This window comes from Aotus nancymaae, unplaced genomic scaffold (assembly GCF_030222135.1).
Source record: "Aotus nancymaae isolate 86718 unplaced genomic scaffold, 86718_ANA_hifiasm-v0.15.2.pri h1tg000016l, whole genome shotgun sequence".
In the NCBI taxonomy this organism is placed as follows: Eukaryota; Metazoa; Chordata; class Mammalia; order Primates; family Aotidae; genus Aotus; species Aotus nancymaae.
This window is the reverse complement of record NW_026988428.1, coordinates 76,648,780-76,720,868: the sequence shown is the minus strand read 5'-3', so window position 1 is coordinate 76,720,868 and position 72,089 is coordinate 76,648,780. Positions and strand designations below refer to the sequence as shown.

The 72,089-nt window shown below is 44.5% G+C and overlaps 1 protein-coding gene across 2 annotated transcripts; it reads right to left on the bottom strand.

The window, feature by feature from the left end:
- Positions 1-25,605: 25,605 nt before the first annotated feature.
- EMP1 (epithelial membrane protein 1) lies at positions 25,606-45,894 on the bottom strand. Of its 2 annotated transcripts, XM_012447690.3 has the most exons (5): positions 45,808-45,894; positions 30,840-30,956; positions 28,824-28,914; positions 28,580-28,720; positions 25,606-27,870 (listed from the first exon to the last, which is right to left on the bottom strand). In XM_012447690.3, exons 2-5 carry the CDS (start codon positions 30,915-30,917, stop codon positions 27,704-27,706), a joined length of 477 nt encoding a protein of 158 aa, XP_012303113.2. In that variant the 5' UTR covers positions 30,918-30,956; positions 45,808-45,894; the 3' UTR covers positions 25,606-27,703. The 2 variants fall into 2 exon arrangements, with proteins under 2 accessions (XP_012303113.2, XP_012303114.2); XM_012447691.3 differs by lacking the exon at positions 45,808-45,894 and having other exon boundaries at positions 30,840-35,253.
- Positions 45,895-72,089: the final 26,195 nt, after the last annotated feature.

Sequence of the window (72,089 nt, the reverse complement as noted above, 5' to 3'; positions counted from 1 at the left end):
AAAGTGAATCCATTTTTTTCCATTAATAAAGATGTATGTGAATATTTTTAATGAAGGTAACTGAAAGCAGATGGAGGAATACAAAGTTTGTACGAAGCAGTTAGTAGTCAATTCAGCAGAGATGAAAGTGTGTCAGACTAAAACAAATATTAGTGAGAACAATATGTAGTCATTTTGTGTCTTTATAGGAAGAATGCCAATGAGAAACTTAGGTGTGGAAACAGGATAACTACCCTCCCAGCAAACCCAAAAAGAAACCAAACTGCTTATCAGGCATGGCGAGTCTACGGTATGTGGTCAGCCTTATTAGCATATCTTAATTGAGAATTAGACTGTCATCACAGAACACACTGTAAGTTCAAAACTTGGGAGACAAAATAATGCATTGAAATTCCCAAGGCACACCTTGTTTCCTACCTATTCCTTGAAGTGTTTCCCTTTTTCTTTTCCTTTGTTTTCCTTATTCATTTCTTCCTCCTTTCTTCTACCTTCAGCCATGCTCTCAACTTCCCTGTTCACTGTCTGAATCCCTCCTTTTATGCAATTGTATTTGTGATGTATTTCCACAATTATCAGAAGTTGCTGCTTCTTTTCTCCACCCTCTCTGCTTTCTGTTGCTTTTCCTTTACCTTTACCTTCCATTATTCATTCTCATTCATCTCTTTCATCGTCTTTTTCCCGTCTCACTCCCTACGTCTTTCCCCCTCTACCTCTCATGCCACTCACTCTCACGAGCCCAATCTCACATACAAATTAAATTATTATAAATAATTGCTTTGCTGGTTACAAATTACGTTCGTGCTCAGAGACTTAGGATTGCATAAGATTGGATGCATCTCATGCCCTCTTGCTTTAAGCTGAAAACGTTTTCTTGACCCCCTCTCCATTCACACTACTGGAGGAATAGCATTATCCGTTATCGCCCCAGAACAGCGATGGGAGGAACATACTACTGAATATACATTTGGCCATGACTGCCTCCATATTATGGAAGACATCATTCGCTCTTAGAACAGAGGACAAAAGCACCAGCATTCACAGCCTCATCTGTTAACTGTGTTTCCCTCACTCTGCAGTTGCTTAGCTCAGACCGGCAAGTACCTGGTGGGCGACCCTTCCACTGAACTTGAGGGAGAATCACACAACCTGTTGAACTTGGCTCACATATAGCCTCGGAATGGGTACCCCAAATACTCCAGCACTGGTAGTAGTCCTGGTGGGTGGTATGTTTGGAAGACAATCTCAGATAAAACAGGGCAACCATATTCCATGGGAATGGTTACAAATTCGGCAGAGATGAAAGTGTGTCCGACTAGGTAGGAAATAAGGTGTGCCTTGGGAATTTCAATGAATTATTTTGTCTCCCAAGTTTTGAACTCACAACGTGTTCTGCAATGACAGTCTAATTCTCAATTAAGATATGCTAATAAGGCTGACCACATACCACAGACTCGCCATGCCTGATAAGCAGTTTAGTTTCTTTTTGGGTTTGCAGGGAGGACTGTTTATCTCACACACCTGATCTGCTTGGGAGATAAATTAATGAGATCTGAAGTATCTTCCAGTCAATTGGCCTAAGATCAGGCCAGGCACAGTGGCTCACACCTGTAATCTCAGCACTTTGGGAGGCCTTGGCAGGCAGATCGCTTGAGCCCAGGAGCTCAAGACCAGCCTGTGCAACACGGCAAAACCCCCTATAAGAAATTAGCTGGGCATAGTGGCATATACCTGTAGTCCCAGCAACATGGGAGACTGAGGTGGGAGAATCTATTGAGCCAGGGAGGTCAAGGCTGCAGTGAATCATGATGATGTCACTGCATTCCAGCCTGGGTGACAGAGTGAGCTACTATGGAAAAAAAAAAAAAAGTACTTAAGATGCAAGATTGGCCAAGGTTTATTCAGAAACCTCAGGGAATGTGGAAACCTGTCCCAATCCCACCAGAGTCTAATTACTGTAGAAACTACACTCAGGTATTTAGTTTACACTGCTGTAAGTCATAGAACTAAGTGTTGACTTTATAGCATGTCTTGCTTTTTAAGCCACATGATGCAAGTCAGGGATGTAATATCATTAATCTCCTTTTTTTAGTATGATGTGCCCATGAGAAAAAAAAAATATATATATATATATATATTCCTTCACCCAGAAATAGAGACAGAGACCCAAAGACAGGCTCACGGCTTAACACTTACCATGAGACTCCTACCCATCTGTATGGTGGTTGGGTCTCTGATGGAGGTTGGGTCTCTGATGGAGGTTGGGTCTCTGATGGAGGTTGGGTTATTGGGACCTGGTCTGATGTAGCTCTCTACATGGAATTGACAGTAGATATTCTAACCTTAGCCACCTGCTGCTCTCTTCTGAACAAGAAGGGACTTTAATGCATAGACTATCAAGGAACGTAGGAAGGTTTGCTCTCTAAGCCAGGCAAATAATCTCTCCAGTAGCCAAGAAAAGCAGTAGAAGATGTGCACCCTATAATGCTGGTCTTGGGGTGTAGGTGTATGAGACAGAAAAACAAGTCCCAAATATATAACTTCAAATTTAACTTCTTCTAAGGCATTTTTTCTGGAAAACCTTCAGCTTATGGGTGTGACTCAGTTAGCGTTCACTGAACACTTAACTTATTGAAAATATTGGAAATCAAATAATATTTCCAAATATCAGGTGAGAAAACTGAGTCAAAAGATCATTAAGAGACACAACAAAGTGACTCAGAAAAAAAGCTGAATTTATGTACATGGTTTCTGAATCTCCAGAACTATTGTGTTCACTAGAGATTACTAAATGGTTTGTCTCAAAATCCATTGATTTTATCAATGCATAAGCTCCATTCATCTCAGCTGCTAGTAACACACAGTTATCTTGGAATAAAACCAAAGAAATATGAAATGCAACTAAATTTCGGGAAAGAAATAGTGCTGCAGGAATGCAATTTCCCAAACACATGTTAGTTAATATTCTAGTATCAACTTTTACACTTTGCCTTTTATCTTGGCACATCAGAGTACATAAACCATTATTCTAAGATCCTCACCTTCATTCTCTCAAGATAAAAAAGGAGATTCAGAAATAATTGTGCCCATCATTCCCCTAAGGAAGCTAAAGTGGAAGCTCTTCCAGTTTAAAGTAACTCTGCACCCCAGGTTTCCCAAGGTCATGCCAATTTCAAAGACTATGTCCCTATATCACCATATATGGCCTCTCACTTCTCAGACTAGCCTGACTGAGCTCCGGAAAACATGGACTGTAGCTTCCAATATTCATTGACCTATATAACAGATGTTAATCACCTACTGTGCACATGACAGTGTTAAAGTAGATAAAACACCATCATGTCTTGGTGAAAACATGAACAATTATGCCTATTAGCATTGTTCAATAGACTTAAAGGCATAATTGTTCATATTTCCACCAAGACATGATGGTGCAGGCGAAGGCAGGGCCCGAGGGAGTTCATGGAAGCCAGAGCCTTGGAGCTGGCTCTGAGTGGGATGGGATTCAGCTGTCAGGTAAAAGTGGGAGCAGAGCACTTCAGGCAGAGAGAATGGCATGAAGGCCAACAGGGCTTTGATGAAGTGGAGGCATAGTTTCAAGGAATGGTCCAGATGCCTTATTCATGAGCATGCGATGGTCGAGGAGTCAGGGGTGTAGAAGAGATTGAAACTAGAAAGGCAGATTGAAGCCAGGCTTTGAAGTGTCTGGGATGCCAGGCTGAGGAGCTGGTACTTTATTCTTCATACAGTAGGGAGCCATTGCTTGTTTTTAAGCAGAGTAGTGGCCTGAGAAAATATGAGCAACAGGAAAATGTCTATGGAAAGAAAGACTGTGTGGAGGGGAGATCAATTACAATTTACAAGCTCATATTTTAAATGAGAGGAGGCAACAATACAGGTAAGATGCTGGGGTTTGAACGAGGCCAGGCAGTAAGGTCACAGAGGGGAAGCAGATTTCAGGAAAGGATGGATGTAGAGACCACAATTTCTGTGGCCTAGACCTTTTTATTTGAACTTGAGGCTGGTGTTTCTCCTAAAAAGACTTGAGAATGGCTCATCAACAGGTTTCCAATAATGTCCTCCCACCTCCACAATGTGTCATATCAGGAGAGGCCAGGGGACGCAGTTACAGTAACAACTGTAGTGGAGACCAGAAAAGAGAAAGGTCCTGGAAAGCTGAACATGGATGGGAAGGGTGAGGGGCAGTAGGGTTGTCCAGTGGGGGGAGGCTGGGGCCAGATGCATGGAATTCTTACAGTTTCAGAAACTTCAGATGAGTTTCCAAAATGGGCCAGAGACAATGGAGAATGGCATTAATGTTGTTACTACTATACAGCATACCATGCACATGTGCTATGAGTGTTTCTATTGTTTCTAATCTGTATGTGAATTGTACACAACGACTATGCATAATCTCATCTTATAGCCAACAAAACCAAGTCTGAGTTACACACATATTGCATCTCAGTGAGTAAATTTCTCAGATACTATATATATATGTGTGTGTGTGTGTGTGTGTGTGTGTGTGTGTGTGTGTATGCGCCAAGCATTTGGCTTGTGGTGTGTGACCAAGACAACCCTGCTCTCATGAAGCATATGTGACACAGGGTGCGGGATATAATCAAAGACCAAGTGAAGCAAACCAATGAATAAGATAATTCACTAATGGTAACTGCTATGAAGGTAACAGCATGGTACTATTGCAGAGTATAGCAGGAATGGTGGGGGCAGGAGGGCTTCATTTAGTTAATAAATGAAAGCCTCTCTGAGCAGGTGCCAATGAGTTGAAATCTGAATGATGAGAATAAGCCAATCAAGTGAAGACCTGCAGAAAGAGGACTGCAAGCGAGGAAAACAACAGGTGCAAAAGCCCAATGGAGAGAATAACCTCAACATTCTCCTGGGACAGTAAGGCCAGAATGGGCTGGACACTGTGGCTCATCTCAGTAATCCCAGCACTTTGGGAGGCCGAGGTAGGCAGATCACTTGAGCTCAGGAGTTCAAGACCAGCCTGGGCAACATGGTGAAACCCCATCTCTATTAAAAATACAAAAATCAACTGTGCATGGTGACGTGTGCCCATAGTCCCTGCTACTCAGGAGACTGAAGTGGAAGGATCACTTGAGCCCAGGAGATCAAGGCTGCAGTGAACCATGATTGCACCACTGCACTCCAGCCTGGGAGACAGAATGAGACCCTAACATAAATGAAGGGAAAGGAAGGGGAGGGGAGGAGAGGAGAGGGGAGGTGAGGGGAGGAGGGGGGAGGTGAGGGGAGGAGGGAAGAGGAAGGGGTGAAGGGGAGGGGAGGCAGAGGGAAGGGGAGGGAGAGGGTGAGGGAGGGAGAGGGAGGGGGGAGGGAGGGGGGAAGGAGGAGGGAGGGAGGGGGAGGGGGAGGGGGGAGGGGGAGGGAGGGGGAGGGAGGGGGAGGGAGGGGAAGGGGGAGGGGGAGGGAGGGGGGAGGGGGAGGGAGGGGGGAGGGGGGAGGGGGGAGGGGGGGAGGGGGGAGGGGGGAGGGGGGGAGGGGGGAGGGGGGAGGGGGGGAGGGGGGAGGGGGGGAGGGGGGGAGGGGGAGGGGGGGAGGGGGAGGGAAGGGAGGGGAAGGCTGGGTGCAGTGAGTGAGGAACAACCAGTAAAAGATTAATTGGAGGGGTGGAGCCACCAGAACCCAATGGGCCCTGAAGGTGATTACAAGGAATTTTGATTTTTCTGCAGGGAATTATTCCCACCTAGGTTTAAGTCCACACCATTTTTGGAGCCCAAAACAAGAGTTTAAGGAGAAACCCCAGGCTATGCTGTAAAGGTTCTTCATCCTCTGTATCCACTATTCCAGTATAAATGTCCTCAGAAAAAGACACAAGAGCAGTCATGCCCAATAACACCTAGTGGGCAGCTGAATGCCAGGGAAGATTGGTTGACCATATGAGGAGGTCAAAACATTTTCAGCTGGCAGCAGAAAGGGCAAGTGAAATGGATTACAAGGGGCTATGTTCCCAGGACAAACTTCACCCACTGCACTTATGTCTGGAGCAGAATGTGCTGTGAGAGGTGGAGACAAGGTAAGAGTCCAGCTTGACCTACTGGAGAAAGAATAGATGAGGGAAAGTATGTTAGTTATCTGTTGCTGTGTTACAAACTGCTCCAAACCTAGTGGTATAAAGCAAGAGTAAATACTTACTATTTCATACAGCTTCTATGGGTCAGGAATCCACAAGTCGCTTGGCTGAGCAGTTCAGGTTTAGCATCTCTTATGAGACTCCAGTCAAGATCTTGGCCAGGGCTGCTGTCATCTGAAGGCTTGACTGGAGCTAGAGGATCTGCTTCTAAAATGGTGCACTTGCCTGGCTGGCAGGCAGGCAAGAAGCAGGAGGCTTCTGTTACAAGATCTATCCACTGGACTGCCTAGGGGTCCCCATGTGCATTAGCCTATTTTCACGCTGCTGATAAAGACATACCTGAGACTGGGAAGAAAAAGAGATTTAATTGGACTAACAATTCCACATGTCTGGGAAGGCCTTAGGATGGCAGGAGGTGAAAGGCACTTCTTACATGGAGGCAGCAAGAGAAAAATGATAAAGAAGCAGAACCAGAAACCCCTAATAAACCCATCAGATCTTGTGAGACTTATTCACTGTAAGAATAGCATGGAAAAGACCAGCCTCCATGATTCAATTACCTCCCTCTGGGTCCCTCCCACAACACATGGGAATTCTGGGATTCAAGTCGAGATTTGGGTGGAGACACAGCCAAAACATATCATTCTGCCCTGGCCCCTCCAAATCTCATGTCCTCACATTTCAAAACCATTCATACCTTTCCAACAGTCCCCCAAAGTCTTAACTCATTTCATCATTAACCCAAAAGTCCACTGTTCAAAGTCTCATCTGAGACAAGGCAAGTCCCTTCTGCCTATGAGACCGTAAAATCAAAAGCAAACTAGTTACTTCCTAGATACAATGGGCGGTACAGATATTGGGTAAATTCCAAATGGGAGAAATTAGCCAAAACAAAGGGATTACAGGGTCTATGCAAGTCCAAAATCCAGTGGGGCAGTCAAATTTTAAAGCTTCAAATTGATCTCCTTTGACTCCAGGTCATGCTGATGCAAGAGGTGGGTTCCCATGGTCTTGGGCCTCTCTGTCCCTGTGGCTTTGCAGGGTACAGCCTCCCTCCTGGCTGCTTTCATGGGCTGGCATTGAGTGTCTGTGGCTTTTCCAGGCACATGGTGCAAGCTGTCAGTGGATCTACCATTCTGGGGTCTGGAGGATGGTGGCCCTCTTCTCACAGCTCCACAGGCAGTGTCGTAGTAGGGACTCTGTGTGTGGGCTCCAACCCCACATTTCCCTTCTGCACTGCCCTAGTAGAGGTTCTTCGTGAGGGCCTCACCCCTGCAACAAACTTTTGCCTGGGCATCCAGGTGTTTCCAGAAGTCTTCTGAAATCTAGGCAGAAATTTCCAAACCCCAGTTCTTGACTTCTATGTGCCCACAGGCTCAACGCCATGTGGAAACTGCCAAGGCTTCCACCCTCTGAAGCCACAGTTCAAGCTGTACGTCGGCCCCTTTCAGCCACAGCTGGAGCAACTGGGACACAGGGCACCAAGTCTCTAGGCTGCACACAACACAGGAACCTGGGTCCAGCCCACAACAGCACTTCTTCCTCCTGGGCTTCTGGGCCTGTGACAGAAGAGGCTGCTGTGAAGACCTCTGACATGGCCTGGAGACATTTTCTCCATGGCTTGGGGTTTAACATTAAGCTCCTTTCTACTTATGCAAATTTCTGCAGCTGGCTTGAATTTCTCCCCCAGAAAATGGGTTTTTCTTTTCTAACACATAGTCAGGTTGTAACTTTTCCAAACTTTTATGCTCTGCTTCCCTTATAAAACTGAATGCCTTTTAAAGTACCTGAGTCACCTCTTGAATGCTTTGCTGCCTAGAAATTTCTTCTGTCAGATGCCCTAAATCATCTTTCTCAAGTTCAAAGTTCCACAAATCTCTAGGGCAGGGGCAAAATGCCTCCAGTCTCTTTGCTAAAACCTAACAAGAGTCACCTTTACTCCAGTTCCCAACAAGTTCCTCACCTGCATCTGAGACCACCTCAGCCTGGACCTTATTGTCTGTATTGCTATGAGCATTTTGGACAAAGTCATTGAACAAGTCTCTAGGAAGTTCCAAATTTTCCCGTATTTTCCTGTCTTCTTCTGAGCCCTCCGAACTGTTCCAACCTCTTCCTGTTACCCAGTTTCAAAGTCACTTCCACATTTTTGGGTATCTTCAGCAATGCCCCACTCTACTGGTACCAATTTACTGTATTAGTCCATTTTCACACTGCTGATAAAGACATACTTGAGACTGGGGAGAAAAAAAAGATCTAATTGCACTTACAGTTCCACATGACTGGGAAGGCCTCATAATCATGGTAGGAGGTGAACGGCACTTCTTACATGGAAGTGGCAGGAGAAAAATGAGAAAGAAGCAAAAGCAGAAATCCTTGATAAACCCATCAGATTTCATGAGACTTATTCACTATCACAAGAATAGCATGAGAAAGACCGTCCCTTATGATTCAGTTACCTCCCCCTGGGCCCCTCCTATAACACGTGGGAATTCTGGGAGCTATAATTCAAGTTGAGATTTGGGTGGGGACACAGCCAAACCGTATCGCCATGGCACGGCAGCTGGCTTTCCCCAGATCAATAAGGGTGCAAGGCTGCTGTGTCTTTTATGCTCTGACCTCAGAAGTCACTCTACAATATTCTACTGGCTTCATAGGTCAGCCTTACCCAAAGTGGGAAGAACTACACAAGGGCCCAATCACCAGGATGTGAGAAGCCGGTGGGTGATCTTAGAGCTTCCACAGGAAGTAAGAACATTTATCATGAGTATGTACTCTTACTACCTATCTTCTACTTACCTCCTCCTAACTACTTATCTCCTTTCATTCTTCCAACAACTATAGGAATGAGTTACCACTGTTCCTTATAAGAAAGACTAGGCTCAGAGAACTTCAGTCCAAGTTGCGCCAAACTCACATTTATTAAGTGGCAAAGCTAATTGTCAAATATAGATATGACTGACTCCAAAACCACAAACTGTTAAACTACACAACGCTTTCTTCCTAGGTGAAAAGAAAAAGCATGTTGTTACGTGAGTGTTTGGGTTGAGTAGAAGAAAAGGTGAGTGAAATGACCTCCAGGATTCTAGCTCTGTCTGTGAATACCTGGGCAAGTTACTTAACCGCTTTGTGCTTCAGTTTACTTATCTGCAACATGGGACTAATATTGGTACCTACTTAGAGAGTTGTTGTGAGGATGAGTTTATAGTTGCAAAATACTTTAAATGATGCCTGGCACATAGTATGTGCCATATGGGTATTTTTATAAATGAACCAGTCAACAGCTTGATCAATAAATCAGTAGGACTGACATCTCTCCATACTGCTATTCCTGCCCAAGTAATTCTCTAACCTGCCTTAAACTTTGAAACTTTGTTTGTCCACATCAATCTTTATCTGAAAGTTCCAAGAAGATGGGGTTGTCTGGATTGCAGTAGATGACAATGACCAAGTATTGTAAATATCTATTATGAGCATTAGAACGGTTTTCTAGGATGTCTCTCTCCTGCCTCCACTGTGAGCCAGCAGAAAACTTGTCTTTTTCTTTTTAAGTCCCCTGTGCCCTGCACAACATCCAGCTCATGAATAAATGAAGGACACACCCATATGGTACTAATAATACTATTTTTGGTGATGATATAATGGCTTCCAGATCCACCAAGGGGACTCCTGGAACGTCTTTCCATAGGCTGGGCTGCTCCCCAGCATCTGGGTGGGCCCTCCTCCCACTGTGGGCCCCTCCTACCAAGGAAGTGCTATTTTTAACCTTGGGTGGGTAGATGACGAGTTATTTCCAAAGGCTGGCTGAGAACACAATGGCCATGACCCTCTGGAACAGAGGAAAAGAATATGCATCACAGGGAAAATCCTGTACCCTTTTCTGGCTTTGTCCTTTACCACCATCTTTCCTGGTTCCAGTTTGTTCACACTGCCTTCTTTCAGGCTAGGAGGAGGAGGAGGAGGAGGAGGAGGAGGAGGAGGAGGAGGGACGGAGGGAGGGAGGGAGGGAGGAAGCAAGGAAGGAAAATTTTTGAATGTGTTATCCATACTTTTTTATGAAAGCCCATGGTTTTTTATTACATGAGAAAGCATGTGAAGGAGCTGAAAGCCTTGGGAGTCATAATAGCAACATAACAAAAGCAAGTGAGGGTTTAGTTATTCTGCAGTAAAAACACATTTTTTATTAATATCATTTAAAACAAAATGCCATTTTTGCAAAACAAAAGGAAGTACTACAGAGTATCAGAACGATCTTATGAGACTTCCATATAATTTTTAACTGGTTTACCTGCTTCCTAATTTACTAATGAAAAGGATTATAAAAACACTACCATGTTATACCTTCCGTCCTTTTCTAAAAAGTGAAATTGAATCTCTTTTATAATAAAATTGAAAGCGTAAATTAATGACTTTCATTGTCCCTCCTCCCTCAAAAAAAAACCTCTTTTGATGAAATGACCTTGATCTAACCCATTCTGTCAATGGGCTTTAACAGCATCAAGAGTGTGTCTAACAGGGCACGAGCAGGATAGTGGTGTTTTGGCATACGAACCCTGATGTCCCCAGTGGCTCACAGTGGGAAATTCGCTAGTCTTCACTACCTGATTTCTGTGTCAGGCAGCCCTCCTTCCTGCTGAAGAGATGCGAGACCCACAAAGTAGAACGCTAAGTCTTTCCCTGACATCTAGTGTCAACGTGTGAAATGACAGACTGGAAATCAGACACCTACTAGGACAAGGATATTAACCTTACTTGTTAATTGGGTTGACAAGCAGCATTCCTCAAGGTTGTCTCTTGGTCTAGTAACCCTGAGGGGTCCCTCAGGAAGCAGCTGGCAGATTCCCTACCTCACAGCCCCCAGACAGAAGGGGTGAAGAGCCACCTGGAAGATGAAAATGCATCATTTTTCTCATTGTACAATATCCCTTACTGATCCAAGACTGATACTGCATCCTCTGTGCTTATTTATCTCCTGGCTGAAAAAAAAAAAAAGCCAGAAATCATTGCTTATATCTTGATAAGCTGTCTTAGCCCAGGTTCTCTTATTCAGAGTCCTCTCCAACCCACTCTTCTGCCTTCTCATGACCTTTTTACTCTGATTTTTCTGGCATATGGAATTTACACAGAATGCACAATATAGGTCAACAGATGCCAACGCAAAAAGAAAAAAAAGTAGGAATGGCTTTTAACTTCTGTTTCTCAGCACCTGCTAGCACCAGGACACAGTGATGCCCTTAGATTTTTTGGCAGAGGGGTCACTGGGTCCTTCTCACATTTTAGTTGTTTAAGCATCTCAGCAGATGGCGCCGTTGATGTACAGAGAGTGCTTGAATAACGTCATTGTTTTGTTGTAACACTGATGAGAAGAATAAAATCTCTTCCCAGCTGGAGCCACTGTCTGTGTGGAGTTCGCATATCTTCCCCAGGGCTTCAAGGGTTTCCTCTGGATACTCCACTTTCCTCCCCCATCCAAAAGCTGTGCACATTAGGTGAACTGGCATGTCTACGCGGTGTCAGTGTGAGTGTGGGTGGATGTGGGTGTGGGTGTGGGTGTGTGTGTGAGCGCGCCCTGTGATGGGATGGTGTCCTGTCCGAATTCACCTTGTGTCCCGAGCTGCTAAGGGAGGCTCCAACCACCCAAAACTCGAACTGAACTAACGGGCTAAATAATTCTCTTATTTTCATTCATCTTTCTTAATTGTCTGTATAGCTTACATTTATTTCAACATTTAAGAAGTGTTGGCTGGGTGCTGTAGCTTGCTCCTGTGATCCCAGCACTTTGGGAGGCTGAGGCGGGCAGATCACCAGGTCAGGAGTTCAAGACTAGCCTGGCCAATATGGTGAAACCCCGTCTCTACTAAAAATACAAAAATTGAGCTGGCTCTAGAAGGTTGGGATCAATCCTGAATTTAGTGTTATTTTATTTTAAAAAGATAGCATATATAAATAATACAAAACAGTAACCCTTCTGGGGTTTCTCTTGGTGGTTGAAATAGTCCCGCATGTGGTCATCAGAAAATAAGCCATTCCTCATGCCAATATGGGATCAGCTCATTGATCTCTGAGAGGGCAGGAGTGCTTCCTGCTGTGTGTTTTAGAATCCCTCCCCACCTTGTTTCTTGGCAGTGATATGCCACTTGGTCCTGTCCAAGTGTCTCTTTCACTGATTTCTGAATCATGTTCTAGTTGCTTGGCCCTGCCACATGGGTCCAGTGTTCATTTGAGCATAACTATACAAAATCCTTCTTCCAGATCAGTATAATAAAGGAGTGATAAAATCAAACACCGCATGTTCTCACTCATAGGCAGGTGTTGAACAATGAGAACACATGAACACAGGGAGGGGAGCATCACACACTGGGATCTGTTGGGGGTGGCTAGGGAGGGGACAGCGGTGGGTGGGGAGGTTGGAGAGAGATAACACGGGGAGAAATGCCAGATATAGGTGATGGGGGGATGGAGGCAGCAAACCACATTGCCATGTATGTACCTATGCAACAATCCTGCATGATCTGCACATGTACCCTAGAACCTAAAGTATAATAAAAAATAATAATAAAAAACAAAGAAGTGATATGCAAAAAAAATAAATAAATACAAAAATTAGCCAAGCGTGATGGTACGTGCCTGGAGTCCCAGTTACTTGGATGGCTGAGACAGGAGAATCCCTTGAACCCAGGAGGTGGAGGTTGCAGTGAGCCAAGATGCACCACTGACTCCAGCCTGGGCAACAGAGTGAGACTCTATCTCAAAAAGAAAAAAAAAAAGGAAGTGTTTGGGTCTTTATTTAGAAATTTGGTGGTGCTTTTGTGGCCAGAAATATGCCACAAGACCTTAACTCTTATTTATCTCAGTTAGCCTGTGATCAGATTGGCTTTGTTGTACGCCATTACACTTGAAGTGGCAGTTCCCAAGAACCTATTGGTGACTGGGCACAGTGGTCACTCCAGCTACTCTGGAGGCTAAGGCAAAAGGATCCCTTGAGCCCAGGAGTTCAAGACCAGGCTGGGTAACATAGCGAGACCTCTGCTTAAATTAAAAAAGGAAAAACTATCAATTACTTTAAGTGAGGACTTAGTATTTGAGAAAGTGTCTTTGCTCTGAAAAAGCATTTGTTGATACCATACCAATACGATACTGTCAAAAATGCTCCAGAATCAGTGGCTTCTGTACTGCAGGGACTGTAGGAAATTAGAATTGTCCAAGAAAATTGGGGGTGGAGTGGGAGTGGGACACCTTCCTGAGGATGAGAATCATCAACATCAAGAGAAGGCTGAAAGCCTACGGTGGTCAGTTCATGCCCTCCTCCAGGCAGCCCACTGAAATCATTTCAAAACTGTGGAAATTCTGCTGTGATAATGCATCTCCTTAGATTACATGGCACTTCCTCAATAACCCATAACAGACCTATAATAATACAACCATGTTTCTCACCAAGAAATTCCCCCCCACCCCAGTAAATCCTCTCTTCCTGATACTTCAGTGTAAGCCCATTTCTCCTTCAGTAGAACCTGAGATTCTTTTATCCTCAGTAATGTTACTGAGTGTTACTCACTCAGTAATGTTACTCAGTGTCTACAAACCAGGCAATGTGGCTGGTTCCAGGAAAACAGAGGAGACAACAGTCCTAGAACAAGCACTCAAGGTACTTACAGTCAAAGGAGGTGTGCTTGGTGTTGATTCGATTATGTCTCAGGAGTCTGTTTGATCTGAATATAAGTCAGAGCCCCTCAAACCGTCAAACCATCATTTATTTGCCTGAAAGCCATGAAGTCTTGTAAGGTTCTCCTGGTTGGCCCCCTTCTCCCCACTGCCTTTCAAAATAATCATTATTACATGTGACAGGAGGCTCTTCCCCCATCTGAGTGCTCCTCACAGGTTAGACTGTAGGTTGGCCAGGTGAGCCTGCAGTTAGCAGGAAGTGGGTAGAGAAGGGGCAGGAAGAGCCAACTCCTCTCTCTGTGATTGCAATGCCCCTAGACCACTGGAGCAGTGTGGTACGTATGTTGTCTCTGCCATCATGACTCTTGAGATTCCCGTCTGAATTTGTCCTAGAAAGTATCATGTGGCTGTCTCAGGTAAGCAGCAACAGAAGCCCTATATACGTGTGTGTGATGGACAAGCTGCAAGAAGTCTCCTCCAATGAGATCTTGTACATTTCTCCTTATTGTCAGCCTAACCAGCAGCTATAAAACAAGAGCGCCACCTAAGAGCAGACTTCTTGGCTCAAGTTTTAGGAAATTGTCTATTTTTTTATAAAAGGGAGGGGTGGATATAAATAAGGAAAAGATTTAAAAATTAATAAACACTGAAGATCAACAACTGCCATAAAAACAGCAAAAGTATCCCCTAAGACTTTTTTCTCTATTAGTTTTTCAGAAGTGAAATTTCAAGTTAGTATATGTAAATATCTGATTTGGTGGAACATGATGAATTTGTTCAAAAAAGAAATGACGAGAATTGTTGCTGACCTCATTGGAAGAAATGGCTTTTGTAAAATCTTTTTCATTTTTGTATTTCAAATTTAGTGGCTCTGGAATGCATGTCTGTGAGCCAAATGGCACTGAGAAAGACTCTGCCCTTGAAACTCAGTATTAGGAGATTCTTGAGGGTTTTTTTTTTAAGCAGTTTAGCTCTTTTCATTTTATTTTATTTTATTTTCATCCATTTTGTGGTCCAAAGGCTGTCCTTCAACAAAACAAACTGTGCTAATCATCATTAGAAAAGTTAGAGAAAGTCTGCTGGGCGCAGTGGGTCACACCTGTAATCCCAGTACTTTGGGAAGCCGAGGCAGGCGGATCACTTGAGGTCAAGAGTTCGAGACCAGCCTGGCCAACATACTGAAACCCCATATCTTCTAAAAATCTAAAAATTAGCTGGGTGTGGTGGTGCATGCCTGTAGTCCCAGCTACTCAGGAGGCTGAAGCAGGCGAATCACTTAAACTTGGAAGGCAGAGGTTTCAGTGAGCCGAGATCACACCACTGCACTCCAGCCTGGCAACAGAGTGAGACTCCATCTCAAAAAAAAAAAAAAAAGAAAGAAAAATAAAAAGAAAAAGTCAATGGTAGAAAAGCAAATTCAGATACTAATGGTGAATTACCTGCCACCTTTTTAAGTGGCCTGATATATATCCCCATACATTTAGGGTATATATGGCAAAGACCAAAACTTAGACCCACAGGGAGAAAGAAAATTTATAAACAACTAAAGTCCAGACCATGCAGTTGGAAAAACAACATCTGTCCCTCTCATTGAAGCCTTCTCATAATTTACTGCAGAGTAGCAGCAAGTATTGATTTCTGCCCTTCAGCTTCTTGAACTGCCATTTATCACTGTTTACCTCCCAGAACCTTCATGTCAGAAAACCACTGTTCATCAGGCTTTTTCATAACAACACATAAAGAGCTACAGAAAAAGCAGGGACTGCAACTAGCTTCATTTCAGGCGTCTCAATACCTTCCTCAGCCAATTAGTGTTCAGGAGCCTCCTAGAGCCCAGTTTTCCTCTCCTGGGCCAAACAGGAGATTCTACACAGGAGATCCTGGTAGAATTTCTTTCCTTACTTCTGGTTCCATCCAAATATTTCTTTTTGTTCAGCATTATGAGACTTTCTAGGCTGTCTGTGAAGAGCTTGTTTGAGAAGACAACTAAACTTTATGTGTTAAAAGAGTAGCCAAGTCTCCAATCCCTTCACCGAAAGCATTCCAGAGATGTCTCAGTTTCGTCAAAGGGCCTAGATCCATTATCATCTACAAATTAAGTCCATTCCTCTTGAAACTCATCTAATCAAATGATTTGATAGAATCATCATGCTAGAAAGAGCTTTGAGAAATCATTTGGTAAAACCTCAAGTTCTCAAAACATTAGATGTCCAAAATACAGAAGAAAACAGATTTCTTCCTAAGGAAAAATTTCAAAGAACTGGGAGAAGCTGGCAGGAGTTCCCTATAGGGGATTTTACATGGTTGGCCCAAGCTCTGCAGGAAAGAATGTTGTGATTAATTAATTGTAGTATAGGAAAGGGTAAAAGGTTGATTCTGGCCTGACTTATCCAAAACGAGGCATTTTCTCTTCTTTTAACTTTGCTCTCAATCTTTCTCCATCATGTGTTATTTCTGTTAACAGAGTCTTATAAAAACCTTTCAGAAATCACAGTCTACTTCAGTCCTCTCTTCTGAAAACAGCAGCAAACCTTTTTATCTTTTATCCTGGAGCCCATTAACCAGCCCTTTAATCATTGTGGTTGCTTGTTTCTACAGTCACTCTAATTTCTTAACATCCCTTTGAAGGGTGATGGCCAACACTGAGCATAGTACTCTAACTCAGGCCATAATCTGACTGATTCAGAATCTAAAGGAATGATGGCCTCTCATCTTCATTTCTTCATATGCCCTGGTATTACATGGGGTTTTTCACAATATTACTTGACTTATATCCATGCCAGGTCACTATTACCTGTGTTCAGACATCATTCCAGATCTCTTGTTGATGAGATTGTTCAGAGATTTCACATCAAAATAATTTGCCCAAAAGAAGCCTTCATTTTGAGGGATAGGAAAGTTTGGACAAACATAAAAGATGTTTTTAAAAAAAGAAAAAAGACAGCCATTTTAAAACTAAAGCAGATGTTTAAAATGTTGAAAAGGGAAATTTAGTAAAAGGCCAACATTTTTGAAAAGCAAATTTTAGCAAATCGGATATTTTAAACAAGAAGTTTCATGGGATACTAAATTAAAACTCCAAGTGTGTCCCAGATCCATGCCCTGTCCTCCCATCACCCTTCCATGTCCACCCCTACAGGATCCAGGTTGGAAGTAACACAAGGAGAAAGTGTGATGCTAATTTGGAGGAGCTAAAATTGGCAATAAAACAATTTAAAAGTAAAATTTAAAACAAAAGACAGCTGAATTCAAACAGATATAAGGTCGGTCCCAAGTGAGTTGACCCAGGTTGATGGATGTGCTATGAAAAACTTACCTCGGTAGAGTCTAAACGTGGAAAATGTTCAGCCTCCTAGAGACTTATATTTGTGGGTACTTTGGGGAACCTCCAGGATCCCTCTGGAAAGGAACCCTTCACAAGTATCCTAAGATACCTTTAGACTTTAAGGAGCAAGACACTTAAATGTCCAGCCAGCTCCTTGTATTTAACGTGTCTAGATCTGAGTTTATAGTCTTCTCCCTCATATTAATTGTTCCTCCAGCTTCCCTGTTTTGCTCATGGCATGGCCAGTTCCCCCAACTCCAGTCTTGTAAATCAGAGTAATCTTTGTTGCCTTCTCCCTGAAATCTTGCTGACTCACCTGACATCTAAATCATACCTTTTGTATTGTATTAATCTCTTCCAGTCCCATCCCACCCACTTTGTTCAGTTCTTTTCTACCTCTTCCCTCAACCCAAACAGTTGGGTAGCCTCCCAACTGTTTCTCCACCTTCTCCTCTTCCCCTGCAACCCCCTCTATAATCTGCCAAATTCATCCTTTCAGAGCACACTCCAATTACATCATTGCTCAAAAATACTTTAGGGATTCCCATTATCCCTCCAAATCGTTGTGAAATTCCTAACCCTGAGAGTCAAGACCTTCTGCAGTAAAGCCCCCAGTCTACCTTTCCAAATGGGTCACTTGCTCCAGCCAGCGTTTCCATCGCTATGATTTTGTTGGCTGATCTTTCAACTTCCAGCTTCTTTATAACTTCCAACATTGTATTCACCCTTGAAGTTCATCTTAAATGCACGCACAGCTGGACGAGGACCAGAGCCTATTCAGCTACTTTAAATAAATGCAGTGCTCTAAAGCAGAGGTCATTCTTGCCCAGGCCTAAGGGCTGTACTACTTAGGAAACCCATGGATGTTTCAGGAGAATTTTAGGACAAGAATATATATGTGTACGCTTTTACGGAGAGGGCTTTAATCACTTTTAATGACCCTAAAAATAGCAAGAGAACCCCCTGGAGGAAACTTTCCCCCCTCTCTCTCAGCATCAATAGCACTTCACCTGCATTGGAACCACTTGTCCAATCCCCCGAGACAGTGAGTACCACAGGGGACCAGTTCTGTCACCCGTGGTGACGTGCCCCACCACCTTTCCAGCCCTTCTCACACAATTATACTGAACATCTGCTGACTGCCGGGCATCCTGCTAAATGCTGAGGGGAAGGAAATGAGAAAGATGAGTTCCCTGCCCTCGTGGAGCTCATGGTCCAGTGAGGGAAGCATGCAGTTTAACCCACTATTCAAATGTTCTGTGACAAATGCTTTGATGAAATGTGCATATGGTGTTATGTAAACATTGACAAAGCTCATATCAATAGGGCCTGGGGCATCAGGACACCCTTTTGGAGATGAGGAATGTGCTCTGATTCTGTTAAATCAGGATGAGGTAACTGGATACCAGAGGAAGAACTCCCCACAACAATGTATAAGTAGTGTGTTTTAGCCCAGGGATAAAGTGGGCATGGGGGAAAAAAAGCAGCAATAAACAGGTTCTGAATTTTATCCTGCACAAGCTGAAGGAGCGAATGAAGGATTAAAAGTAGGGGAACGGCACGTTCATATTTGCATTGCAGGAAAATCAGTTTTTGCAACAGAGTGGAAAATGAGTTGGAGCAGTGAATTCTTATGAGCCTAATTCGCTACTTCAAATAAATGCAATTAAAGGTCTAAACTAAGATCACGCCAAAGGGAATGGAAAGAAAGGGAAAGAGTCTAGAAATATTTGGGAGTTAGAATTACCAAGATACAGTTATTAATTAAATGTGAAGAATGAGGGAGAAGGAGGAGCATGAGTAATGCTTGGATTTCTGGCCTGTAACTCTAAGAGGTAGGTGGCTATTTCCTGAGATGGGGAAGTCAAAAGAAGGGGAGGAAACCGCAGGGGTTCAGTTGAATTTGTAGTTCTTACAGCCCTGGATTCAGAAAGCCGACCTGAGTCAAGATGCAGATTTTGGGTTCATTCCAATACAGGTGATTATTCATTATATGAATTTTAATTAAAACCCATGCAAAATACAAAGATACAATGAGCAGAAGGCAAAGAAAAAAACAAAAAGGTACAGGCTAAGAGTGCCCATTGGACTGGAGAATATAAAATGACTATTGATCCTCAGCAGAGCTGTCACTTTGGAGTGTTGAGGGCAGAAGCTGATTGGCTCCAGGGAGCCCGGAGGTGAGGGAGTGAGAAGTGAAGCCAGAGCCTTGGGCCCTTAGATCAGGCAGGAGGCTTTCTCTAGGCCTGTGCTTTCCAGGCTCTGCTCCAACCCTCCTCCAGCCACATCCTCCCCTGGGCAAGAAGTCCTTGGGCTCAGAACCAAAGGAGCACACCCGCCTGGAGGGCGCACTCTGCTGCCAGACTGCATTTTGATTGCCCATGATGGCAAAGTCTCTGCCCAAATGTCCTCATGCTCATGACTAGGCCCCTTTCCCCAGGCCTGTCAAATAGAGAGTGAACTGTGTTACTGAATGGCCCATGGGATGGCCCTGGGGCAGCTGACTGCAGGATGGGGCAGGGGTGAGGGCTGTTCTTGTATGTGTGGGCTGGAATACCCACTCAGATACACTCCGTGTCTCTCATAGTGGGAGATGGGGCAGAGAAAGGAGAAAGAAGGAAGCCAAGCTATGAGCAGTAAACCTGACACCAACTCCTTCCTAAGCCGACGTCTACCCTAGGATTCCAAGGAGTCTGAGCTTTTTCAGTTTAACCTGACCTTCTAGGTATCTTTATCAAGGTAGAACAACAGAACACCTTTTATTTAATGGCTTGTTAATTTGATACACAATTTTTAAATATGTAGATATATGGTATGCCTCTCTGTAAGCTCGTATCCTCCACCCCAGGGACAGAGCCTGGTGGAATTGGATAATAAGAGAGCAAGAGGCGAAGTATTAGCGTAGAGAGGAGTGATTTTTTCACTGTTGTTTGTGTGTTTTCTTTTGCTTGAGATATGGTACACTTCAGCATATTTTACCCACAAGAGAAAATTTCTAGTAGAGATACAGAGAGAAGGGTAAGAACAATAGAGTATCTCTGAAGAGCTAAAAGAGCATGGCGTTCAGGCCAGGCATGGTGGCTCACACCTCTAATCACAGCACTTTTGGGGGCCGAGGAGGGCAGATCACTTGAGATCATGAGTTGGAGACCAACCTGGACAACATGGTGAAACCCAGTCTCTACTAAAAATACAAAAATTACCCAGGTGTGGTGGCACACGCTTATAATCCCAACTACTTGAGGGGCTGAGGTGGGAGAATTGCTTGAACTCAGGAGGTGGAGGTTTCAGTGAGAGGAGATGGCGCCACTGCCCTCCAGCCTAGGTGACAGAGCAAGACTCCATCTCAAAAATAAAAAAGAGCACGGAGTTCAAAAATGGTGGTAGCCGGTGTTAGCTCTAGAAATTAGGACCCACGCACGTTCCTCTGAATTAGGAACAGTGGTTCTGGGGAATAGGGAGGTCCAGGGTAAGGTCAAGAGAATGACTGGCTGAAATGAACCTAAGCTGAGCAATGAATAATTGTCTGCATTTATCTTTAATCTGTCCTTCCAAGAGCTCTGACAAGTACTAAATACAATGAGACATAAAGAATTTAAATTATTCTGGGGAAAGAAATTAGTAGTCAGTTAGGGTATGCAATGTTGAAGTGAATTTCATAAGTTGGTAGATGGAAAGAAATCTGGAGTTCAATATCGCTGCCAGAATACTGCCTTGCTTTTTTAAAACAAGGTGACTAAATGTCAGATTAATTAGCGTAATCCATTTCACTCATGAATCTACTACTGTAATTCTCAAACCTGATCATGTAACCCTAGTAACCTCAAAAGCTATTGCAAAACTGTATCCAAATACTCAAAACAGGTTTACTTTTGATTCACCTTAAAAATTATAAGTACATATGTACTCGATGTCAGCTTTTTATAAGACAGAGGAGAAGTGGTAAAATGAAATTAAAAATAGTGCTATTTCATAATGCCTAAAAGCCTGTAAATGGCTATTTAAGGAGTTGGAATTATTCAAACTTCCCAGGTAAACCGAATTTAAGCATTGATTTGTGATATGATTTGGCTGTGCCTCCACTGAAATCTCATCTTGAATTGTAATCCCCAAAATCCCCACGTGTTGAGGGAGGGACCTGGTGGGAGGTGATTGGATCACGAGGTGGTTTCCCCATACTGTTCTTGTAATAGTGAGTTCTCACGAAATTTATGGTTTTATAAGGCAGTTTGCCTTTCTCTTGCACACGCTCTTTCACCTGTCACCATGTAAGATGTACCTCCTCCCCTTTCGCCATGATTGTAAGTTTCCTGAGGCCTCTGCAGCCATGCAGAACTGTGAGTCAATTAAACCTCTTTCCTTTATAAATTACCCAGTCTCGGGTGTGTCTTTATAGCAGTGTGAAAATGGACTAATACAATATCCTAATGCACGTGGGAAAACTAAGATTGATTTTGGAATGAAATATGCAGTCTCGACTTAAGAACACCCAATTTACAAAACTATATATATCCAGACAGAGTCATACTGAGTGCCATGTTCTCGCACATCAGTGTCGAACACTGAGCATGGCCAGGGAAAAGCTGTTCCTTTGCCCTAATGCAGCCATGTCTTCTGAATATGCATCGATATTCACGTTCCATCTTATCCTCCATCAGACACACTCCTCTTTTCCTAAAGCGTTTGCAGGGCAACAGAGGGTTCTAGGTTTTAGAATTTAAACAGTCATATCTCATTGAAAATAAGTTTTTGTTTTTGTTTTTGTTCTTTTGTTTTGTTTTTTGAGACAGAGTCTCGCTCCATCACCCAGGCTGGAGTGCAGTGGCGCAACCTTGGCTCACTGCAACCTCTGCCTTCTGGGTTCAAGTGATTCTCCTGCCTCAGCCTCCCAAGTAGCTGGGATTACAGGCAGTGTGCCACCATGTCTTGCTCATTTTTTGTATCTTTAGTAGAGACAGGGTTTCACCTTGCTGGCCAGGCTGGTCTGAAACTCCTGACCTCATGATCCGCCTGCCTTGGCCTCCCAAAGTGCTGGGATTACAGGCGTGAGCCATCACACCCAGCCTGAAAATAAGTTTAATGATTATTAAGTTTCCAAGCTAGATTACAGAAGTCTTGTTAGCCCATATCATAAATAAAATAGTTCTGACTTTTTCCTATGGAAAAATATACTGAGTTCCAAGCAGTTTAAGAAAATAACTCTTAGAAATAACACATTCCTATACTGTGAAGAGCTCAAAAGTCTGTTTTTCCCCCCACCCACGCTTGTTTAATTCATCTCTTAATGTCATAAAGTCCCTCATGTGCCATGTGTAGACAGTCATTCTTGAATCAGGGTTCACTTTGTTAGCTTTGTTGTCAATTAAACCTCTTTTCTTTATAAATTACCCAATCTCGGGTATGTCTTTTTTTTTGAGATGGAGTTTCACTCTTGTTACCCAGGCTGGAGTGCAATGGCGCGATCTTGGCTCACCGCAACCTCCGCCTCCTGGGTTCAGGCAATTCTCCTGCCTCAGCCTCCTGAGTAGCTGGGATTACAGGCACGCGCCACCATTCCCAGCTAATTTTTTGTATTAGTAGAGACAGGGTTTCACCATGTTGACCAGGATGGTCTCGATCTCTTGACCTCGTGATCCACCCGCCTCGGCCTCCCAAAGTGCTGGGATTACAGGCTTGAGCCACCGTGCCCGGCCTCAGGTATGTCTTTATAGCAGTGTGAAAACAGACTAATACAGGAAATTGGTGCCGGGAGTAGGTCACTGCTATAAAGATACTTGAAAATGTGGAAGTGATTTGGGAACTGGATAATGGGCAGAGATTGGAAGAGTTTGGATGGCCCAGAAGAAGACAGGAAGATGAGGGAAAGTTTGGAGCTTCCTGGAGACTTGTTGAATGGTTTAAACCAAAATGCTAATAGTGATGTGGACAATTAAGTCCAGACTGAGGTGGTCTCAGATGGAGATGAGGAACTTCTTAGGAACTGGAGTTGCATAAATCAGCAGTTAACTGGAAGCTTGAGTTGAGTATGGACCTAACATATGAATATACACATTGACATCTTATGCCAGTGTTCTGGCCCTCCCTGCTGTGACAGCAATAGAAGCATCCATCAATGCCCATCCTGACATTGGCATAAAGGACAGGTTGGCGAGATTGTAGATAAAGGCAGAGAGGCTATTATAATGCTTCTTACCTCCAGTTCCCCAGATGGAAGACAAGGAGGCCCTGGAACAAAGGAATGGTATTTGGGACAAAGTAATGTTGGCAAGTAAGAAATGCAGCAGGGGTCCAATCACAGCAGATGCCAGGCAATTGCTCATGGCATGAGATAGGGTCATGATGAAGAGCTGAAGACCTAAAAATCTTTCTTCTTCCCTTCCCTAGGCATTCATGCTCCCACCTCATCTACATCTCACAGAGCCTCTGTTTTCTCTAGGTATGAGATTTGTTTCCAAGCTAGACTGAAAGCTGGAGGAAGATGGGACAAGTGTCTGCTTCATTTTCTATTTCCCCAGCATGTAGGTGCAGCACCTGGCCCCTAGCTGTTTATCAATATAGGTCTTGATGTTCACCTCCCCAGCCTCCCCGCCTCAGGAGGAGGCTTCACATGTGTCCCTTTCAGAAACAAGGCTACTTGGGACTCCAAAACCCTCTTTCCTTTGGGCTCCACAGAATCAGCGTACATCTTTCATTACCTGCTGTGTGTGCTGAAAGTTGTGTTCGCCTCTGAACAATACATCTTTAAACTGAGTCACCCCTCCTCACGATCTACTCCAAAATTTCCAACAAGTTTTCTTCTTTTCATCCTGACTCCCACCAGCCTATGTTATTCCCTTCTGTTCCCCCCAAAATCTAGCTCTTCTTTAAATACACTTAAACATTTTTGCTAGGACATTTCATCTGTACAGGATATGTTATATTCTATTTCTTAGTAAACACTGAAGAGAGCTTCTTCTTTTGTTCAAGTACGGAGCCCTGCTCAATATCATTTTTGTCTTCATATGCCTTCTTTCAAGGCCTTTCTGAAATTTTTTTCCATGCCTGAAAGCTGGTGGGATTTTACACAGGGACTGTAATGGCTAAGTCCAAGGCAGAGTGGGATCATTATCTGTTAACCATTTGATACCTCAAGTTTGTCACCTTGATAAATGAATAAGTTATCATTTGCCTGGGGTCCCATTCTTGAGTGGTCATGGAGAGCTCTGTAGCTCATTCTCTTTATACTCATAATTTGCACAAATTTCACAGAAGAGTATTTACTTAGCCACTTTAATTCAATTTGTCTCTACTGAAGACATTTAATTCAACAAATATATATTAAACTTCTCTATAAAAGGGACTCTGGCAACTTTCATACCTGCACTGAAGCACCAGCTCTCTGCTGGACCATCCCCTGCAGACTTTGGGCTTGCCTGCCTTCATAATCATGTGAGCCAATTCCTTAAAATAAATAAATATATATATATATATATATATATATATTCTCACACACATAAATCTTCTTGTTTCTCTTACTCTGGAGAATTCAGACTAATTCACCCCCATTCACCATCCAGGTTTTTGAGGGGAAAGATACCAACCTTAGCAGCAGAGGACACTCTGGATAGAGCTAGGAGTTTGTTGCAGAGTCTGACAAAAGTTCCCTCTGGGGAAGGAATGGAAAGATAGTCTGGGGGGTTGATTTAGGACTGGGTGTATGACATGGGGGAAAAGAAATCCCTGAGGGAACTAAGTGAAGGAAGTGGACCTCTTCTGATAGTTTCTCAGAGCAATCCAAGAAATCATGTAGGCCTCGAGAAGGCATCAAGAATCAATTCAATTTGATTAATTGATTTAAAATATGTTAAACTTTTCAGCCTCCATTGTGTATTTTTGGTGCATTACTCTGCGTGATGATTTCATCCAAGACCAGAAGGGGCTGGAAGATTGCCTGCTCCACATTAAAACCCTCCTTATCGTACTGGTGCTGACATGACACAAGGATATGCAGTCTCCACCCAGTCCTTATTGCTCACAGAAAGATGCCAGTCTTTATTGCTTACAGAAAGTAGTGAAGCCTCCCTTCACTCACAGAGGTATGCCCTGGTTTATGTAATGAATGGGCTGCTACAAATGTGTGTGATGCATGCCTTTGTGAATCACTTTATATTTTGAAGCCACATTAGAGGAGCTGGCTATTTCAAAGAAACTTTACAAGTGTCTCATGTCTTAATGTCACAAGCATTTCTGATTTAAAGTCATAATCATAACCTCTTTCTAATGTATTAGCTTATGAAGTTCCATTTTTTGCCTAAGAGGTTTAATTAAAGCAAGATAAAACTATGCTTAATAACATTCCGTTGCCTGAAAGAGCTACTGCAGAAATGCCTAACATATTAACAGAAAGAGGCTTAATGTCTCTAAGATATGTCAAGTTGTCCAAATCAAATTGATAGGCAGCTTAATGAGGGTAAATGTCACAATTATCCATATTTTTCCACATTTTTTTGGAAAGAAAACATTCACACAATGAAGGGAATCAGAATCTGTTTTTATATCCCTAGTTATAAACATTTGTATCAAAATATTTACAATTATAGTATATGAAATAATCTATTAACGAAGAAGCCCAATACAGTACTAGAACAACCCACCAAAGTAATGCAAATTACATGAGACATAAATGTCACAGAAAAAAAAAGTAAAAGACAAGGGAATACATGGTTTACTCCAGTCATAGTTCAACTTTTTAACAAAATGTGAGTATTTCCTTTGGATATGTCTGATATGTAAGTATGCTTCTGCACTAAGACAGCCTTCTATATTCATGCACTAATTAAATCATAATGACAAAATTCATCTTCCCACAGTTTTTGCTGGCCAATCTCTCTAACCCCAGCCCAGGTAATTTGGTGGCTTGTCCTCAACATTTCCTTAACCAGAATAAACAGAGAGAAATAGAATTAGTAATAATCCTTTTACATAAATACCAGAAATCATGGCATAACAACTCCCCAAAAAGGAAAGGTATGAAAGAAATGGATGAGGAGAAAGCTAATAAAGAAAAGTGGGCAAGGTGTCTCAGATTCTCCCTGGGGCAGATCTTCTCAGGGTGATAAAGGAAAAGTCTTCCCAAAAAACCCCTTTAGACAGAATCTGAGATGGCTTAAAATAGCTGCTCCAGGGCAGAGCGATGCCTGCTTAACCAGGAATAACATACTACTTCTAAGTCCTACATAAAGATGCTCCTGCGGCAGCAGACAGCTCTTCTACCATCTGACTAGGTACCACAAGAGATTTTGCTTTTTTATTTTAAAGAAAAGATCTGCCCATCACCTATATTTTTATTTATCTCATGGAATTTTCTTATTTTCCTGGGAATGCAGGCACTCTGTTCTTTTCATGGTTGAACTATAGTATGCTTAATACTTCACAATTATATAGCACCTTTCACCCAAGGGCCTGTTGTTCGGTTTGGTTTACGTGTGTTTTAATCAGCTTCCAGAATTGCCATGCCTCACCTGTGATGTGGGATAGGCAGGGTCCCCAAGAGGTGATCACTCCAGTTGGTGTCTAAGCCAGAGCTACCACCGAGCCTGGGAGCCCTGATTCTCAATATCAATAATTAGACAAAACTTCCTCAAAAGTTTACAAGTTAGAGGAAGAGTAAGAGGATTGCACTCCAAGGAGCCATGTTCATCTCTCTCCTGTTGTATACTTAAAAGAAACGTTGACTGCATTGAGGGGAATCCTAAAAACATAACCCTAATATGGCACTATTGCAAGACTGCCCGTTGGATCCAATAGTTTGTGTGGTACTTTCACCACCGAATTGTTCACTAGTGACTTTAGAGAAACTCCAGAAGAGCTGCCTTGGCTTTAAGCGAGAGGTCTAGCAAAGACCATGGCATGAGGTCTCCATGAGGGACAGCCATGTGTGAGGTCTGGACTGGGCTCTGACCATCCCCCAGGTTTTCCGTTGTGAAAAGGTCTTCTTCTTGGTTTAGCTCACCCACCAATGTGACCTTACAAACTCGCTCTCTTCCTCCCATTTTGACACTGAATTCCACAGAGCTAAATATCTGTTCCAAAGAGGGACAATGGCTCTCTGACCAAAGTCCCCCTCTAGGAACTTCAGATTGGAATGTGATGTTTTGCTTTGGGTCAGAAGGGCAGGATGGCTTCCAGGCTTAGTGTATTCAGCACAAAGATAATATCTGCTCTTGCCAGAACTTGTACCGCTATTTTAACTCCGTGCAGTTGGTCTGTGGACCTCAGTGTGTGACCCAGAATTCGCCTGGGAAGTGGGGCTGGCGGTGCGGCAGCTGGTGGGGCCCCAGACAGTGTGTGTTACTGAGAACAGCTGGAGGCCAAGTCTGGTGCCTGCAAGGGAGGCTCTCTGGTCCCCATCAAGGGAGCATCAAAGTACTAGCCAACTACTTTGTCCCCAGGGCAGGGGCTTGGCAGTGGAGAATCTCTGGTAATGGTTTGGAATTTGACCTCCCCCCTTTCCTTCCCCCTCCCCCCTCCCCTATCTTGGTTTCTCCTGTACAGCAACCTCCACTTCCCTCCCAGATTCAACGGCTTCCTCCTTCCCACCCCCTAGATCCCCATGAACTCGTCCAGCCTTATTTCTTTCTCAGGACCAGATAGAGAATGCCGATGATGAAGCTGAAACAGAAGCAGATCCAGGCCAGGATGAAGGAATAGCCGTGGTGACTCTCCAACCCGGAGACTACAGAGAGATTTGCATAACGGTTGGTGTAGATGGAGGCTCCTACCAAAATGCACAGCCCTGCAGAGGAAAAGGAGATGTGTCAATGTGTTTTTTTACATTAAAATTGAGAAAAAGTTTTCCTAATTTTAAGACGATCCTATTTCCCTCATTAGCAATAGGAAAATGAACTTTGGTTGTTTGCCCCTAAATAGGAGTTCTGTTAGATGTACCCTGGGCCAAGCTTGATGGTATGTTGATAAATTAGAGGTGTCTGGTCTCTGATCTCTGCACTGGTTTCTGTGGCCATAGTGTGATGTAAAACACAGAACCTCATGCCTACCATCCAGTGGTCCTGTCTGGCCCTCTGTCTAAGCAAGCTATTCAGGGATGCAAAAGAGCATGTCCTTCCACCAAACCGAGTACACTGGGAAAGAACGACAATTGAATGAGAATCACAATAATTGTGTGCATTGTGGCAATGGTTTCATCTTTCTGAGAACTCCTGCCTTTCTGCCTTCTTCAAGCGTCTTGTACACACGTGCTACTGACAGGGATGTGCTTCCACTCGGTAGCTACCCAGGAGCACTGCTTTTGAACAATGAAGCAGATGAGGATTCCTAATACAAGCAGAAATTCAAGGTTCTCCATGAGAGAACAAATAACCAGAGGAGAAAATTGCACAAGGAAGTTCCACTGAGCCATGCGCTAATCTGTTCAGGTTGTCAGAAGCACTGATGGTAAGATGGACTTAAATGTGTAAACTGGAGTCTACCCATGAGATACTCACAGCACACCAGCATAGTGGCCCCCGAGAGGAAGAACCGGTTTCCCTTCTCCATGGTGAAGAGCTGGAACACGAAGACCACGAGGGAGATGACAGAGAAGATGATAGAGAGAATCATGAAGGCCTGCACTGTCTTGAGGGCATCTGTAGGCACAGGGCGAGAAGAACAGGGCACTACGTCACTCCAGGGGCTCAATGTTCCTGACCACACCTATTGTCAGCCCTGGGTCAATATCTTTGTACATACCGTCATCGCCATACCACAGTCTGCCACTGCAGTCACCCTGGGTACAGTTTCCCCAAAGACCTGCTGACACGTCTCCAGCAACCACCCAGACCTGAAACCAGAAGAAAAGAAACATTGATTGAAAGCTGACCCTCTCATTTAAAAAGAAAATAACAAATCAGCTTGCATTAGGACCAAATTGTAATGAAGATACTCTATTCAGCTACTATGGCTAAGCAGCCTATCTGTAGGTGGAAATAAGGTCCAATTAAAACTGGTCACAGTTTTAACTGGACCTTATTTCCACCTCCAGATAGGCTTCTCTTTAAGAGAAGAGAGAGAGAAGAATGTGAAACCCAGAAAGAAATCACCTAGTCCTCTGTGGACTCCACATTCTTCATGACTGGAAGTAATTCAAAATGGAAGTTATTTAACCACAGTGGTTTAAAATTCTAAGGTTCTGGAAGCCCTGGATGAGGAAACTGGCTTAGGTAGGGCTTAGGTATGTGCAATTGATATACTCTAACAAGCTTGCTTCACTTAAGTCCCTGGCTACCAGGAAAAAACGTGAAATGTCCAAGTGGAAACAATTAAGAAACATAAGACCTACTGGGAAAATAACAATGAAGCTGGTGGTTAATAAGCCACTTTCATCTAAACAGAAGGATCAAACTTGACTGTCACAACATGCAAAGTAATTTGATAGTAAAATACTACAGCAGGTGCTTTCCCGGAGGGGCTGCTAAAAGCTGAAGGGTGACCCGAATGGATTCCCCCAGGCTCATCATGGTGCCGCCATCCCTTCCTGCCTGGCCCAAGAAAAAGAATTCTCCTTCTGGAATAGAAAACAAGTTCAGGGTTCTGTCTGCACACACACAAATGCACACACTGGAAAGGCGGGGTCAGACACATGCGATCACCTACGCCAATCCTTGCTCTTCATTCAATAAACAACTGTGTGTGTGCCGAGCCTTATATTAGGGGCTGGTAATTCACAGATACACAGCACTTTGGCGCTCATTAATACACTTTGAAGAAGCTTATCAGATTTATCCGAATAGATATAAAAGTTGGCATACAGGATGGCTAAATTACAAAATGAGGTGGCCGCACGGGTGGGGTTTGTCTTATCAAAGTTATTATTAAATTAGCCTTGCTTGTGATCACACCCACCAATGTTTGCAAAGCACTTCTAGCTGAGCTTTAAAACCCACTTATCCTTTAACTGTGATAGGGACCTAAACAGATTCTAAAACCATTGTTTGCCTGCCTAGTGATGGTGGCCTTGGCTTTAGTCCAAGGAGCCGGCTCGCTTTTTTCCGAGAAAAGCACAGGTAAAAGTAAATCGGACGCTATAAGCCACCACTAGAGGTCAGAGTAGCCCAGGTTTCAGAGAGAAAAGACTTTTGCTACCTCCATTTTTTTTTTTCTTGTTTTTTTCTGAGTTAATTGAGTGGCACCGGGTTAAACTTGCAAAACTCCACTTTCACATGCTACTCTTTGCTAAAAATTTGAATTCGTCAATCTGGCAATCAAAGCCTGTCATCCTCTTCTTCCCATCTATCCTTCCGATCAAGGCTCCCAGGAGGAGGGGAAGTTCCGCTCCAGCCACACATGCGTCTTCCTTATCCTCTGCCCAAAGCTTGTCCTTTCCGCACGTGCTCCTTTGCTAGCACTCCCACCTGAATGCATCCCTATGAGCTTTCGCCCTTCCCTCTTTCACTAAGAGAAACCTCATCCATCCACCAGTCCTCCGGGTTCACCTCAAGCTCCACCCACCCCTGGGGCTGGGCAGGTTCCTCTAGAGACGGAAGAAGGCACACTGTATCCTCCAGCCCTTTATCAGTATCCTCCATTCACCTTTATCCTCTTGTTATTTAATTGTTTGAAGTGCAAGCATGTGTTTATTTTGTTTTCCCACAACTGAGCTGTAAGTTCATGAAGGGCGAGGGCTGTGGCTTACACTTCTTTTGTGCACTTGATGTAAATATTTGAATGATTTCTCAATGAATGAATGAACAAAAGAACATTACTCACATTGGCAATGGTGCAAACAAATAGCATAACAACAGTGGCGATGTGGACCACAAAGATACCAGCCAGCAATACCAACATCCTGGCCTGTTTTGGGGTAACTCGTGAGCAAAGAGAGTTCTGAAAAGAAAAACAAAGGGACAAAAATGGTTACTGTCAGATTCAATAAGACGACTCAGCTGTCCCACACGTGTGGGCTATCTGCTAAAATGGGGAAGAGCTGCACGAAAAACCATCACAATCTAATCATAAATTCCTGAAAACACCCCCGTAACCTAGTTCTGATTTGCTTAAGTGCCTATTCATCCAGTTATACATACCTACATGTAAACATAATTCAGTTTCTTCTTAGGTCTTACATACTCATTTCTCTAATACATTCTATTTCAGAAAAGGAACAAGAACATTTTATGATAATGGTTAATATTTTATTTTGTTTGTGTTTTAGAGGTTAAAAGTAGGACTTTTATTTGCAAAGAAGTAGGCCTTTATCATTTCCAGGTTTCTATGCAACAATGTCATATAAATGTCCATTTTCCACTAGGAAAATGCCCATGCTTTCATCACATTGCTCACCCAGCACTTTTAATAGATGTGAATGTCTTCTGAAGAATAGCAGCTATTACTCAATGCCCATATACTGAATAGGCTACTAATTTGATCCCGGGTGAGATATAAAATGTAAGAGACACAATTCTGTTATTATAATGATATTTGGTTTTCAATAATTATAACAACCTAATTACAGTTTAATGGTATGGTCACCCCCTGACTGAGCGTTTCAGACTAGTGTTACTACACATGAGCCTTTGAGCTCTGTGTGTCTCATGGCAGGAAGCCTGCCACTGGTCTGGGCAGAGTGTCATATTTTCCACAGCTCAGTATGTCGGTTCTGGGGGCTTTCAAAGTATGCAGCTTGAGATACCACCAAATGTGCCTTTTCCTTGTACATGACATTTACACAAACTCCAATCCTTCAGGACTCAGTATGGAAGACAGGCAAATGCATAAATCACAGAGTGGGAGGATTGGGAACTAACACTGATTAAGAATGTGCAGGATAAACAAAAGCTTTCAGCCATAATGACAGCAGAAAAGAAGGGAGCCCGACGATCATAAAGCCCAGGAAATAAAGGAAGTGTGAAGGATACACATGAGGGAGGCGATTCTGATTTATGTCAGCTAGAGAAGGAGAGCTTTGTCATGCCTAAGACTGTCTGTCACAAAGCAGTGCAGGCTCAGAGGGATGGCAAAAGGAAAAGGCTTGAGGTTACTCACACCCTAGGCAGAGTGGATGTGTGGATGCCCCGAGCCAGGGAGGAGATGGCCAGGCGCATCCTGAAATCATTCCACTGCCCTCTCTCCCTCCACCGAATTTAATTGACGCTTTGAGTGTGTTGAGCCACTTCCATGCCACAGCAGGTATTTATTAGAGAGCACTGATACTATAATTCCAACACTTCACATGCCTTTTATCTCCTCTCACTTTCTTCGTCAGGCAACCAAAAATCTAGAATGATCTAACATATATCAGCGTGCCTTGCTCTCTGCAGGCAATGAATGAGAGGCAGACACTGGCTTCCACTATTCTCCCTGACCCTCTCCAACAGCCCCTTCCCAATCTGGCCACTACATTCCAACCTAGGCTGTTTTTTAGAAATGTGTCCAATTTAACTGTGAATGCGAAAATTAGGACGTTTATCCTGCTTTTTCAGGGGACAGGTTGGAGCTTTCATGTCTGCTATTAATAATCTCCCCACACATTCAAATTCATTTTTGCTTTTCTCAGGTTCTAGCACACCTCCACAATTTTCTGCTTGACTTAAATGAACAGCAAAAAGAGTTTTCTGAAACAGACAGAGGCTGAATTAGAATCACATCAAGTTATTTGACCGCTCATCTCAGTTCCCTCATTTAGAAAGTGGAAGTTGCAATGTCAATTGCAAAGGGAAGTGTGAGGATGAATTCAGATTACTTATGTAAAACACCTGGTGTCTGGCACATGACAGCTACTAATAATGGGGTTGCTTTAGCTGCAGTTATCATTATCACTACTATTCATAAGTGAAGCTGAGTAGCTGTTGTCAACTCAACCCAGTTACTCAATCGCTAGGCTGCCCCATGTTAAGTCCAAGTAATAAGAGATCCGCTGTCTAGTTCATGAGGCAGGGTGTATAAAATCCTTTCGGTCCTCTTAGAAATTGTCATTTATCTAACCCTTGCCCCTTACGGGGGGAGGCCTCTAAGAGCACACCCTTGAGAATGACCAGGAGAAAGTTCACTCTCTCAGCCCATCCTCCTCATACTCCCCAAGATTCACACTTCACCAGGTCCTGACGTCCTTGCTCCCTATAGGGAGAGGAACAGGCTAATTGCAGGGAATTACAAATATTACATAACAAGTGCTTATGTTTAATCCTCCTCGGGCTCTTCAGATGACTTTCTTGTTCCTGTTGCTTCTAATTTACAAACATCCTTCTCCTAAAAGTGGGAGGGGCTGGAGGGGCCAATAACAGAATATAATCCACCAAGTGAGGCCACTTAAACGAGTAGCAGAAAACATTCCCCCCATAGGCTGTCGGGAATTCAGCAGTGTTTTGTCTCCTTGCATTGCTCTTAACCCCTGAAGTGGAGTCTGACTTCCTCTGCCCTGCTTACACTCTGTCTCAACGGCCCCTCCCACAGCACCTCTGCCTGGGCCCAGGCATCACGGCCCTGGTGGTGTGTGCGAGTTCCTGGCCCCTGGATCCACCTGACCATATTCCCTGCCCATTGCAGGCTGGAGGAATGGATGTGAGAATCAAGCAAAAGAGCAACTCTCTTTCATCTCAGATTTTTGTGATTGTGCCCTCCCTGTCTTTTCACTACGGAAAGAAGCAAAGTATCTTGAGTTGGCAAGTGTTCTTCTTGTAGGAAACCCACAATCCTCTCTGCTTTTAGCTGCTGTATCCAGCCAGAAGGAAGGGCTGTTTAGCTGGAGCTACAGCTTCTCCATCTTTTCACAACCCCATAATTTGTCAGGTTCTATGAATATCATCCACTGTCAGTTTAGAGGGGCTTCCATTATTTTCAACGTGCTTCCCCCAGCACAGGTGAAAACAGATTGAATTATCTTCTTGAGTTTCTGGGCTGAACCATGGCTAGTTACCCAGTCTCTACAATATGCTAGATACCTCCTGCCCCCCAGGGAAACTCTCAGTCTGAGAAGAGGAAATCATTGAGGTCTTTATGAAAAAGCCATTAGTGGTAGCTAATGAGTGAATGTCTGGGCATCTATTAAATAGCAGAGTAGAATAACAGAAGAATCCTGCTCCTGAAACTTCTACCCACCCACTACTTACAGGGTAGCTTGTGGGGAGACTTATTCCCTGCCCCACTGTGCATCTTGCTTCATACAAAGGCACTGAAAAAAATACCATTTATGAGAATTTATATCATTGGAAGTATTGGTGGCTACTACTTATTTCTTAGCAATGCGTTTCACTAAAACAGTAATAGACTTCTCCCTCACCCCTCTCTCAAATTCTATGGGTGGCACTCTCCAGTGGAAAGCATACCCCTAGTCCTCATGGGGTAGTTCAAACCAAGATGCAGAGAATCACAGCATTGCAATTCTGAATACCCTGAAGCAAGGCCTGCTTTTTGCAGAGCATTTGGTGCACTGGGCAGTCCCAAAGTTGTGGGGGAACACGCATAACAGCATTCATTTGTGGTGCTTAGACTCCCAGACCTAGGCCAGCAGAGCTCATCAGTTCCTTGCATTCTTAAAGGACAGGCTGTCCACTGACCTCTGTGCGGGATGCCAGGAACACATTTCTGTACCCGCCACGTGAGTGGAGGATGGTCTCCTTCTTAAGCCTCACCTACCTAACATACGTGGCACAGGGGCAGTCAGGGGCTGGGTGGGAAACTGAGACAGGTATAGGAGCCGTGTGTGTTGACTCTGGAGAGAAGCAGTTGTTAAGAGAAATGGAGATCAGCACTTTGGAACCACACACGGCGCTCTGATATGCCTTTGCTGTTCCTCTTTCTGTCCTAATGGACAGGCTTGCCGTTCCCTACCTCCGACCACCGTCTTTTGTTTCTGACTACTGTTCTTCCTTCTCTTCCCAAGTTGCCCAGACCACACTACAGCAGAGGTGACTTTGTGCTCCTATCTCTAATGCAAACCTCACGAACACTGACCATTCGGTATTTAGATAAAGTTCTTAGCTAACAGAAAATGTATGATAGTTAGTAGAAATAACTCTGAGGGAGTTCGAGAGCAGCCTGACCAACAGGGTGAAACTTTGTCTCTACTAAATACAAAAAATTAGCCAGGCATGTTGGCACATGCTTGTAATCCCAGCTGCTTGGGAGGCTGAGGCAGGGGAATCGCTTGAACCCGGGAGGTGGAAGTTGCAGTAAGCTGAGATTGTACCATTGCACTCCAGCCTGGGCAACAAGAGTGAAACTCCATCTCAAAAAAACAAAGAGGGCTGGGCGTGATGGCTCACACCTGTAATCCCTACACTTTGGGAGGCTGAGGCGGGCGGATCACGAGGTCAGGAGATTGAGACCATCCTGGCTAACGTGGTGAAACCCCTCTCTACTAAAAATATTAAAAATTAGCTGGGCATGATGGCACGCGCCTGTAGTCCCAGCTACTCGGGAGGCTGAGGCAGGAGAATCGCTTGAACCCAGGAAGTGGAGGTTGTAGTGAGTCGAGATCACACCACTGCACTCCAGCCCAGGTGACAGAGCAAGATTCTGTGTCAAATAAAAAAGAAGAGGGGAGGGGAGGGGAGGAAAGGGGAAGGGAGGGGAGGGGAGGGGAGGGGAGGGGAAGACATAACCCTGAGGATTAAAATTGCAGGTGACTATAGCTCTAAAGGACTACTATGAGATATGAGAGAAGGGAAAGAGGGATGACCACTGTCTCAAGTTATCTCCACCTATTTAAATCTTTATTGGCTTCTCCCTCACACACTCACACACACACACACACACACACACAAATGAAAGAATCAAAGGAACATAGCCCTGAGACTGCCATACACTGCCTTGTGGCCTTTGTTCAGGCAGCCCTAACACTCTGAGGGTTCTTTGACAGGTGAGAAATTACTCAGGCCCCCATGGGAGCCTTTCCTTTTCTGATGGGTAACTAATTCTGCAGAGACTTTGAGAATAATTGACTCCTAAGGAACAGAAGGGAACAGAGGTGCATAATTTGGCTCCGTGATTGCTAAGCCAGGAATCAGATAGCCTCTTCCTGTGCTGAAGTCTATGCTTATTGAACTGCCACAAGGCCTAGAGGCAGCAGCAATTCTTTCAGAGTGGTCTAAGGCACAATCACTAGGAACAATGCAATAGAATAGAGCAACCAGAAACCCACTTCTCTAGTGAAGGAAGTGGTCAGAATCCTGGGGCTTGAGTCACTGAAGAATTAGCCTGAGCCGAGGGGTCGGGGGAGGTGGGGAGCATGCTCAGAAATCAGGGGCTGAAGACAAGGCCAACACAGGTGGAATTTCCATGATTCATTTGAGAGTGCGTGAGATTCTCCCAGATGAAAGGCATCGTGGAGACCTTCTCCTCTACAAGAGGGCACAAGAGAGCTTTCTGAGTAGCAGGGATGGATCTGGCTGGCATTTCCCTGGCAGCTTAAGAGCAGGTTTTTCTGGGGAGAAGAGAGCAGTAATGGCCACTGTCAAATGTCCTATCTTCCCTTCCCCTCAGTCCACTTTTGTTGCCCAAAACATCACAGTCCTACCCTGAGCTTCTACCTCCATTACTCATCTCACATCCTTCCTTCCATTCCATTCCCATTGCCGTTGTCCAGTTCAGGTCTTAGCCTGACCGTGACATCAGCCTCGCCCATGACCCTGTCTCTGAACTCCTCCCCTCTAACCTATCTCCTACCCACTATTGGGTTATCTGACCATGGTGCTCCCCTGCTCAAGAACTTCCGAACCCCACCACTACCACCACCAATCACCAGGAAAGAGGCTCCAAACACCTCTAGCCAGCCTTTGCAATCCCAGGAGTTTGGTTTCCAAGAATAAAAGCCCTGCTTTTGTATTCTTCTTTCAGCGACAGCCTATCAAATTCTTTTCAACCAAGCCAAAATCCTACCTCTTCTAAAAAGCCTTCCCAGATCCATAGGTTAGAAGTAGTTTCTTCCCTCTCTTATTCTGTTGCCCTTACATAGCTTTTTACTAAAACCACTGATGGCAGCCCTAAGAGTTTAAGTCCCCAAAGGGAGAGTCTTGCCTATGACAGGTACCAAATAAATATCCATTCAAGGAACAAATAAATGAATTAAGGATGGCCATATTTTCTTCCCCATGGAAAAATAATGTCAACATCACTGAAGACTTTATAATAAGCATAGAATTCTAGAGGGAAAATATTTCCTTTTTTTTTTAACATACATAGACTTTAGTCCCTTATTATTTTTCAGAAATTGTTTAATACTTTACTACAACTAGGTATTGAGTATCTTATTGCATGCAAACTTTGTGATATATTTCTATAGAAATACCTATGTAAATAAGTGACTATGTCCCGAGAGCATTTGAATATACAAGGGTATATATGAGTGTGTTGCCTTTTGTTTAAGAGGAAATATGTGAATGCAAAGAAAATATCTTAAATTTCTAAACACTAGTTTGTCTGCAGATTTAACCTTCTCTCTACTTCTTTGAATTATAGAATCTCAGGACTGAAGAGGGAGGTCTTTAAAATTCATTTTCAATTCAAGAAAGTCATCTACAAATCTAAACCCAAGAACTATCTAAATCACGCTTAAACTCCTTCAGTCCTGGGGAGCTCACTACCTACCAGGATCCCCTCCCTGATTAGAAAGATTTTTCTGACAATATGTCCGAGCGTGCTCTTGGCAACGACCACGCCACCTTTAGTTCCACCCGTGAGATTACCCAACTAGACTAACTCTTCACGGTTGTCTTCACAGCAGAACTACCGGGTTATCAGAAGATTCACTAGAGGCCCTCACCTTAGATCTCAAAATCTCAGTCAAGTCATAACACGATCCTGAGATTACTGCTAGACACTCCCTGTCTTTTTGTTGGCCAATGTTTTTCCGGCAATGAAATTCTGATCTCTTTCTGGATAACTGTAAACTTTGGGGAAAGCTTTCTCACAGCATCTGACCAAAGATGTGGCGCTTCCTCCAAGGTACGAGGAGAGATGAGAGGCGCAGTCGCTTCTGGTCATGCGACCCCCGTGAGTCAACTGTCCCCACACCACTTTCCCCAGCGTGACACCTGAAACTCCGCTGATGCCTCTCCTTCCTAAGGACACCACGCGGGGTGGCACGAAAGCCTTTCTGTCCTCTGTGCACGTCGGGAGCACTTGGCTTTTGTTGGTTTGGTTTTACTGCGTTTGTTTCCCATGAAGGATCATTTGGGTTAGCAAAATAGATGCCTATGTAACACAAAAGCAGAAAAGGAAGCGCTCCCTTCTGGGAGCAGCCAGAGAGGATGTGGCTGGAGGAGGAAAAGGCTGGCATTAAAGGCAGGCTGAGTGGATGAGACTGTGGATGAGCCTCTCTGGCCATTGTTATTGTTGTTTCATGTCAAGTGTACTTTTCCATTCTCAAGATTGTTTTTATGCAGCGGTGGGAAAGTAGGGCGTTAATTTCTTCGTGCGAAACGTGGGGAGAAAGGATTCTCAAGGGCTGTTTCCTCCGGCCTCTGCATAGCCCATGTTTGGTGTGGAAGGAAGGAACCTCAGGTAGGACTTGATGTTTTAAAATACAGGGCAGATTTTACAACCAGGAGAAACATCACCAATCAATCAAGCAGCAAAAGTAACAGGGACCTACATGCTGCAGGGAAAACAATTATTTTTTTCATCTCCCAAATGCAGGCTACCTTAAATGGGGGTTATTACACAGCAAGTCGTGTTTGGTGCCGTGTAGACTAGTACAGAGTCTCACATAGTTAGGGATGAGGAGCCAAGGGATGGGTTGGGAGTGGGGTAAACCACTGTATGAGGGAGAGAGAACCAGATTTTCATAATAAATCTGCCTCTGACCAATTGCTGACTTTGGGAAAATCACATAACCTCTCTGGTCAGTGGCTCCTAGAGGCACAGAGTACAAGTAGCACAGAGCAGGGCTTTTCAGCTCCAACCTGGCCCCACCATGTCTGAACTGTGACCTGTAGAACTCACAGGGTTAGGGAGGGCTGAAGGCCTGTGCCAGGCATAGAACTGGGGGCCACACAGTTCCTGGTTAGGTTGGTCTCTTCCTCTGTGTAAAATGAGAGGCTCGGGCCAGAGAAATGGGCTTTAGGCTTCTCTGGCAGAGCCTGGGGACCAACGGTTAGGCTAAAAGCAAACAAGCGGCTTGAATATTGTTTTTGCAAATGCTCCCAAAGAGAATAACCTCTCTCTCTTATTTCCGCTTGTCCTCCTTTGTGTCCAGAGGAGGAGGTGGATCTGGGCAACATCTGCAAAGACAGAGGCCAGACCCGGGCTGTGAAGCCGGGGCCCAGCCCACGCCCCCAGACTGCAGCTGGGGATCAAGGGATCGGGCGATGTTCCCTGGGTGAGGACGGAAGCGTCAGTTGCCTTCTGCTTCTGACAAAGGAGTGTTCTGGCAGCCAGAATGTCTTCAAGGGAGAGGTTGCCAAGATAATAACTATGGGTTTGGGAAGAAAACCTAGGTGTGGCCGGGCCCAGCGGCGCTGGGGCGGGACCGACAGTAGATGGCGGTAACATGCTTGAACCAGCAAAGCTGCAGCTTCCTGGAGGGCGGCGAGCTGGGAGGGGAGGCCCCTCACCTGGAGACACCCCAGACCCATCGGTGGGCTCAGGGCCTCATTGCAATTCATTCTTTAGAGGTTTAGAGGTATCGAGGCCATTCAGTACAACCCCTTGACAAGAAGAAATGTATGTCCTCAGAGGAGAAACAGTCTGGAATCAGAACTGAAGCCACCGTTTCACGCCTTCCAGGCCAGGGCCCTTCCACCCGGCATGTTTTCTCTCTCCAGTCTCTTGTTCTAGAACTTCTACCAGATCTACTGTTTCCTCTTTTCCTCCTACCCTCTCTGAGCTAATCAGAGACTCCGCATATACCCCCCGAAACAGTGCCAATGGTAAAAACACTGGGTTTTCAAAGGCCACTGCTTCTCCCTGTCGTTTTGCTGATGGTAAAAACACTGGGTTTTCAAAGGCCACTGCTTCTCCCTGTCGTTTTGCTGAGAAGGCCCACCCTGCAGAGCCCGCCTGCCTGGCCACCAAGGGCTGGAACCAGATCCCCCTGCAAACTCCCAGCAAGCTTCTAACCCTCGGCCCTGGGCCCCGCCCCAGCACAGGAGTCCCCGTCCCACCCAGGCATGGAGACTGTCTTTCAGTAAAGGGAAGCAGCTCCAGATCTCAGCTTCAGAACTTTCTTTGAAGTCAATGTGGACACACTGGCTTGCCCCAAACTAGTTGTTTGAGGGTAGCAAACGTCTCTCCAACTCCCCTTCTCCAGCCTCTTGGGGAAGGGTCTTTGATTCTTTGAAACGAGAGGTCTAAGGATCAAGGACCCCATTTTGCTCTCAGCTCTGATCTGACCTGGAAAAGGAGAAGCACTGAAGAGGTTCCAGCCTGGTGGGCACATGTAATGGAAACTCAAATGAAACCTAGGAGGTGCCAACTATCCTGAAAAAACAAGACGTAGACGATGCAACAAGATTCTTCACAGGGGACAAAGAATAGGATTTTGATGGAAAGAATTTTCCTGAAACACTGAGGGTGAGTGGTTCCCAAAAAAGAGCAGAAGGACAGGAGGGGGAACATCCTCACCACTTCTCTCTTGCTCTTTTGCCCCCTTCTGTCTTTCTCTATCCACCTAGCTCTTTCTCCGATTCTAGGTCTTTCTGCCTGCCTCCTCCCTCAACACACAGGCTGGGAAACAGCGTCCCACTTGCTCTCCCTCCCTCCCTCCTGTCCTGGTTGCACCTTCCCCTTCCTCCTCTCAAACTGTTCCTCCCTGGCTCCTGTCCACACCTGTGCACCACACCTTCATGCTGCAGGATCTCCCTCCTCGAGAAGAGGGTGGAGGTTCTTTCCCAGGGCCAGCTCAGTTTCTCCCTGAGACTGATATGGTTGCTGGTGAATGCTTTGCTGCTGTCAATGTCTTTGCGGACCCAGCCTGCCCTCCTCATCTGAGCTGGCACCCTTTACGTTTAATTACTCAAGCCTCTTTCTTTTGGTCCTAGTGCTGGATGAATTCTCGTGGCTATCTGAGAGTAAGCCCGGGGACCACCATGCTGAAAGAATCTCTGAGTGGATGGGGCAGAGGAGGCTGCGTGGGTCCTCAAGGCACCTAGGAGCCAAGAATCCTCTGTAAAACGCCCATTTCAATGCCACGTGTTGCCTTGTTTCACTAGTCTACCAATTTTTTATGGATTAAACTAGCTGTGAGCATCAGCCCAAGGGATTTCTCAAAATAGAAATGGTAGGATCTTAATTGTTTTGTTTTTGTTTTTTGTTTGTTTGTTTTTAGAGACAGGGTCTTGTTTTGTCACCTAGGCTGGAGTGCAATCATAGTCATACCTCACTGCAGCTTCAAAGTCCTGGGCTCCGTCAATACTCCTGCCTCAGCCTCCCGAGTAGCTGGGACTACAGGCATGCACCACCATGCCCTGCTTCTTAAAATTTTCCTTTTAGAGACAGGATCTCACTATGTTGCCCAGACTGGTCTCAAACTCTTGGCATCAAGTGATCCTCCCACTCCAGTCTCCCAAGTAGCTGGGATTACCATGCCTGGCTGAATCTTAGAATCTCAGAGCCATAAGGAGTCTGAAAGAACCAGTAAGTTCAACTTCCAAAAGCGAGGAGACAAGCGCCTCGCCTGTGGTTACACAGCAGAGTCAAGACAGCACCCCGCCCCTCCGTCTTCCCAGTCAGCTGTCTTCCATCTGCTCCAGGATTCTCGCCACAGTTTTAACCGGTGCTGAAAGGGCTCTCTATTTTAACTGCCCTGTTTGAAGAAATAATTCGTGAAAGAGGCTCAGCAAATAGAAAGACTGCCACAGCCACATGAGGCCAAGGGCACCAACAGCAGAGGAGTCCATTGTAGTTCCAGGGAAATGCCATCTCCGTAACAGAAAAGAAAACGCTGACCCCAACATTTTGCTGAAAAGGAAGCGAGAGAAGCAGCAATCACCACAGGTGTTTGTGCTTTCATCTTTCTGCTTCACTGTCAGTGAATCTCCCGGGGAAATTGAAGGAAATGGTTTTACCCACGCAGGACACCAGAGACTGAAGTGTTGCAAAGAGTAGTCTCTGGATGTGTGTATGTCGGGGCCGGGTGATGGAGATTCAAGTAAACCCCTAATTGGAACCATATTTGGGATTCCCTGATGGCTGAATAGCAAATGTGGTCCAGAAATTCAAGGTCACCTGGGCAGAGCTGGGAAAAGTACTGGAAAAGGGAAGCTGATGGTCAGAAAATTCCAATTCTACACTGGTTAAGGGTTATGAGCTCTTCTCAAGGGGCTGATACCCAGATTACTGGCCAGCAATTAGAAGGAGGCTACACTTGATGGACAGCCTGTTCTCATAGTTACTATGATGGGTGGTGACAGTGTATAGGCGTAGGCTACATGAACTGTGAACCAAGTTATGGGACAATCCCCAAAAGACCTAGCTAGAAGCTAGATGTCTTAGATTGATCTAACCATGACCTAATAGGTAGTAACACTGGGTGTGTCCCTCCGAGTATGTACATCTGAGAGTCCCAAATAAGCCTGAGCTTTTGTGTTAGGCAGCTAGGTACATCCATGTGGGAAGTTAAAGAAGGAACCATATTCATGTGTTTAGAAAATGAAATACCTCCGAATCAAAAACTCTGAGTATGATTAACTATGTGCATACTTTCAAACTTCAAAAACACTCCCTGCTCTTCTGAAACTTAGGCAAAAAAAAAAAGAAGAAGAAAAGAAAAGCTAATGCAATCTAGATCCGTCAAGTTGTAGTCATTAAGCATTAAGTAGGGGTTAAGTGTTTAGAGGATAAGAATCACTGGGTGGAGCAACAACAAAACGAGAATAGCTATTTTCTGAGTCGTTTCAGGCCAGCAGAATGAGGAAGTTATAAGGAAGTTGATTTTGCTTGATTTAAGGAACTTTAATAAAATTAGAGCTGTCCTGCCAAGGGGAATGAGCATGGAGGTACAAACTGAGATTCTGAGCTCCCCCCATCTGGAAATTCTAAGATCTGTAGGATGGCCATCTGTTCAAGATGGTGTAAAAATTAGATTTCTGCATACAGTAAGAGAATGAATGAGGGATCTCCAAGATCCCTCCCAAATTTAGAATTCTGTGAAAGAAATGAAGGATGAAATGGAACCGACTTGCCTCCTGCCCTTTCATGTGGCCAAGTTTCAGCTATGTGCCCACCGGGCTCTTTGGAGTCTACAGAAAAGAAGTTTTGCTTCATCCACATGTTTTTCTAGGTCTTCAGTGTGTCTTTCTCTGGCACTATCTGAAATCCCTAGCGTTACCCAGAGCAAGCCAAGAGGGTCTGCATTCCCCGGGTGGGTCTCCATGAAGCCCACTGACAAGGTGGGAATTGGATGGACCTAATCTGGTCTCTGGAGGAAGCAGGAAGGGCTGAGGAAGGCACAGTAAGTCCTTTCCACAATCCACAGAAGGGATGCCTTTCCTCTCCCCAGTGGTCTGCCCAGTAGCCCTGGGAGGTAGCCAGGTTCTAAGGATGTGATCTGCTCCGAGTTGGTCCTTGATGGCCTCTTGCCAACTCCCAAGACAGTTCAGTACCCACAAACAATGTAAAATGTGGGGGGCTCTCTGACCAGGGCGCCAGACAGGATGTCCTGCAGCCCCCACCCCCGCCTCATTCTTTGGAGTCTAGGTGGAATTGGATCTGCCTCTGGGGGTGGGAGGCAGCAGGAGGAAGAAAATAACCCTCACATTTCATATCGTCAAAGCTGAAATCCAGAAAAGCTCCCACAGCCAAGGGACTCTCTCACTGCTTCTTGGAGGAAGAGCAGAGAGCAGGAATCAGAATAGCGTTTTTTAAATTGCCTTCAAACTCCAAGAAATAGCATGTAGCATATTTTCTCGTGTATAAAGCTACAGTATAATGTGAAACGTTGCTACAAATAATGCAATTCATGATGGTTTACACTCCAGAACTGTCGCTGCTTTCCCTGTGCTGACTGATTAGACAGACATTGCTTATTAGTTTTAACCTGCACAGAACTAAAAGATTTGTATAATTTTCACAGGATATTGACACGATTGATTTAATAATGGCTTCCCTAGTCCACATCCACGTAATGTGGAAATAATAAACATTTGAAGCAAATGTAGGAGTTCCCTTCATCTTGAAGCGTCACCCCGGTGCCTACTCAATCATCCCTCCTGGGGCAGTTTTACAAGGAGCGTTGCCTGCTCACACGGGGATGATTACATCTAAATCTTCTCTCCCAGCGTACTCCTTTCTAAAGGAAAAGGCTAACTTTGTCAGACAAGCCGAATCCTGTCATTCTCCTCATCTTGTTTACTTGGGGAAAAAATATACCAGTGTCTGTGTTGAAATGGGCCACACCTTGGTAGACACTCACCCGAAATGCAAACCTAACAACAACGACAAAAAAAAAAAATAGACAAAGCACCCTTCCTCACTCCTCCAGATTTACCTCATGACTAGCAGGAGTGTTCGCATTTATACAACCACATTTTAGGAAAGAGAGAAAAGATAAGGATTTCAAAATAATTACTGCCTTCCATGCAGAGAAATTCCACATCCACTTTCTTTCAAAATTTCTCTCATCATTTCTGATATGCCATATTTTCACTTGCAGCTCTCTGGGGTGAAAGCACAAAGCCACTCAACAATTTTTTCAGGTACAGATGAAGTTCCCCTGCCCCACCCTCTCCTCCAAACCCAGCTTGCCTTCTGCCTCCCCAACCCTCCACATCTGGCCAAGAGAAGTCATCTGGAATCCTCATCAGCTCCTGCTTCCACCAAATGAACCCCTCCCACGTTTCATTTGAAACACCATTTGCCTCCCTCTCTTTCTCTTTCTAAAGGTTTTCTTTTTTTTTTTTTTTTTTTGAGACAAAGTCTCCTTAGCTGCCCAGGATGGAGTACAGTGCTGCAATCCCGGCTCACTGCAACCTCTGCCTCCCAGGTTCAAGTGATTCCCCCATCTCAGCCTCCCGAGTAGCTGGGATTAGAGGCACCCGCCATTGTACTCGGCTAATTTTTGTATTTTAGTAGAGATGGGGTTTCACCATGTTGGCCAGGCTGGTCTTGAACTCCTGACCTCAGGTGATCCACCCGCGTTGGCCTCCCAAAGTCCTAGGATTACAGGTGTGAGCCACCGCACCCCGCCAAAGTTTTTCTTTAAACAAACCAATCCCCCTCTTCCCATCCTGTGCGGAGGAAAAAAATACTTAAATATAAACAGAAGTGAACAGAGAAGAAAACCTGCAGGAAAAGCAATGTGAAAAATAAACTGAAAACGAGTTATCTATCCACCACCACCCAAAAAATCCCAGCCAACAACCAGCAGGCAGAGAAACAACTCAAGTCCTGAAGCAATCGGAATCAAAACGGAGGAGCTAAAAAACATCTGGCCAGTTCCCAATGCCATTTCCAAGGTGTGTGCTGTTTTCTCCATAAACAGTATCCCATCCCGGTTTGTCTCAAAGTCCCTGCTCTGTCGATACCCTGAAGTGAGAACCCAGTCACTGCCAGACACGATTTTAGCCCCGTCCAGCTGATTTCCCCAAACTACGTCCTCAAAATACACTTTCCTGAACTTTCTGGAAAAATTTGTCTGTGTATTCACTTTAAGCCAAAAGTTTCAAGGACTTGATTCTTAGAGAATCATAGAAAAATAGCGAAGGAAAAAAGAAAAAGAAAAGCTTAGATGAGGTCAGCAGAAGGAGAGCCGCTGAAAAGACAAAGTTTGCTGAGAGTCCCACAGCGTTGGGAGCTGTCCTACCTAGAGGGTCTCAGCGACAGAGGAGCTCTGAGTGGCGGGTGCTGGCAGCAGCCCTGGTCCGCTCTTCTGGAGGTTCGCGACTGCACTGAGGGGAGGGACCTGTCTTCCGAGGTTATAAGTTTCCTCTGCTGATGTACTGGGGTGTGTAATGGGCGGTTTCTTTTCACCGTGTTTTAAAGGAGTTTCTATGAATCAGTCTGGCTTAAAAAAAAAAAAAAAAAAAAAGGTTTGTTGGTAAGCTACGCCCTGCTAAGCTGGCAGTCAGTCAAAAGTGGCTGGGAGTGAGCCATCAATTCAAAGAACCCTGTTGTACGCTCTCTCTGACTCAGACACACAGACCACAGTGGAAAAAGGAGTGACATTGCTTCAAATGAGTAATAGGATCACACAAATAGATCTGTTTACTGAAGCCCATTCCTCCTCACCAAAAAGGAGACTTGGTTACCATGGACATGAGGCAAAACATGAGGTTTCAGCCTGGGAGGAGGGAGGAAAGGGGCCAGTGTCCTGCTGACTGAAGTCCTAGGTCACCATCAAGCAAGATTCCCAGTCTTTCTCCCCCATTAAATGCATCAGCTGCTGCTCACCGTCAGAAATTATCAGATTCCTTTTTTATTTACTTCCCTGCCTGACCCTCGTGCACTGTCCTGTGGGTGGCTGTACAAGGAGGCCCTGAAGGCGAAGGGGACACATCAGGAGCCCTTGCAACCCTGCCTCTGAGTGATAGAGTGCTGATGGAATGGCAGAGAATTCCTGGTCTTTAATTATGCTCTGCTAATGCCCATGTGGACTCTCCACATTCCAGGAGGAAGTCCTCTACTTAAAACTTTGCTCTCTGTAATAATCAGCTGGACCTTGTTCCACAATTGACTTTCTTGAACTTGGCCAGTAGCATAATCATCGGACTACCTTCCTGCACCACTCCTCCCTCCCTCCCTCCCTCCCTCCCTCTCTCTCTCTCTCTCTCTCTAACACTGGAGCTGGGAGAAGTCTGATAAGTCATCTCATTCCACAGCCCAGGCATTCCACTGGAGAGGGTAAGAGCCCAGAGGCCTGAGTTCAAGCCCAGCTCTCCACAAATTGGCTATGTGACTTTAGGGAAACCACTTAATTTCTCCATGCCTATTTTCTCATGCATAAAATTGAGATAGTAGGTACCTAATTCATAGAGTTATAATGAGAAATACACATGTAGGGCTTACAGCAGTGCACGTGGTGAGCACTCAACACATCTTAGCTACAAGGATTATTTTACTGAAGAAGCAGCTCAGGCCCAGAGAGGTGAAGTGACTTATTCAAGGAGATTCAGTACGTTACCAGCAGTAGGTTGGATCGAAGTCAACAAACACAAGCAGTTCTATTTCTGTTATTCTCTGCTGCACCCTGACAACCTGTTTCAATTCAAAATATACGTGTGTAGTATTTCTTCATTCATTCTGCCAATACGGGCTGCATGTCAACCTTCATTTGGCCCGGTTCAGATCATTGAGTCACAGAAGTGAATGACATCCCTGCCTCTTGGGGCTTATATTCCCTAAAAAGACAGAAAGCAGACTGGTGGCTCTTCACCAAAATGTTGATCAAATTCAGTTTTTATGCGTGCATTTTAGTTTGTTTTGGTCACAGTCTGTATTTCCCGAATCTTCTGTGATGAACCTATAGGACTTTCTTCAGGAGGTTGGGATGTGTATGGATTGATGGTTTTTAGGAAAAAATATCTCAACATGGGAATGTAGAGAGTATTTTCTAAGGTGGGATGACAAGGAAAACATACTACACGCACACACACAGACACACACACACAATGATTTGATGCTGTACCTTCGCAAGTCCCTGAGAACTGAATTCTATCTCTGTAAAAGTAAGAAGGTCTGGATTTTCTCATTGAAAACTGATGATGTGATAAAAGGCTGCATGTTTTTCATAGAGTTCCTCACCTCTCCCCTCTCTCATCACTCATTTGATAATAAAAATGCCTGTCTGAGAGGGGCCACTCCCAGCAGTGGGTTAAGAGTCCCTGTAATCTGTGAGCAGCCCAACCCTCAGGGAGGGGAGGGTGTCTGCCCATGAGGCTAGGGAATCCCCAGGCATGGGCTGGCGCTCCAGATGAGCCATTCTCCCCTGCTGCCATCTGCCTCTCCCCCTGGCCTTTTCCTACTCTCAGGGTTGCTTTTCATCCCTGATGCCCTCTGCCAATTTTAAAGTCTCTCTTCCCTCAGCTGCCTGGAAAGGAGAACTGGACCCCAGAGGAAGTGTTCTCAGATACTGAGGAGTATGTGGTCTGATTGCATTTTTTAAAGAGAACCCTGGAACCAAGGAATAGTAGAGGGAAGGCACTCTCCCCCACCACCTCCTTCTCGGGCTTAACGAAGGGAAAAATCGGGAACATTTGTTAAAGTACTTGAGTAGAGGAATCTTTCAGTCCATCTGGATTTCTATGAATTTCAAAGAGAGAGACACTGGACTCAGGGAGGGGCTGTCAAAACAGGACTCAGAAAGCAGGAGTTCCAGTTTCTACCTGGCAGTGGCTGTGAGCGAGGCATCTGCCCTCCTCCATTTCACCTTAAAGTGAGTAGACGGCATCACCTTCCAAATGGGTCTGATAAATCTCACCCTTCTATGTACTTTTGGAGATGTCTAGGTTTGGAGAGAAAATATTAAATGCATATTAAATATTAAATGAGAGCTCTTAAAACACACACATGCACACATGCAAAAACACATGCACACACACACGTAGAAACATGCACACACACGCACATGCACACACACACATGCACACACCCAGAGTGGTACCTTAGAAAGCTAAGTTATGTAAGTATTTTTAAAAGATAAATGCAAGTCCAAGATTTCTAAAGACTTGTAATTAACCCTTGAAATATCACTGAGCTTATTTTATAAAACGAAGTTATCAAGTCTGGGAAAGAAATTGGATCTGTTCTGGCTGAAGCTCTAGCTTCTTGTGCCTCTGGATGTGATTAAAATGTCAAGCCTGAGTCTTCCTGTGGCCTTGAGCAGACAATTTTTAGACTACTGACAGTAAACGGTTCAGGGCCTAAAGCCACACGGGGCTGGAGACACAGCTCCCCTGGCATTTATATGGTCTTTCCAAACAATGTCAAGTAATCTGCCTTTCTGCTCCCATTTCCCCCATTTGGAAGGTAAATTAGACACATTCATTTTCCGCATGGGCAAAGAACCGGGCAAAGTTTCATTTGACCTCACTCAATGAAAAGCCATATATTCTTGGGAAGGAATGTCCCTCTCACCCAGTGCAAGTGTTACTCCAGCACTGGGATATTTTCCCCTTTTTCTGAAGCAACAAGACTCAACTTCTGGCATGATGCCATTTGGGGCAGATTTTCAAGTTTGAACCAGCGTAAACATTTTAATGAATGCATGAAACGAAGGCTTTTAATGACTGATACAAGAAGTCTCCTAAGGCAGGTCAGGCCCCTGCAGCCCACAGAAAAGAAAACTAATAATAGCTTGAACTTGTTTTCATTCAAACTCAGTTAACCAAAAAGAATCCTAAACTATGCAATGTGTTCCCCGAAGCTATTATATGAACAGGGATGTCAATATTAATATTAGCAAACACTGCTTGGAAGGTAAATAGAATGGAGAGAAAAAGTTATACAGTATCCTCCCAAGTCAAAGGAATGTTTGTTCCTCACCACTCCTCTTTGAAATTTGAGAATTCACCAGAAATGTTGTATTTCTTCCCTTTCCTTCATTTCTTTCTTCAACACTCCTCTCATTATTTCTCTCTCAGGCTTTCTGCTGGCTTTCTTTTTCCTTCTTTTCTTTTTTTTTTTTTTTGAGACAGAGTCTCTCTCTGTCACCAAGGCTGGCATGCAGTGGCACAAGTTCGACTCACCACAATCTCCCCCTCCCAGACTCACGTGATTCTACCACTTCAGCCTCCTGAGTAGCTAGCACTACAGGCGGGCACCACATCTGGCTAATTTTTTTTTTTGCTTTGTTTTTGAGACACAGTCTAGCTCTGTCTCCCAGGCTGGTATGAGGTGGCACAATCTTGGCTCACTGCAGCGTTTGCCCACCAGCTTCCAGCAATTATCCCACCTCAACCACCAGAGTAGCTGGACTCGGAAAATCTGCCCACCTCTGTCTCCCAAAGTGCTGGGATTATAGGTGTGAGCCACTGTGCCTAGCCCATTTTCTTCTGGCTTTTATTGCTTACTTTCTTAAATTCCTCTCAGTAAGATGTAATTTTACTATAGTTTCACAAAATGAGAAGTCTCCAAAATCCTCCTAGTCTCCCCATTTCTGGTCTCTTAGCTAGCTGGTCCTTACACTGCTTAGGGAAGAGAACACTGATGAGATACTGAGAGACTTTCTAGAATAAGGACCACGGCCTGATACTTTTGGTGGAACACAGAGGAAAGTGGCATGTGGCTAGAGAGGAGAAGCGGTGATGTCAACAACGACATCTCAACTTGGAGGAGAAATAAGCCACCCTTGCCACATTGGACAGTTACCAGATTGATACTAATTGCTGAACCTAGTTTTTAGGCAGCTGGGATATGCATGGCTGATCCAGATGGCTGACAAAGGGACCTGAGCCATTTCCAGTGCGGATACAGCTTTACGGCCAGAGACGAATAACAGGCAAACAAATAAGAAGCAATTGTGACCAAAATGAAAAACGAAGACATCCTTTCTCCAACCAATGCCAACGGTAATACTAGAAGGTAGATATTAAAGGTATACTGAATAAATGGTTTTCTTTTGTACTTCAGCTCTCGTGTTACTGAGTGCATTGTTCTTCCTGCTTAGTGGACATTTCAGGTAAAGAACTGAATATTCATAAGAGACTAAAGTGTGACTAGCCCCTCCTTTGGCAGCAGGTCCAGTAATGCTGGCTACATAGTAGGTGTTCAATTAAAATGTGATATGTTTAATCAGTGAAGTGTCAAATAACCGAGTAAGAGGCTCCCGGTTCTTGTTTAAGATTCTTTCCTCAAACTCAGATGCTGGTCAGAGCACCCGTCTAGCTAAGCCCCCATAGCTGTCGGGAAAGTAGTACATGTCTTTAAGTTTGCCCAGGAAAAATTGCCACGGAAGGGGCACAAAACCAAGCAGTCCAGCCTAAGGACCCTAAGGCATATTCCCCAGGAGACTGCGCAGTCAACAAAACACACGAGACCCAGAGATGTGCCAGAAGTGATCATTGAGACCAAGTTAACACTTTCAAAGACACAAATTGGTTCTTGGTGAAAACAAACAAATGAACAAGTACTAAGTAGAGTGACTTGATTATCTGGTCTCACTGGAAAATGGGGTATGCATCCCAGCTAAATTTTAGGATAATAGGTCAATTCTTTAAAAAATATTACAGGATGAAACAAGACCTCTTTCCACACTTTGAGACACGCCTTTGCCATTCCAAACACAGATGCCAGGTCCAGCCTCTTCCTGTAGGATGATGTGTAGGAAGGAGCTTCAATGCATGTAACCCGGCAGAGTCCGTGGACACAGGTTCACAGCCATTCTTCCCTGGACAAGGCTAGATAAACTGATGAACACACAAAGCTCTGTTTTCTGGACTCAGCACTGGTCACCCCTCTTTGGCTAACACACTATGTCCTCAGCCAAATTACAGCGCTAACCAATACAATTGACTCAGTCTCACCTTTCCAGCTGTAATTCCACTCTAGTCCTGCTTGCCTGTGACTATACCCAGTCATCTTAATTAGAGGTGGGGGGGGTTCCTAAATCTCTCCTGCCACCCATTTGGGACTATTTTTAGGGTAGTCACTTCCACAGAAGCTCAAAGCAACCACTCCATTCATTCCAATTTTTACTCTTCTAAAAAGACTTTATCTTGAAGTTCTGGGGACATCTTAATCTACTTCCTGTACCAACAGCTCCCATTTGAAGATCCAGGGCACTATGCCCTCCGAATGGTCATCCCCTGAATTGTGTGCTGGGCAGCACTTGCCTATTATTGAGGAAAACAACCATAAACCAACCGGGTGTGGAAATTCACTCCGACCATCCCGGGAAACTCTGAAACTGCATGCGGGGTTCCATAACCAAAAAAAAAAGGAAGTCTTTTTACTGTTTGATTTCTGATTATAAAAAATAATATATGATCTTCAAACAAAACTCCAACAATGCATGGAGATGTAAATTAAAAAGTTAAAATCATCCAAAACCTCACCTCTTGGGTAATTATTATAAACATTCTTTCATTTATATGTATTCGTATACACATATGAAATTTTACCCAAAACAATGTGCATGCTGCATCGACATCCATTATTATTATATAACAAAAGTTTATGTGTCCCTCTAGCTAAGCCCCTCAGCACCCCATGTCAATAAATATAGATCAACATCATTATTCATAATGACTATGTAGTATTCCACTGAGTTCACATACCATAAAACATTTAAGCAATTCTTTATTAGTGGATAATAGATATTGACACTGCTTCAATTTTTGGCTACCATAACAATACCATGGTGAAACTTCTGTACATAACATATCTGTACACGTAATGACGTATTTGCCATCTTATTAACTATTCTGTTTCCCGTCCATTGGACTGGGGTACAGCACTGGTCACATCACTCACTGGTGTGCAATCTTGGAAGCTTACTTAAGCACTCTAGGTCTCAGTTTCTTCCCTAGGGTCGTTTCTCATGATCTTGAGGGTCCCCTCTAGTATTAACGTTATCTGGTTACTTTCCCAAATCCAAAAACGTATGCGAAGCGTGTGTAAATGGATGCCCGCCAGCTCCCTCTGGCCTCTTTTCTTCCTTTTTATGCCATGAGCAATGATTGACCGTCATATTGTTGTCCTTCTGATCTTCTTCTGAGAACATGAAGCCAAAGGACTCTCCCTAACCTTGAAGGCATAGGGCTGAGTGGTTGCCAGGAATCTGATCTTTTGAAGATCCCTTAGTTCTGGCTAAATCTCCACAGACTACTCCATCTGCGTTTTTAGTTCCAGCATATCCATTTCCCAAAATTTCAGACTCTTGGCATCATTTGGACCTCACTTTATGCCTCAACTCCCACAGCTCGGCATGTGACCCTAGTCAGTTGCACAGGCTGGAGCCCACACAAAGCGCTGCAGGGCAGCAGGAGGTATACTAGTGAATTGTCCCTAACTAGCTCATAGTTCCCTATATCCTGGTACGGTGGCGTTCCTTCAGCATCCTGGGTGCAGTGAAACAGGCAAGCCTATGCTGGTGGAGCCCCTTCCAAGGAATTTCCAGCCTTGATACTGAAGCAAGAAAATGCAAGGTCCCTGCTAGCTGGTGGCAAGTTTACAGCTGCACAGATTCCTCAGCCCAGTGCTGGCTGATTGATGGGCAGGACAGGGGATGGCTCACTGGGTAATGGCTGATGGACTGTCCTCAGCCACAGAGGGAGAGCCGTTGGAGCAGCCCTGAAGATCCAGGTCCAGATTAATGTCGGCTTTAGGTGAGAAGCCTGCTCAAAGTGAAAATAATAATCACAACAACGGTAAAAACAACTTCTACCTGCATAAAATCTTATGCATACACATTGCTCCTATTTCAGCCTTTTTAAAAAATCTTACTGGAAGCGTAAAATCAAGGCTCAGGGAAGCCTACCTGTTTGTTTGAAGTCACAGACCTGTTAAAGAACAGCATCTAAGTTTCTTAGAGTTTTTAACTCTGTATTTGCTGTTAACTTTTCTCTTTCCTCTACAATGCTTGTCTTTTCGTGGCTCTGGAAGCTATGAATTGTCTGCCATAGATCAAGAATGTTACAAAGAGGTGAAGAAATTGCAGGTATGAGGGGTGGGTTTTTTGTTTTTTGTTTTTACTATTACAGTAGGTAGCAATCCAAGCCAGAGCTTCCTAAACCTTCACAGAGCAGCTTATGAGTCTGAGAGGTCTCTGCACCATTTTTCTTTGAGCAGGGAACTCACCCAGACCAAAAGACCCTTGCAATGGCCTCTCGGTTCCTCGTCCCAGATTATCTTTGCATGCCAAGTGACCTGGTGAAAACCAACCTCCCTAGAAAAGCTTTCTTGAACATCCTGCCCTGCCAAATCCACACCAGTGTACCAGCTCAAGCCTGAGTTCCAGGCCCCTTTTGGGTCTGTCTGGACACTCCCATAGAAAGGACTTTCAGCTGAGGACAGAGAACAAAAGACCACAAGGGCTTTATGACAGAAGTGTGCATCTGGTAAGGAGGTCAATGGGAGCAATAAAGGGTCTGGTTTGAGGATAGAGTTAAATTGTCTTATCAAAAGAGAACATAAATGGCTTTCAGAGTATATAGAGGAACAGTGATATTTAGAACTTGGGCAAAGTGTTTAAGGTTCTGTTTGGGACAGTGGAGATTCAATAGCCAAGATAAGGAGCTGCCATGCCGCAAACAATCCATATAGGGGAACAGAATGGAGAGTCTCAGATGAGGGGCACAGTTTTACTCGAGAGGGAACAGGTGGGAACATTCTCCCGGCTGGGAGGGGGCCACACGTCTGTGCGCATCCCTAAAGAGCAACACAGAAATAAACACGAACAAATCATTTAGACTGCAGGAAAGCAAGGCTGCATGAGGGGAGGAGTCCTGCTCTGTTCACGATGCATCGCAAACACCTTGAACGGTGCCCGGCACATGGTGGATGCTCAACAAATGTGTGTTCAATGAATGAAGCAAAATCTTGCCCGGGTTTGGATGAAGAATGTGTGGCAGTCTCAGATAGGAGGTGGAGTGGTGAACTGCACAGGGTGTCTTCCTCATAATTAATCCACCATACAACAATCTTAATACTGAGGGAAATACAGTTCTCCACAACAGCAATGAGTAAGCGAAACAAACCAGCCCAGGTTCGCCTTACAAACATTGCAACACCTAAGATGGATGACAAGTGGGCAGGGACCGAGAGTGACACTGGCATCTGCTACACTCTCGGCCATGCACATACGTGTACCAAGCATTTTAAAAGAGGATACAGGGAACGCACGACCGCAAGAAGGGAATGTGTCCTATGAGTGAGCAAGCTGTCTGGACTCTCACGTGTCACAAAACTAAAAGCATCACAGAGCAATAGTATCAGATCACAGAACTACCTGGGCTGTAGCTGAGACTCAACTCAACAAATCCAAAATCTAATGTCTGCCCCTCTCTCTCACACCTGCATTTCTGCAGCAGCAGAACCTTCCTAACACCCTGCTGCTTAAAGCTAGGGTGGGTGCTCTTCCTACATGCCCCCAAATCTCTCAACAGCCCTTATCTTTCAACAGACCTTCTCACTAGATTGGGAGCGTCTTCACAGCAAGGTCTCGTGTCTTCTGCCTTGCGATATCTCAGCTCCTCAGGCCGTATCTTGGATATAGTAGGTACTCAATAAGTAATTGTCCAAAAATTAAATGAATGAATGGCTCCATCATCCACCAGGTCAACCTTGACTCCTCCCTCTCCCACTCTCCACATCCAAAGTCAACTAACACTGTTAATTCTACTTAAAACCTATCTCAGGCCTGACCCCTCATCTTCCTCCCTATGCTGTGGCCTATGGTCCAGTCTTCCTCCTCTGTCTAGTATGTTAGAATGGGTTCCTGACACTGAGCCCCTGGCCTCTGAGCTCTCCCTATTCCAATTCATCCTCCACGTAAGCAGTAGCAAACTAACAGCCCACACTCATAGTTTGTTTGGTCCTGAAAGTGTTCTAAAAAAGTAATCTGAATTAGTCTCCTATATTTTAAAATCAGGACTTTTCAAATAAAATTTTGATTTGCCAAGGTTTTTTAAAAATGAGAGGGACTGGCGACAAAGGGACTTCCTTCCCACGTGGCTGCAGTCAGCCGAGAGGAGCTGGAGGCCTGGAGCCTGCCGCCTTCGCAGGAACATTCCCTCGTTCTCACTTGGCCTGCTTCCCTCATTTGCCTCATGGGCCTCACCATAGGCGAAATGAGTAACCCCACCCCAGGAGTTGGCCCCCTGCAGGCACTGAGTTTGTGGCACCATATCTAGATGAAACACAGACCCAATTAGATTGGATCACATGACTGCTATCTAACTTTGCCGGGAAGATAAACGCATGCAAGGCCCGTTGCACACTGGCCCCATCCCCCTTTCAGGTCTCTGCCCTCTTCCCATTTTGCACCCACCCTGTACCTTGAGTGAGCTGGGCATCTTTACATCTCTGAGGCATTGCTCAAGCTCTGTTCTCTAGCTTGAGTGCCTGCCCTGTGTTGCAGTGGTCGAGAGAATGAGCTGGAATCAGACTGCCTAGGTGTAAATCCTCCCTAAGCCTTCATTTCCTCATCTATAAAATGGGCCTAATACTAGTTGATGCCTCGTAGGGTTACTGAGAGTAGCAAATGAATAATATCTCTAAAGTTCTTAACACAGGGCCCTGCACATGGCGAGGATTTAACCAGTGCCCTTCTTTCCCTACGGAAATGCTGTTCCACCTCCACAGCCAGTCTCAATGTCACCTCTCTGTGAGGCCGTCCCTTCCCTCCCCCTCACCCTAGCCAGAATGAATAGCCCCACCCCAGGAGCTGGCTCATTCTGGCCACACCTCTAGGATGCCACATACCACCCTGTCGCACCTTCGGCTCCCCTGGGTCCTTCCTGCCGTGCACCACTTGCTCCCTAAGAGCCGAGCTGAGCATCTTTGAACACCCAATGCCTGGACACTTTAGGTACTCAGTGTTTCTTGAATGAGTTGCATTGGGTTCAAAGACAGAAACATTCAGAGGTTCAAATCGCATTTTTCTCCCAGTTTTATGCACCAAAGAATGTTCGTGTGATACCGTTTGCCACCTGAGTGTAGTCAGAGAAAGACAAAAGGCAAAGGATAAATTCAGAGCATGAAGGCCAAGCTGTGCCATTTACTCCTATGATGTCTGCTTCTCTGCCTCAGTTTCCTCATCAATAGTATGGAGATAATAATGTCTCTCTCAGCTTGGTGGAATATAGGAAGACCCAGCAAGGGCAACATAGATGAAAACATTTTGCAAATTACAAAACGTCCATTTCAGTGCCTGGTGCAATCTTTGACCCTTATTTAATTAGGAGAATTTGAAGATACAAAAATGAATTTCTTAAAGGACCTGGATTGCTAACCTACAAAGTGTGGATATGGGTGAAATAAGGAGGAATTCACCTTCTTCAAAACAAATACAAAAACCCACGATGGGACTTCACTGAGAATGCTATGCTTGGTTGGAATCCCAGCTTTGTCACTTTAAAGGGTATATTTTTTTCTATTCACATTGTTTGTAGATTCCAGTGCAGTTTATTACATGGATATATTTCATAGCGGTGAAGCTGGGCACTTAGTGTAACCATCACCCAAATACTGCACATCTTGTCCATTGAGTAATTCCTCATCCCTCACTGTCCTCCCACCCTCCCAACTTATGAGTCTCCAGTGTCTATTATTTCACTCTCCATCTCCAACTCCAGCCAAATTCCTAAACTTTCTGACCCTCAGCTTCTTTATCTGTAAAGTGAAGATAATGAAATCTACCCCAGAAAGCTGACAGGAAGATGAAACGACACGGCGTATGTAGAGACCTTGGACAGAACCTGCCACTGAGGCTCCCAGTACTGCGGTTTGTAGACTATTCATTATAATCAATGAGCATTGGATGTAAACAGAGATACCAGTTTGAACTAGATATGACAATGCTATAAGAACAAAAGCACTCTATGTATTTCCTGATTTGAGATGGAGAGCAATTGAGTGTCGAGAGCTGTCTCCCCTAATCAAGTCCTCTGAGCATGTTCCTCGCTCACTGCCCTGGACCCTCTCATTCCCTCCTAGCCTGTCTCCCCTCTTCAGCTGCCCTGTTCTGGTTCATCTCCCCTGCTCTCAGAGTGGTTTTCTAAAACTACCAAGTCTCTCCTTCATAGAAAGCTGTTCAATGGCATGCCGTTGCTTTTAGGATATGGACCCCCTGTTTGGCCAGCACACAAGGCCTTCCCTGGTCTGACTGCCCCTATCTCTCAGGCCCACCAACCAGCCTGTCACCCTCTCCTCCCTGCCTTATGTCCCAGCCATACTGAACTCTCTCTGTGCCTGAGCCTGGAACCTCCAAGCCTTCCATGTCCTGCCCTGATGAAATGCGCTTCCCCCTGGCCTGCTCTCCCTTGTCTGGCCTGGTATACAAGACTCAGCCTGGGCATCGGCGTCCCCAGGAAGACACCCACAACCCCAGTGTGAATCTGATGCCCTTCCTAGGAGCTTCCACAACCTCTAAGCACACCTGACTTTACCAATATTCACTTTTCTGTCTCCCTGTTTCCAGGAGACAGCAAGATCTGGAAGGCAGGAATGATCTTTCGTCTCTGAACCCTCAGCAATGGCCAGTCATGTTTTAGCATAGTGGGTGCTCTATTATTTTTATTGAACAAAATCAATTTATAAGTAAATGAAAGATTGTGAAAATGGATTGGTTCTAGCATTAACACACTATAAATATGTTTATCTCCTTATCCTACTTGCCCCAAAAGATCTCACATCTACCTGTCCCTGATAACCTACTTTTATAGACATAAACAAGTCAAAAATTAAATACTGGTGGATGCTGAGTCGGGATTGCATTGTGTTCAAGCTCATAGCCGTTGGTGTGAGGCAGAATTTGAATCTAGGTCCTCAGAGAAACACATCACATAACCTCTCTGAGGTTTCCCTGAAAAACAAATATGGGTACATGTATCATAAAGTTTTTATGAGAATAAGATGAGATAACGTGTGTAAAGCACAGCGCCTAGCATGTAATATGTGTTTAATAAAGGTTAAAAACAAATTAAGTGTTAAAAAGCCCTAGTTGCCGCCTTGCTGATCAGTGAATCAGCAAGTATTTGAATGCCTGCCCATTAAATCTGTGGGAAGTCTAGAGAAACCTTCATCAGCAACGGACACAGCTGTGCATGTGAGGAGCCTGGCTTGTCCCTTGTGCTGAAAGGGAGACCAGAGCTCAGTGATGAGCACAACATTGCAAAGTGACTTAAACACTCAAGAAGCCGCCTGTGGAATTTGCAGCAGGACCTGGTCTTCCTGCCACCCAGAGTGTGAGCCTCTAGCACACGCCACGGACTTTTCATTTACTCTGAAGCACTAGGCTCTCTCCAGGCCCATGCTTCTTTTCTCAATCTTCCAATGGCCTCCTGGCCTTCTTGACTCACCGACCACAGGATTCCCCCAAGCCTAATCCAGACCAGTTTTAGATGCCTGAAACTTCTTACAGCTTCAGCATCAGGTTTATCAGGTACTTTTTTTATCATAAGGTTTTGAGCACTGGCATGGATGAACTGTCAAGATCAGTAAGAGGGAAAGAGATAGTGCATGGGGAAGCGGAAGTCCCAGTGCCAGCTCTCCCCTGGTCCCCTCCTGAGTGACACTTCCCAGGGAAGGATGGATGGACGGCCCATGACGCTGGTGAGCTAGCACCTTCTGTTAGGAAGGTTCACAGGAGCTCATGGCCTGGAGGCTGATGCCATATTCAGACCTACACTTTGGTCAGCCCCACCTGCCTCCTCCCCACCTCTTCTTCACTCCTCTTCCCCAGGACTTGTCCCAAACCCTCAAAGTGCTCCACCCTGGTGCCCCAGGTCAGAGCATGCATCCAACCACACCTCTGAACTGTGGTGGACAGGGGTGCATCACTTAGCCTCTCTTTGTCCCCGATTTAGTCATTTACTGGAGGCTGGCAATTCTGCAGTGAAACAAATATAAGTTTGACTGATGCTAACACCCTTCACACTCACGACAGATTTTACAACAGTTGTCAGCCTGTCATTTTATTTCACATGGTTATGTGATAGCATGATAATGATAATAATGGGTATGACTTGCTGAGCTCTTACTGTGTGCCTAATAACAACTCTGCAAAAAGAATAATAATAAGGTAATATTCTCAACTTACAGATGAGAAAACTAGCGCACCAGGTCACAAGGTTAGAAAGTGGCTGAGCACCTCTCAACCCTATGTCTCTCTGGTGAGGGCAGAGCAATTACCCTTCCAGCCAGGCCACCTCCCCGGTGGACACTGCTAAGCAAGAGACACCCCATCCGCATTCTGCCTCCCGGTCCCCAGTGCTGTAATGGGACTGCCAGACATCCCTGAGAAATTACCAAGTGCTGTTGTATCCACCCAAAGGGTATAAGTAGGCAATAGAATTGTTTTTCTTGAAAGTGTGTAATATATGAGACACAGAGCAAACATTTATTGGATTGTACAAATTTCAAGGTAATGATATCAATTCTGTCCCTCTCATCCGTTCTTCCGACTAGATAAAGCCCTTTCCGACTTTCAAGGGCTTGGATGTGGCCTCAGCCACTGCATGAATGTCCTCTGCTTATTTCCCGGTTTGCTCCTCTACGATCGTCCTTGTCCAGCCTGGACCATGCAGTTTCAGTACTTGTATCTTTCATGTTTTGACTCAAATGTCACCATCTCGGGAAGAACTCTTCCAGTCACCTATCCTAAAATTGCAACCCTTCCCCAACATTTCCTATCCCCCTTTGCCACTTTATTTTTCTCCTTAGCTCTTACCCATTATCCAGCACCATCCAGCATGCCGCATATATCCCACTTATTATTCCACCTGCCTCCCCCAACCAGAGCATGAGCTCCTGAGAGCAGGCATTTCGTTGTGCTGTTTCACAGCTGCACTCCCCGGAGCAGTGTCTCGTGGGCACTCAAGACTTCCTGGCTGAATGCTTGGCGTGCCTTGTCTCCAGTTTGCTTCAGCTGAGTTCGTTCTCTCTCCTTAACTATAACGTATGAAGTCCTCAAAGATGGCAAACAGCTCTTCTATCTCTTCTGTATCCCCACAACACTTCAGGAGGTGTCAGGCACACAGAACTTATTTTTAAAACCCACTTGCCCAGTGAGTGGCAAGGCTAGGTGTAGTAGCTCACACCTGTAATTCCAGCACTTTGGGAAGCTCACTTGAGGACAGGAGTTAGACACCAGCCTGGGCAATATAGCAAGATGCTATGGAAAAAAAAAAATTTTAATAGCTGGGTGTGGTGTTTCACACCTGTAGTCCCAGCTACTTGAGAGGCTAAGGTGGAAAGATCACTTGAGCCCAACAGTTTGAGGCTGCAGTGATTCGTGATTACATCACTGCACTCAAGCCTGGGTGACAGGAATCCTGAGATCCTGTCTCAAAAAAAAAAAAGGCAAATTAAAAATTTAGGACCATAAACCTATTTTGAGGAATGTGGATCTTTTTATCATTGTGAATTTACCTCTGCTTTGGAGGATTTTAATCTGCATGGCATGGGGTGGAGCAAGGTTCTTCATTGTAAAAACTGATTTCTCTTTAATTCAACAAGATTAACTGTTGAGACCCTCAAGTACCTTCTCAAATTGTCTTTCTCTTCACATAGCCTTAGAAGCCCACTGGGTCCCTTCTGTACCTGTCACTGTATTCCATCCCTATGCTGAGTGGAACTGAGCGTATTCTACAGATTCTTAATCCTGCCGGGCCAGCTGAGGATGCACACTCCCCAGACCACTGCAGGAGTGACTAGCTCAGATAGCAGACAGGCTCTGCCCCTAACCTTGCCTTCCCAAGCTAGGGCAGGCATGTGCCACCTGCACTGCACACAGGCTGGGCCACGGGGAGAGCTTGCATTTCCACCGGCTGCCTCACCCACGGTGCGCATGCGTGCGCACATGAGCACGAATGTGTGTGCTCACGTGCACGAGCGTGGTAAGCTGGCTCTGCCTAACACTCCGCCCTCTTGCGCTAGGGTGACTCCTCAGGGACACCCGGTGTTGAAATCTTGGGGGAGGGACCAGCCAGACCCTAAGAGAATTCTCAAGGTGCCAACTCAGAGGATTAGCTTCCTCTCTGCCACCACCAAATCAGGCCACAAGTTGCAGTGGTTAGACAATGAAATCATCTTTTCTTCTGGTTTTGGTGGTTACTATTTTTAAATGCGCTTAATGCCCAGGAAGAACCTGAGGGGAAGGTAGCCAGAGCAGCAAAGACTGATTTCCTGGCTCAGGAGCCCACAGCCCTGGGATCGTTTCCTGTTTGCCAGAGGAGAGCTGGGTTTGTGTGTTGTGGGGAAAGCTGTTATTCCCTTACAGTTTTAAGGTTTTGCAACACTATAACGAAAAAAAAGAAAAGGAAATCTTCAAGCTCAACCCTCATAGCAATTATTTTTTCTGCTGGGGTGAGGGGGGTTGGTGAGCAGGAGAGAGCAAAAGAAGGAGGAAGAACAGAATGGAAAAGAAGCAAGTGTTAGTGGAACAGGATGTACTTAAAATTCCCCCTGTCTGTTTTCCATCCCAAAACTGGCCTCTCCATGGGTGTAGGAGGCCACTGCGACTTCATACATATTTATAGCATTTGGCAGCTCTGTGGAGCACATCGCTTTAACAATGTATTTTAAATGAAGCTAAATGAAACGCGTTCCCAGTCCCTGGGAAAGGATCTTAACTTTTTTTTTTCTTTTTGCATAAACTGTGATGTGGAGATGCTGCTGGCTGAAGTGTCGTGGATAATCACAGTGTGGAGGTTGACGTGAGTCTGGGTAGAAGCCAGATGACCCAGACCAGAATGGGACATCCTGGGAAAGATCCAATCTAGTCTGACTGTTCCCAGATCTCAGAGCCCCAGGGAGCAGGGTGTAGCTCTGAGATCCCGCCAGTCCTTTGCCCCACCATGTTTTCCAGTGGCTTTTGGAGAACCTGATCCTCTCCATCCATAGTAGCCACAGTGCAAGGTAACTCACTGCCTGCCAAAGGTCTCCAGGGATCAAGGGTCAGAGCTGATCAGGAGTCAAGTTTTCTAGAATCAGAATGCAACAGTCAAAAGCTTAAAACCAGTGCTCTGCTTGACACACTGTATTAATTAATTAAGCTTCTGTGTCTGAAACCTAAAACATATTTATGTTATTTTCCAAATAAAATAGAGACACAGTTGAATTTCATTGGCCCACGTGTAAGTCTATAGGTACAACTTCTTCACTGGCCTCTCTAGGCTTTGTTTTTCTCATTTGTAAGATGATATTGGACTAAGGGCTTTTCCAGCTCAAAAATTCCAAGAGATAACAAAAGCACATGCAGTATCTCTCCTCCGATTCCATCACCATTTCTTAGCCCTGGCTAATTGCTCCTCTGCCCTACATCTTCTCTAAGGATCTTTTTCTCCATTCCAAATGTCTCAACACGAGTTCAGTTTATATGTTTCTCAATGCTAGATTATTAGAACTGTCCTCTTGCAGATTTCTTCAGTTTCGATTGTTTTTTATGCTAACTGATACCACATGCAGCTGCTCAGAACAACCAGGTTCAAAGCCCGTTTCATATCTGGCTCAGAACCCATGCGTAGCTCCTGACATCGCCACCTGCACCCTCCCCGACCTCGTCAGCACCTGCTATGGCACAGTGCGGCCCTGTGGCTCCAATCATGTTTGTTCTTTATCCAGTCATTCATGCACCTGAAGACTCCTGCCCTTTGCCTAGACAATAATGTTACCACGTGGCTTCCCCTTCTCTGAACCAGGCTTTGATCATGCCTCCTTCCAACCTCAGCCTGGCTACGCTGCCAGAATACTGACACCCTTTCCCTTTAGTGCTCCCTTCACGCTGCTTTCATTGCCATTTTGATGACCTTCTCCATGTCCTTCCTTGGTGGCTTCATGCTTATTTGTTGACCCCTCTGAGGCAAAGTACAAGATTGTGGCTGATTCTTCTTCCATCCTAGTGAAATATTGACATGTCACAAACTCGCCTCCTCTCCTGGGTGACAAGTGCAGTACTTGGCATATTGATGCCCAAAGGATTATCGTTAATAATTAAGAAACTTCTCTGACATCAAATTTGCAAATAATTAAAAAGCCACTAGACTTGCTCCACCACACACCTGTTTTCTGCACTAAGTACGTGTACCCATTGCAGTTAAGTGTGCATATCGAGGGCTAGGAGAGAAGACCAGACTCATGGGCTGAACCCATCGCTTGGCTCCAGGCTGGATTGAAGGAGGCTGAGCTCATCAGCTTCTGCTGATGACTTACTCTTCAACTAGTGACCTCTCTTGGTTTTTATTCTCATCTCTGCAAATTAGAGGGAAGGTGACTTGGCCAAGAAATCCTATGATAAAAGATTCTGCAGAGGTGTCATTCTATTTTGGTAAATACGACAGTCTCCATAAAGTTCACCAGTAAGGCAACTAATACATAATGATACTGATTCCAAAATGTTTGCTCATATTTCCTGAGTAAGTATACATACAACCTAAGGAACAAGAAGTTTTGGTCTCCCTTCCCTAAAAATATCCCCATCGTAGGCAAAAAAACAATCCAAGAGAAAGAGCCTGGGAAGGGTGTTGTCTTATCTTCTTTATTTGTACTGAACAAAGGTTGGAAGACGCTTTTCCAAAAATCTGTTTTGAGGGCTCAGAATTTAAACTCTTCCTCTGCAGTCTTTGCAAATCCAGTAGGCTTTGTGAGGTCAAACGAAAAGTTTCCTATGCATCCTCCAGAAACACAACTTCTTGTGACACCTCTTCAGAGTTACACACGTGACTTCCAGTGTTAGGGTCTGTCAGAGGACCCGCTGGATCCCTCAGGACTGTCTGCAGAATTTCAGGAGCACAGCAAAGATATCCATGGTCACTGTTGGAAGAAATGGCAGCATGGCTGGTGGTCATGCTATTCTTTGAACTGTCTCAAATGCTTTATGGAAGGATGTGGAATGAGGGTGCAAACATGCACTCATGCATCTACTCTACACTTTCATAGGCTTGTCCTCTGCTGGTCGAGAGAGGCTGTTCTTCCAAGGCGTCAGGAAGAGGGGGTATGTACAAGAAAACAAGCTGCAGGGGAAACGGTTCATGTTTGCTGTTCACTGTCTTGTTACAAGTTCTAGAAGGAAGATCTACACTTTCAATTGTCTGATAAAACGAGGAACAAGTCGGGAATCCTCTTGTATCTCACTCTGATTCTTCCAGCTCTTCATTCTGTCACTCAGAGCCTTTCCGTTCGAGATCCTATTTCTCCAACAACAGGGTCATGAACCAGGAAGGAATCTCCTCAGTTAGGTTCAGATACAAGGTTAAATCAATCCATCAATTTAAAAGGGTGGTGGCAGGTTCACACACCTATGGCAAGAGTTGTTCCGAGGGAAATGTGTCATTTGGAACCTGAAGTCTTCCCTTCAGCATGGAGGGGGTGATTTCCCACCCTTCCGGCTGTAACACTCTCTTCTGTCTCCTTGCACTTCATTATACCACCTATGAGACGGACAGGAATTATTATTTTTATTAATAAAATGAATTAAAATAGATTTGTTTGGACATTTGAGAAATTCTTGAAATCACAGGGTTCTACTCGGGTAACGTGAACCAGAGCTGGAAGTCCATGAAACAGAGACTTTGGAGTCAGACAGATAAGATTTAATCTGATTCCTAGCTGCAGAGCCTTGGGAAAGGCATTCAGATTCTCTAAGCCTCAGTTTTTTCATCTAAAAAATGGGGATAACACTATATTTGGTTGTTAGTAACATCAAACGTGATACATGTAAGTTACTTGGCACATAGGCATTCGAGAAATGGTAGGTTTAAACTAATATATCAATATTCGAGGTATAGGTGCCGTAGCACACAGAAAAAAGCCTAATCAATAAAAAATGTATTCCTGAGCCATTTTCTTTAGCTTAGGTCACTAAAGGATTAGAATTAACACGTGCAGGAGGCTAGAGCTAAGCATAACAGACAGGTGAAAAGAAAGGTAGAGAACAAGTCAACAGAAATGAACATTCCAAAGGAAATTACACCCTTGGCAGGCAAAGACAGGGGTTGGGTTTTCAGCATTAGTCACTGCTGAGGATTAATCAGCTGGAGAACACATGGCCGAGATGCCCTCTTAGGCAAGAATTATTGCAGCAGGGTCCTGAGTTGCAGCAGGAGAAATGCCATTTCCCTTCAGTCTGGACAACCCAGCTCACTTCAGGGAAGCAGATGAACCAAAACACCATTTCTCCTGACTCTGGGCTTGAGGCATTGGGGAAGCCTAGACACAGAAGATGGAGAATCTTTATGATCCCAATGTTTGATGAAAATGCAATGGCGCAGCATTTAGGGGAAGGTGGGCTAACTGTAACACCAGGCTTTCTGGAATCTTTTTAAAATGATGGATGCAACTGACAAGAACAAAATAATACACCATTGCCACAATACAAGCCAAACACAGAAATCTGTCCAATTCAGAGGCAGGAAATACGCCACAGTTTTAGTTGGAAGCCAGAATAAAGTGTACACATTTTCTAAACCACATACTGAACTAAACCTAACTTATTTTCCTAAGACTTAAATCAATTTGAAGTGGGTTTAAGTATAAAAATATGTAAAGATGTTTCTGATGGAGGGTGTGTAATTTTATATTTATATATATATATATATATATATACTGAATTGGGTACTACTTGGAATATCAAAATATGCTTAGAATCAAACTTAAACAGCAGCTTGAGAATCAGTTCTAAATTGATTAAAAACGAAAGGAAATGACCAGGCACATTGGCTTATGCCTGTAATCTCAGCACTTTGGGAGGCCAAGGCAGGCAGATCACTTGAGGTCAGGAAATGAAGTTCAAGACCAGCCTGGCCAATGTGGTGAAACCCTGTCTCTATTAAAAATACAAAAAATTAGCCTGCCATGGTGGCATGCACCTGTAGTCCCAGCTACTCAGGAGGCTGAAGCAGGAGAATTGCTTGAACCCGGGAGGCAGAGGTTACAGTGAGTCGACATCATGCCACTGCACTCCAGCCTAGGCGACAGTCCTAGACTCCATCTCAAAGAAAAAAAGGAAATAAACTCACAGTTAGCCATTAATTGATGGTGATGACGATACTATACTTCCTGATACTTGATTCCCAGTGTAATGATATATGACATGTCCACCCAGAGTGGACTGATCCTGGGTTTACCTCTGCAATGCTCTCGATACCTTCCAACTGGAAAATCTACCTTCTGACTGGTGTGGCCTTTGAGAAATGTGTTGGGCCCAAGATCACAGGGAGAATTAGGCCCCACATAGGAGAACAGAAGACAGCTAATTAACGTTTCCAACTTGGCAATCGTCAATTTTATTATTAGCATATTAACCAGTTTGGGTTTGTGTGTGTGTGTGTGTGTGTGTGTGTGTGTGTGTAATCAGTATGTAGACATCATTACACGTGCAAATGTAATAATATTTTAATAATGTAAATAATTAGCAACTTAAACTAACCTGTTTTGTCAGATTGTGTTGTTTAGATCCTGGGAAACGTTAGATGGAAATAAAAATATGAATTCTCACCAGTTGAACCAGTACAGAGTGAGTGAGTTGTGTTGCTGAAAAATAGAGAAGTTAGGGGGAATAAAGATCACTTTACACTTCCATAGTGACATGGAAATTGCGACTCAGGGACAACCTCTAAATGGATAAAGTGGACGGTTTGGGAAAGTGGGGAGGTGGGTGAACCTGCACCTGGAGCAGTCCTTTGGCAGATCTTCCTGGAGAAGGTGAAGATGCTGGCAGAGGGAAATAAAGGAGTTTAATTCACTGCAGCCAGGAATTTGACAATGGCTCAGATTTTCAGAGATGTGACAAACCAAGAAGACTTGGCCACAAGTCCTCGGTTTTCTGTGGTTTCAGATTTACTCATCTGAGAAACATGGGACCTTCTGGCCATTGTAAAGAAACAAACCCAGCAATCCCTGAGAGAATGAGTTGCTGATTCAGAAGCTGAAGAAAGAAAGGACTGTGTGATTTCTGGCTCCTTCCCCTTCCGCATTCTGGGCTCTGTTCTCCGCTCCCCTGAGTAAGTCTCGCTGCCTGTCCGGCTAGATCTGTGTGGAGTCTCAACAGTTCTTGATGAGGCTCCTCTAAGGGCCTGAGTCAGATTTATGCAGGTCTAAGAAGAGTGAGTTCCTGCAGACACAATACCTTCTGAGTTTCTGTTCAGCAGCACAGTTTGACGCGTGGCCTCTACACATACTGCATATTTAAAATATCAGCCCACACGGGAATGATTTCTCCGAGTTAGTCTGGCCCCACCGTGAAGAGTTTAACTTGGATTCCGTTTATCTTCCCCCTGTCCTACTTTCCCCTGTGGCTGAGAGAGGTTTTTCCATTTCATTTTGCAGACATGTGAGGCATCTCAGTCCCACCCCATTCATCCACACATCTGGAAGAGCAGTGCTCACATCTGGAGACCATTCTCAGCTGGAAGATGTCTTTCGACATTCTTTTCTTTGAAACTCAATCCATGTAACCTCTTGTTCAAAAAGGCCTCTGAACTACTGGAATCATTTGCAGAGGCTCAGGAAAAAGTCCTTAGTTTCATCCCTACGTGGTGGAATTTATGACTCAAACCAAACCCAACATTATGTTTCTGATTGCTTTTTTTCAGTAAGACTCTTTGGAGATAAGTGTTTAAAAGGACAGAATTTCTAGCCTAGGATACATAAGAAAAGAAGGTGAAAGCAAGCTGTTCAGCAATCCCCAGGGCGAGTCCACTGAAGCTCTGTAACCTTGAACATACTAGGTAATTTCTTCATCAATAAAATTGGGATTCATTGTTTAAATATAGACTCATAATCTCTGCTTTGTTAGCCCAAGGAGGATAAGGGAGGTAACATATCTGGATGTGCCTTGTCTCACACCTGTGTAGGATAAGGAGAGACGGAGAAAGGGAAGAGGTTTGTGTCAGGCTGAGAGATACCTCACCCAACCCATGAAAGACCCAAGATAGAACTCCGTGATGCTGAGCGGGAAAGAAAGAAGTCTCAAGAACACATGACTGAATCAACAGCATTTGATCAGCATGCAACCAAATTACCTGGCTATTATTAAAAACTGCAGCTTCTGGTTCGGTGGTCTGGGATGGGACTGAGGTCACGTGTCTAACGAGCTCCCAGAGGCTGTCCTGCTGCAAGTCCCCAGATTGTGCTTGGAACCAGAGAAATGGACCCCAACTCAAAAAATTCAACCTCTGTCAACAAGTGAATTTGTCATTTTGCAGGGTTGACTCTAATTATTAAGCCCGGCTACTGGACAGAGAGGTGTGGAAGGAAATAAAATTCACATTCCTGAAATGCAAAAGGACCAATTCATCTTCACCTTTACCCGCTTCTGCCGGAAGGCAGGAGCCACACACCCTCTTAGGTACGAAGGGAAAGCTAATTGCCCTACATCACCCCATTCCCTACCTTCAAGTATTTCCCCTGTTGTGTCAGGTTTACACCTAGTGGAGGGAATGACACAGCTATGGATGGCTGCCTTTGACCTTCAGCAAGTTGCTCAACTCCCAGCCAGGCTGCTGGGAGAGGAAGACAAGCAGCCACTATTTCCGTGGGGTACTGCCGGCCAGCTTCTCTTGCCCCTGAGCTGTGTTGCCTAGCAACCAGCCGGCAGGAGAAAGGGAGGGATGGAAGCAGGTGAGGAGGTAGCGGGGGAGATTATGATGACAGGAGACAGCGACCAAGGGCTCCTAGTCACACAGACACACGCCCAGCAGTGTGGAATGCTGGTGAGCCTCAGAGGGAAGGTGCCAGTGGGTGTGAACCTCGAAAGCAAGAGGCCAGAAGTGCAAAAGCATTCATTTTTTCCATTTTACTATTTTTTAAATTCTAATAATAAAAAAGGAGAAAAAAATCCTGCTTCCTAGATGAGTTGGCAGGGCAGGAGGAAAAAACTGGAAAACTACTTATAAAAACCAATGGAATCATTAAAGGGTGTGGAGGGGGCTGGAGACAGATTGGTAAAAATCCTGTGCTACAAACTAAGACATGTCTTGAAATGTGGCCAAGAAATTGTTTGGAGTAAGATTCTGAAAAGCCGAAGTGAGACTGGGACCTGGCAGGAGGTTCTAGTGGCCCCTGAATGAGGAGGAGTGGGCAGTTCCCTGTGACCCACCCACATACTGACCCATCAGTGTCTCCCTGGGCAGAGGACAGCCCAGTGCACAGGACGGTGGCGAAAGTGGTGAAAGAGTTTTGATTCAAGTTGCAATTATGGAACTTCAGTTTTCTACATACGCTGAAAGCCTTAATTCGGACCCTGAAGATATCCTTAAGCTTGTAACCGCCTCCAATCTGGCCTTCCCACTTCCTGCCATTCCCACACTCCAAATCCTACCACATTTTGCCATAAGGATCATCCTTCTGAAACACAGATGGAATCACATTGCTCAAAACTTTTTCCATAGTTCCCCATGGTCAACAGAGGAAATTCCAAACTTCTTAGCATGGCATTCGATGCTTTCTACAGCCTTGCCTTAGCCCACTTTTCCAGAGTCACCTCCAGCCACTCCCCCCTTCCCCCCCATGGCCAAAACAACCACCCTAGAGTCCAGCCACTAAATCATACCTTTCCCCACCAGGCCATGAACTTCCAACTCTTCTGCTCCTTTGCACATTACTGTAATTCCCCTTTCGGCTTATCTTCCAAGTAAGCCCCATTTACTCTTTTAAAAGATATACAGATTTAAAGTTTTTCAAATAATTCATGCACATAATTGAATTTTTCTAAGAGACAGGTGATTTAAAATGCAAAACAGCAGTCTCTTCCCTTCCTCTTCCCTCTCCTCTTCCACTGCCCTCTCTGCTTCCCCTTGCCCACTCCCTCTATCTAATCACCTTTCATTCTCTTTGAATTTTCTCTCCTGGTAGTTATTTTTATTTCTCTAAAAACTATTTCTTGATTTCTATAAAGCTGTTTCTTAATTTAGCAATTTTACATAATATTTCTTGCATTCTGACTATAACAAATAAGCGTTTAGCATACATGGAATGTACCACTATTTTCATTTTCCTAATGGAAATCGTTAATAACTTTAAGACAGGTGACCAGGAGAAGCACAAAGGCTGACAGGTTGGGTCCAGATCGCTAGCTTACTACTTACCATGGAGAGATATTGGTCAACTGACTTAACATCTCTGTGCTTACATGTCTTCAAAATCATTTGAAGACACAAATTGGTGTTGCTTTCAGCTGTAAAATCTACACTGGTCTCTCCGGACCTGCAGCAAAACTGTCATTGTGTGTTACTCTTCACTATGATTGCAGGTTGAATATACTCCTTCTGGAATTTTATGTCTTCCTCTGGCTTCGTCTACTTTTTTATTTTGCAGGAGTGTGTTTTCAAATGACTTCCAAAAACAAGGTATGTAAAGTTAAGCCTTCTGACTCCTTATCTGTCTCAAAATGTCCTTTCTTCTGCCTTCAAATTTCACAGATATTCCTGAGGAGTATAGGATTCTAAGTTGATATATAAGGATACTCATCTAATAATAAGAAAAATAATAAAGAATTCTACGGGGAAATCAAATTCCTCCATAATTTAAAGCAGTTAAAAACTGTTTTCTAGCAAACTGTGTTGCTGTTAGAAATCTTTGGTGCTCATTTATTTGTAAGTTCATGTTATTTTTTCTCCATTTCTCTCTCTCAGAAAACATTTAAGAGCTCTCTTTTCAGTATTAGTGTCCTGAGTTTTATGATGTTGCTTTTGCCAACTCTTCTTTATCGTAGTGAGCACAAAGTGAATATGTCTTTCTTAAATTTTGTGTCCTTCAACTCTGGGAAATTCTCTTGCAATGTTTTTCCGTAATTCCTTCCGTCATCCGTTATCTTCGTCTCTTTTTGGAGCTTTTATCAGTTAGATGTTGATTCCCTGGGTTAGTCTACATGTCACCTTTTTGCCCCTTCCCCTTTTTTTAACTCTCTTTTTGTTTTACTTTTCCTTTATTTTATCCTTCAACTTTTTAATTAGTGCTTTTATATCATTCTCTTCTTTTAATTGATGTGATATCTTCATAAATGGCTCTGAATATACAAATTAGAGTTTCTTTCAAGTTCCTTATGCATCCTAAATTAACTCTTGTTTTCCTGTGAAGCCATTTCTCTTTTTCTAAATTGCATTTCATAGTTTTTTCCAAATGCCTACCAATTTGTGATGCAAGTAAAACTGACTGAACTCAGATTACGCCGGAGGTCATGCAGACTACCAGGCTCCACTACAGGGTCAGTGGAAATGGAGCCTTGATGTGCCATCAGCTCCCACACCAGGAACAGGTTGTTCAGTTTCTTTACAGAGGAGCAATTCTTCTCCCATGATAGGGTAGAGAAGTGGGGAGTTTCAGCCTGTGTCTCACTCTTGCCTACCAACAAATCTAGAGTTTTTTGGTCCTCTAAATTTAGAATTTGGTACCCTTCCAGGGTTCTGCAGAAAAAATCAGCCGTTGCCAGCCACCCCCCGCCTGTACATCTCCTTCACTGTGCCTTGTCCTGCCCACCCCACCCCATTAGCT

Excerpts from the sequence above, each read along its gene's own strand:
- EMP1 (XM_012447690.3), bottom strand. The coding sequence starts at position 30,917 with ATGTTGGTATTGCTGGCTGGTATCTTTGTGGTCCACATCGCCACTGTT. Across the intron at positions 28,721-28,823 it reads ACTGTGGTATGGCGATGACG|ATGCCCTCAAGACAGTGCAG; the intron begins GTATGTACAAAG and ends CTGTGCCTACAG. Across the intron at positions 27,871-28,579 it reads GGCCACTATGCTGGTGTGCT|GGCTGTGCATTTTGGTAGGA; the intron begins GTGAGTATCTCA and ends TTTCCTCTGCAG.